The sequence below is a fragment of the Stegostoma tigrinum genome, unplaced genomic scaffold, assembly GCF_030684315.1.
Source record: "Stegostoma tigrinum isolate sSteTig4 unplaced genomic scaffold, sSteTig4.hap1 scaffold_53, whole genome shotgun sequence".
Classification (NCBI taxonomy): domain Eukaryota; kingdom Metazoa; phylum Chordata; class Chondrichthyes; order Orectolobiformes; family Stegostomatidae; genus Stegostoma; species Stegostoma tigrinum.
The window spans coordinates 2,885,112-2,957,200 of record NW_026728461.1 but is presented as its reverse complement, the minus strand read 5'-3'; the positions used below and the strand labels follow the sequence as shown (position 1 = coordinate 2,957,200).

The 72,089-nt window shown below is 44.8% G+C and overlaps 1 protein-coding gene and 1 long non-coding RNA gene across 7 annotated transcripts; one reads left to right on the top strand and one right to left on the bottom strand.

The window, feature by feature from the left end:
- Window positions 1–26,508: 26,508 nt before the first annotated feature.
- Window positions 26,509–33,157, bottom strand: LOC132208746 (uncharacterized). Of its 4 annotated transcripts, XR_009444878.1 has the most exons (5): window positions 33,095–33,157; window positions 32,571–32,959; window positions 32,003–32,144; window positions 27,983–28,093; window positions 26,509–26,873 (listed from the first exon to the last, which is right to left on the bottom strand). It is a non-coding gene; the product is annotated as an uncharacterized LOC132208746 (long non-coding RNA). The 4 variants fall into 4 exon arrangements; XR_009444877.1 differs by having other exon boundaries at window positions 27,983–28,115; window positions 32,571–33,122; XR_009444876.1 differs by having other exon boundaries at window positions 32,571–33,122.
- An 8,066-nt stretch (window positions 33,158–41,223) lies between these two features.
- On the top strand, window positions 41,224–47,418 carry LOC132208760 (uncharacterized). 3 transcript variants are annotated; one of them, XR_009444904.1, is made up of 3 exons: window positions 41,224–41,307; window positions 41,418–41,512; window positions 46,510–47,418. XR_009444904.1 is itself a non-coding variant. In XM_059644134.1 (2 exons), exons 1-2 carry the CDS (start codon window positions 43,598–43,600, stop codon window positions 46,726–46,728), a joined length of 651 nt encoding a protein of 216 aa, XP_059500117.1. In that variant the 5' UTR covers window positions 42,197–43,597; the 3' UTR covers window positions 46,729–47,418. The 3 variants fall into 3 exon arrangements, 1 of the variants encoding a protein (XP_059500117.1); XR_009444903.1 differs by lacking the exon at window positions 41,224–41,307 and having other exon boundaries at window positions 41,315–41,512; XM_059644134.1 differs by lacking the exons at window positions 41,224–41,307; window positions 41,418–41,512 and adding an exon at window positions 42,197–44,029.
- The last annotated feature ends 24,671 nt before the right edge of the window (window positions 47,419–72,089 follow it).

Genomic DNA, 72,089 nt, shown 5'->3' with positions numbered 1-72,089 from the left:
GCTCTGGCCATCACTCAATCGCTCCCTCCCCATCTCTCATTCTGTCCCCATCTATCACTCCCTCACTGCTCCTTGCTCCCTCCCTGTCCCTTGATCCTTCCCTCCCCATCCTTAACAGCCCCTTGCTCACTCGCTTCCTCCAAGTCCCTCACTCCCTTGCTCAATCAGTCCCTCACTCTCTCACCATCCCTTGTTCCCTTGCACCCCATCGCTTGCTCTCCCACTGCCTGTCCTTCAAACTCTCTCTCCCTCACCGTCCCTCGCTCCCTTACTCTGTCCCTGACTCCATCCCTCTCTCTGTCCCTCATTGCCTCTCTCAGTCTCTCGCTCACTCAATCCATCCTATGCTCACACACTCCCTCACTCCCTCCCCGTCCCTCACTCCCTCCCCGTCCCTTCCTGTCGGAACCTCACTCACTCACTCCCTGTCCCTCGCTCCGACCCATTGCTCCCTCCCTTGTTCCCTGTCCCTCGCTCCCTCTCTGTCCCTCGCTCCCTTGCTGTCCCTAACTCCCTCACTCTCTCAACGTCCCTTGCTCCCCTCACAGTCCCTTGCTCCCTCCCTTGCTTGGTCTCTGTCCCGCATTCCCTTCCTCAGTCCCCGTCCCTCACTCCATTGCTCCCTCCCGGTCCTTCACTCCCCGTCCCTCGCTCCCTCCCTCCCATCCCTTGCTCCTTTGCCATCCCTCTTTCACTCACTCTCTCCCTCCCTCCGTATCCCTCCCTCTTCTCCCTGTATCCCTCCCTATCCCTAGCTCTGTCCCTCTCCTTCCCTGTTCCCCTCCCTCTCCCTCTATGTCCCTCACTCCCTCCCCATCCCTTGCTCCCTTCCCTGGCTTCCTCCCTTGTCCCTCGTTCCTGTCCCTCTCTCCCTTGCTCCCAACCCTCGCTATGGCCCTTCCCGCCCTCACTCACTCTCTCGCTCCCTCGACATCCATTGCTCCCTACCTCACTCCTTCCCTGTCCCTTGCTGCCTCCCTCCCCATCCCTTACTCCCTTGCTCCCTCCATCCATGTCCTTGCTCACTCCTCATCCCTCACTCTCTCCCTCTCTGTCCCTCGCTCTCTCACACCATCCATCCCTCACTCGCTCCCTCACTCCCTCCCTTTACCTCACTCCTTCACCGTCCCTCAGTCCCTCCCTCACGCTCTCTCTCTGTCCCTATCTCCCTCCCTTTCTGTCCCTTGCTCTCTCCCTTCCTGTCCGTCCCTCCCTCCCTCCTGCCCCATCCCTCACTCCCTCCTTGCTCCCTCCCTCCCTGTCTCCCTTGCTTTTGCTCCCTCTCTGTCCCTATCTCCCTCCCTCTCTCCATCTCTGTCCCTCGCTCCCTGCCTCCACTTTCCTCATTCCCTTCCTTGCTCCCTCCCCATCCCTCGCTCATTTTCTCCTCTGTCCCTCGCTTCCCATCCCCCACTCCCTGTCTCTCCCTCCCCATTCCTTGATCCCCTGAATCCATCCCTGACTGGCCCACTCCCTGCCCTTGCTCATTCACTCCCTGTCTGTTCCTCCCCATCCCTCGCTCCCTCACTCTGTCCCTCACTCACTCACTCCCTCCCCATCCCTCACTCCGTTGCTGTCCCTCAATCCATCCCCACCAATTGCTCCCACCCTGTAGCTCAGTCCATCCCAATCCCTTGCTCCCTTGCTCACTCCCTCCCCATCCCTTGCACCCCATCCCTCGCACCCCAATCCCTTGCCCCCTTGCTTCACGAAGAAGTAAAAAATAAACTTTTTTTGTAGTAAATGGTTGACATAAGTAAGATGCTGTTCTGTAATTTCGACTTCCTCAGAGCTTATCTGTGACACAGCACATGCTCTCAGCACATGCCTTTCCTTTTAGGAGTAACACTTATGTGACTATCTTAAATTATACAGATGATTTCTGAAGCCGAAGTGCCTGCTGACTGTTCCCTGTTATGGATATAATATAAAATACCTGAGCTACAATAGTAATGTCCTTATTATAGATATATTTCACTCAGCCCTACCCTGTGTGATTTGTCCATGTGTATTTACTCCTGTATGGTATATACTACAGTGTCTCTCTCCATTACACTTATATTCCCCTTTTACACACTGCTGACTCCTTACCCTTCATCACCCTGACTGCATAATGCAGAAGTGGGAATGCTGGCTGATGATTTCATATCCCATTGACTTTATTTTCATTTATCTTCACTGAATTTTCCACTCTAACATCCTGGGGACGAGTGTTGGAGAGAAACAGAACTGGACCTGCCATGTAAATTTTGTTGCTACAAGTGAATCGAAATTTTGTGATTAAATCAAATTTTGACTCCCGGAAGCCTGTGTATCGCCTGCAAGGCACAAGGCAGGAGTATAATGGGATACTGTCCATTTGCTTGGATGGGTTCAGCTCCAACAACACTCAAGAAACTTGACACAGTGCAGGAAAGGCAGCCCCCTTAACTGGCACCGCATTCAGTACTTTCAATATCAACTCCCTTCAACACCGAGGCACAGTGGCAATGGAATGCACCATCTACAAGATGCACTAGAGTAAGTCACGCAGCCCATGGACTGTACCGCCTGAATGGGCAAGAGCAGACAGTGCATTAGAACAACTCCATCTGTAAGTTCCCCTGTAAGGAACATTCCAGCCTGAGTTGGAGCAGTATAAGGGATGATCTCACTGAGTGGTGGAGTCGGCTTGATGGACCAAATGGCCTATTTCTGCCCTCCATCTTCTGCCTTATGATACTTTTTCCAGTTGTTTAGTGCAGTGACCAAACTTGTGTTCAGCCTCTAGATGGTCTCAAAAGAGCCAGTCCTCAAGCCCTCTCTCAAGCACCTGATCTTCCCATCCAACCACCTTCATGGATCTGTGAATGCCCACTCCAAGCTCTGTTCTTTACTTTAATCCACTCAGTGCCCTTACTGTTTTTGAGCACTCCCATAACTTACCCTTCCCAGTTTCATTACCAGCCACTTCCCTGGATTGAATTCCTTATTTTCTTCCTAATTATTTAATGTCCCCGTGCAGCCCACAGCTTGCTTCCTCATGGTTAACCATCTGACCAATTGTTGCATCATCTGCAAATATCGAAATCACAGCCACTACAGCTACACCTAAATCATTGATCTACACCAGAAACAACTGACAGAAGGCATGGATAGTAAGTTCACAAACGACACCAAAATTGGTGGCATAGTAGGCAGGAAAGAATGTTCTCTATTTGTTCATTTCCAGCCCCGTTTCTGGTTCCACCTCCCCTGCTGCGCCACTGTTTTGGTCTGATTCTGGGCCTGGGAACTGGGATTATATGGCCATCTGCAGCAGTGGTCACTTCCTTGTGTGAGGGAACTGGTGAAGTATCCGATGTTAAACTACATTGTTACTGAAATTACATTTCAATAATATCGTCTCAGTTAATGGATTCTGGAGGCATCGAAGTTAAAGATTCGGCTCGCTCTGAGTTCTCACATGTTAGTCCACTGTTCGCCAAGTATTCCCGTTGTATTTATGGAGCTGTTCCTGACACATCCTCAGCCATTGTACTTGTCACACTTTTCCAGAGTGTCTCCCTGTGTGGCCCTGCTTGTACAGTGATGAGTACTCTGAGTGGTGGCCGGAGCAACCTCAGTTCTGATCTGAGCCGTAGCAATGGGTGTTCTTCCCATGTTGCTCCTTGTGAATCATCCTTCGATAAGGAATTAATTGATTCGCATGAAAATATTCTCCCAGTTGATGAACTTATTCCCTCAAACACCCGCTCTCTCCCATGTCTGTGTTTGATGTATCAGAATACAAACCCATCTCTTCCCGCAGATTTTTCTCCCTCCCACAATCACTAACTCTCCTTTACGTCCCTTCTCCCACTTCGCTGAGGCACTGCACAATCTATCACACACTGCCATATTCACACCATTTAGCCTCTGCTCTTGCGGTCATTGCTGCTGGGTGAGCGTGCCCCAGTCTCACCATGTGGACCTTCAAATCAGTCGATCCATTTAGTTGCCGCAGTTGGGAGTAGAATATCTTTTACAGACATGGACCAGTGATTGTTGGGACATCAGGTTCAGGAAAAAGACACAGGATACGTTTGAGCAAAAGAATCTTTATTGGAAAGGAACAGTTTCTGTAGCTGTTTGAATCATTTATTTCATTTGTTCATTCCTTTACAGCGACAGCATTGTGTGCAGTTCTGCAATTCTCCTCTTGGAGAGATGTGCTCCTATAGGGAACGGTGCAAAAGGGGTTAACAAGGATATTGCCCGGGCTGAAGAGTTTCAGTTACGAAGAGAGATTGGACAGACTGGGGTTGTTTTCTTAGAGCAGGGGTGATTGCGAGGGAAGGTGATCGAGATATGCAAACTAATGAGGCATACGAACAGGGGAGACTGAAGGTGCTGTTTCTCTTTGATCGATCACCATGGAGCCGTAGATTTAAGGTAAGAGGCAGGCCGGTTTGAATAGATACTCAGAAAGACTTGTTTCAGCCAGCAGATGCTGAGCCAAGTGATGGTAAATAGGATTGGGATAGTTCAGTGCTTGTTTTGTCCAGTGCAGCCGCAATAGACTGAAGGGCCTTATGCTGTGTGGAAGACAGCAGTAGTGGACTGGTTCGTATCCCTGCGTCTCACGTGGGAGAGCAGCGTTAAACTCCCCACAGGAGACCATCCTCATATTCCAGGGTGGTTCAGCATTGCCTCGTGGTGGCGGGAACACAGTTTCGACTGTAGTTTTGTGAGACTCTCTGTATGGAGTTTGCGCATTCTCCCCAAAGTTGTGCCGTTTCGGTAAATTGTCCTGTCATGGTTCGTCGTAGTAAATGTGGGTTTGTGGGGTTAGGGTGGAGAAGTGGAAAGCTCGAGTGGTGTTAGGTGCAGAAGCAGTGGGCTGAAAGATCTCCATCTGCATTGTAGGGATTCTGTGATCTCTGACTCTGAGTTGTGTCTCTCTTAGGAATTTGAAATTGCCCGCTCCGTTTACAGGTGTGGGTTATTACTATCTGTCCTTCCATTCTCGATGGGACATGTCAGAGGAAGGACGGTGCTGTCTGACTCAGTGCTGGGCAGGACTACATCCGGGGGAGACAGAGTGTCAGTGAAAGTGCCAACACATGCCTTCTGCAAGCTGCGCCTTTTGTCTGCGTTGAAATCAAAATGATTTGATAGATTTGTTCCAGAGTGAAGTGTTTACTGGAAGCAGAAATCCGAGGGAGGCACTGGATAAACCGATCCCGATTTGAGTGCAGTAACAGCAAATACCTTTCCTGCAGCGCTAATGAGATTGTACAGCACAGAGGAGAGTTTTGCTGCACTGCATTTGGGTTCGTGGGTCCCGCGTGCTTTCACTAAACTGGGTTACCGGGAATAAAGATATCAGAAAGGGCACAGATGGTGCTTACTGGGGTTCACGGTTGTAAAGATATCAGATATGACACAGACAGGGTTTACTAGGATCGTACAGTGTCTCAGTGGTTACACTGCTGTTGGATGGGCAGGTTCGGTGTATTGGCCTTGCTAAATTGCTCTGTGCTGTCAGGGATGTGTAGGTTAAACCATAGTTAATGCAGAGATAGGGCGACCGCTAGGTCTGGGTGGGATGTTCTTTCAAGGGTCGGGGCAGACTCGATCGGCACTTTCCACACTCTAGTGATTCTATTATTTGAAAAGGAAGGGCATGATGGAGCTTACTTGGGTGTTAAAACATTCCAGAGAACACCAATGGGGTTTACCGCGACAGGATTTTATTCACGAGGGATGTTAGAAAAGTTGGAAATGCTCACACTAACGAAAGGAATACCTCATGGACATTTTGCAGATGATTTGAGTTGTGGAGAGAGGAAAAAGGGGGAAGTTCCCTCTTTCAAGTGAACCAATAACTGGAAGTCAGACATTCAAAACCATTGACGAAAAATAAAAGATAGGAGCTGAATTCCTGTCACACCGAAAAACCGTTTCCAAAATATTTTGAAAGACTCGTTTGCAGTCGCACAAGGAGTGCATTCTCAGGGAGAGAGAGAGTCTGTGGGTGGTTGAGGGATTAGGGGTAGGGTGCGGTCAGGGAAAACGTTGAGAAACAATCTCTGACTTGAAATGTAACGAAATTTCGTGAACGTGTGCCGCTGTATAAGATTGAGTAAAACAGAAGCTCATGGCTTTGGAAGATCTGGCATAAATTTCCATGTGATCAATTCTGACTGCAACTGACCAAACTTGAGTTAAAATTGTACAGGAAAGATATTCCCGAATGAACAGTTGCTCGGAGATCCATTTCCAGCTTTAATCAAGTGCCTTAAAAATGCAACAGTAATCACTACCAAGATGTAGAATCCATTTAGTACTCAGTAATCTCCACCCAAGAAACACAGGAACAAGGCACATTGGTTTTGCAGTTTAACTCTCTTCTTATCAGCAGCGCTTTCTTTAAGCTGAAATAAATGCGGGACAATGTTAAAAATTAGATAACTCTAAATCATTTTCGACTATTGCAATGAACTGTATGTGTGGGTGCAAAGTATAATGAGCAAAACAGCTTTGCCCTGAATTTAACCACGTTCAGGGCCAGCCATACGAGAAAGGTCGTGGCGCTCAAATGCCATCTTCATTCTTACCTCCATAGATGCTTCTTCGCGAGTTGAATATTTGCAGGGTTTTCCTTGACCACTGGGACAGTTCCCCAGGACCAGACATTTCTCAAACCCAGAAACCAATCTTTATCAAAAGAGGCTATTATGCTGAAAAATGCTCTTTATCCTTGTCCTGCTGGTCCGTGTCACTAAAAGCTGGCCCGGGTGAGGTTGGAGCTCACAGCCTGGGCATTTCACGCGCCTCTGTACCGTCAGAGAAGGACCGCGCGCTCACCGATTGCATCACTGGAGGCACAGAGTAGCTCCGTGCCCTCATTCAGTGTTCCTTCATCACAGTTTACTGTTTGATGAGTATTCCTGTTGAGGGTCTGATGGTGCTCCTTACAAACCCTCTATCACTGTACTTATTTCCTGCTCCCGCTCGTTTCATTGTGTGGCGCTGTGACAGTGTCGTGACCCGTTCTTTGTGGTGTGGCAGCATGAGCTTCGGCTCGAGTCTGAGTCAAACCACTGACTGTTGTCCCCAATATTTCCTCTTAACATATCCTGAAGTGATACTGTAAGGGATCAGTTAATATTGCAATCAGACATGCAGAGACCGTGGTAGGAATTGCCGAGGTTGTGAGATGAAGTCTCATCCACACCATGTTTTGTTGACACAGATTATAAGTGTGAAGCTAGATGAACACAGCAGGCCAAGCAGCATCTCAGGAGCACAAAAGCTGACGTTTCGGGCCTAGACCCTTCATCAGAGAGGGGGATGGGTTGAGGGTTCTGGAATAAATAGGGAGAGAGGGGGAGGCGGACCGAAGCTGGAGAGAAAAGATAGGTGGAGAGGAGAGTACAGGTGGGGTGGTAGTGAGGGGACAGGTCAAGGAGGTGGGATGAGGTTAGTAGGTAGTAAATAGAGGTGTGGCTTGGGGTGGGAGGAAGGGATGGGTGAGAGGAAGAACAGGTTAGGGAGGCAGAGACAGGCTGGGCTGGTTTTGGGATGCAGAGGGTGGAGGGGAAGAGCTGGGCTGGTTGCATGGTGCAGTGGCGGGAGGGGTTGAACTGGGCTGGTTTTGGGATGCGGTGGGGGAAGGGGAGATTTTGAAACTGGTGATGTCCACATTGATACCATTGGGCTGCAGGGTTCCCAAGCGCAATATGAGTTGCTGTTCCTGCAACCTTCGTGTGGCATCATTGTGGCACTGCAGGAGGCCCATGATGGACATGTCATCTAAAGAATGGGAGGGGGAGTTGAAATGGTTCGCGACTGGGAGGTGCAGTTGTTTATTGCGAATCGAGCGGAGGTGTTCTGCAAAGTGGTCCTCAAGCCTCCGCTTGGTTTCCCCAATGTACGGGAAGCCACACCGGGTACAATGGATACAGTATACCACATTGGCAGATGTGCAGGTGAACATCTGCTTAATATGGAAAGTCATCTTGAGGCCTGGGATAGGGGTGAGGGAGGAGGTGTGGGGGCACCTGTAGCATTTCCTGCAGTTGCAGGGGAAGGTGCCGGGTGTGGTGGGGTTGGAGGGCAGTGTGGAGCAAGCAAGGGAGTCACGGAGAGAGTGGTCTCTCCGGAAAGCAGACAAGGGTGGGGATGGAAAAATGTCTTGGGTGGTGGGGTCGGATTGTAGGTGGCAGACGTGTCGGAGGATGATGCGTTGTATCCAGACGTTGGTGGGGTGGTGTGTGAGAACGAGGGGGATCCTCTTGGGGCGGTTGTGGCGGGGGCGGGGTGTGAGGGATGTGTTGTGGGAAATGCGGGAGACGCGGTCAAGGGCGTTCTCGACCACTTTGGGGGGAAAGTTGCGGTCCTTGAAGAACTTGGACATCTGGGATGTGCGGGAGTGGAATGTCTTATCGTGGGAGCAGATGCGGCGGGGGCGGAGGAATTGGGAATAGGGGATGGAATTTTTGCAGGAAGGTGGGTGGGAGGAGGTGTATTCTAGGTAGCTGTGGGAGTCAGTAGGCTTGAAATGGACATCTGTTACTAGCTGGTTGCCTGAGATGGAGACTGAGAGGTCCAGGAAGGTGAGGGATGTGATTGAGATGGCCCAGGTGAACTGAAGGTTGGGGTGGAAGGTGTTGGTGAAGTGGATGAACTGTTCGAGCTCCTCTGGGGAGCAAGAGGCGGCGCCGATACAGTCATCAATGTACCAGATGAAGAGGTGAGGTTTGGGGCCTGTGTAGGTTCGGAAGAGGGACTGTTCCACGTAACCTACAAAGAAGCAGGCATAGCTGGGGCCCATGCGGGTGCCCATGGCCACCCACTTTGTCTGTAGGAAGTGGGAGGAATCGAAAGAGAAGTTGTTGAGGTTGAGGGCGAGTTTGGCTAGGCTGATGAAGGTGTCAGTCGAGGAGGACTGGTTGGGCCTGTGGGGCAGAAGAAGCGGAGGGCCTTGAGGCCATCTGCATGCGGAATACAGGTGTATAGGGACTGGACGGCCATGCTGAAAATGAGGTGTTGGGGGCCAGGGAATTGGAAGTTCTGGAGGAGGTGGAGGGCGTGGGTGGTGTCACAGATGTAGGTAGGGAGTTCCTCGACCAAAGGGGAAAAAATGGAGTCCAGATAGGTGGAGATGAGTTCGGTGGGGCAGGAACACGTTGAGTCAATGGGTCGACCACGGCATACAACGCATCATCCTCCGACACGTCCGCCATCTGCAATCCAACCCCACCACCCAAGACATTTTTCCATCCCCACCCTTGTCTGCATTCTGGAGAGACCACTCTCTCCGTGACTCCCTTGTCCGCTCCACACGCCCCTCCAACCCCACCACACCCGGCACCTTCCGCTGCAACCACAGGAAATGCTACACTTGCCCCCACACCTCCTCCCTCACCCCTATCCCAGGCCCCAAGTTGACTTTCCATATTAAGCAGAGGTTCACCTGCACATCTGCCAATGTGGTATACTGCATCCACTGTACCCGGTGTGGCTTCCTCTACATTGGGGAAACCAAGTGGAGGCTTGGAGACCGCTTTGCAGATCACCTCTGCTCAGTTCGCAACAAACTACTGCACCTCCCAGTCGCAAACCATTTCCACTCCCCCTCCCATTCTTTAGATGACATGTCCATCATCGGCCTCCTGCAGTGCCACAATGATGCCACCCGAAGGTTGCAGGAACAGCAACTCATATTCTGCCTGGGAACCCTGCAGCCTAATGGTTTCAATGTGGACTTCACCAGTTTCAAAATCTCCCCTTCCCCAACTGCATCCCCAAACCAGCCCAGTTCGTCCCCTCCCCCCACTGCACCACACAACCAGCCCAGCTCTTTCCCTCCACCCACTGCATCCCAAAACCAGTTCAGCCTGTCTCTGCCTCCCTAACCTGTTCTTCCTCTCACCCATCCCTTCCTCCCACCCCAAGCCGCACCCCCATCTACCTACTAACCTCATCCCACCTCCATGACTGTCCGTCTTCCCTGGACTGACTTATCCCCTCCCTACCTCCCCACCTATACTCTCTCCACCTATCTTCTTTTCTCTCCATCTTCGGCCCGCCTCCCCCTCTCTCCCTATTTATTCCAGAACCCTCTCCCCATCCCCCTCTCTGATGAAGGGTCTAGGCCCGAAACGTCAGCTTTTGTGCTCCTGAGATGCTGCTTGGCCTGCTGTGTTCATCCAGCCTCACATTTTATTATCTTGGATTCTCCATCACCTGCAGTTCCCATTATCTCCGGGTCAAAGGCCTGTAGATTCATTTTTAGTTTTCATTGCCTTCCAGAGGTGTTTAGAAACCCCTCTCAGGCCACAGTGGTGTCCATCGCTCCCTTCGCACTTTCAATCTTTACTGACTGCGAATGTGACAAACGAGCAGAGCATCTTCCCCCGTCGCCGTCACTCTCAGCGCATACATTCCAAAGAACTCAACGGCACGACGCCTGCGCAGTGCTCGCCTATAATGTTAATCAGGGACCTTTACCAGCGCGGGGACTGCTGGGTAACGGCCGTGACATTGAAAACCCTCAATCAATACAAATTTTACTGTGATGCGGCAGTTGGAGAAGGGTGCAGTACAAAACAACAATACAGCACAGACGCAGGCACTTCAGCCCTCCAAGCTTGCGCTGACAGATTTTGCCCTTCCATATTAAAACTGTCTTCTCTACAAGATCTACATCCCTCTATTCCCTTCCTATTCATAGACAATGTATATATATTTACTTTTTCCATCTTTCAAGTCTGAATCTATAAATAAGACAATTTTGTTAACTTATTTTAAATAAGTCTCGAGCGGTACCCATCTAAAATTAAAATTGTAACTACATGGCAATGGGTAAATGGAAAGGAGGTGATGGGATAGTGCTAATGTGTAAGTGGTCAGTACTCCAGAACCCTCTCTCTGACACTTTCAGGCTGTGACTTACAGATAGTCACTCACCTCCTTTTGGAAGAATTTGTTTTCCCTCAAATCCACTTAAAACCTCCAACTACTTATTTTAAAAGTGTTTCCCCCGCCCCGGTTATTGATTTCTGTACTAGGGGGAGATGATTATCCCTATCTAAGCAATCTATGCCCTCCAGAGCTTTGTTCACTTCAATCAGGTCCCCATCCAGCCTCCTCTTCCACCAGGAAAACAACACAGCCTCTCTACTTTTTCTTCATAACCCCATCACTCCAGCCCAAGCAACATCCTGCTGGATCTCTGCACTTGTGCAGTCACATCATCCTTTGATGTCATTTATGTAAATGATTTGGATGTGAACATAGGAGGCATGGTTATTAAGTTTGTGGATGACACCAAAATTTCTGGTGCAGTGCGCAGTGAGAATGTTATCTCAGAGTACAGCAGGGCCTTTATCAGATTGGCCAACAGGCTGAGGAGTAACAGGTGGAGTTAAGTTTGGATAAATGTGAGGTGTTGCATTTTGGGAAGGCACACCAGGACAGGAGTCATGCACTTAATGGTAAGGTCCTGGAAAACATTGCTGAACAAAGACTTTGGGGTGCAGGTTCAAGAGTTCCTTTAAGGTGGAACCAGAGTTAGATAGGACAGTGAAGGAAGACTTTGGTATTCTTGCATTTGTTGGTCAATGCATTATAGGTGTTGAAGTGTCATATTGTGACTATACAGGATATTGGTTAGGCCAATTTTGGAATGTTGCTGTCAGTAAAGACACTTGAAGTGGTTCAGAAAAGATTTAAAAGGATTTCACTGGAGTTGGAGGGTTTGGGCTACAGGGAGAGGCTGAATAAGCTGGGGCTATTTTCCCTGAAATATTGGAGGCTGAGGGGTGGCCTTGTAAATGTTTATAAAATCGTGAGAGACGTGGCAAAGGTGAGTAGTCAACGTCATTTTCCCAGGCTAGAAGTCCAAAACTGGAGCACATAGCTTTAAGTTGATAGCAGAAAGATGTAAAAGGAACCTAAGGGGCATTTTCTTTTCATGTCGAGGGTGGTACATGTATGGAATGAGCTACCACAGGAAGTGGTAGAGGCTGGTACAATTACAACATTTAAAAGGTATCTAGATGGGTGCGTGAACAGGAAGAGTTTGCAGGGGTATGGGCCAAATGGTATTAAATGGGACCACATTAATTAGGATACCTGGTTAGCTTGGACGCATTGGACCAAAGATTCTGTTTCCATGCTGTACAACTCTGTGGCTCTAAGTTGGAGAGTGGCAGAGTTGCTTCTGAGACTAAGATCCTGAATTTAAAAAGAGGAAGCCGTGAATGGCATGGCACACAAGCTGGCCATAATAAATTGGGGAGCATAACTTAAGGGGATAGAATTGGATAGGCAAGTGAAAACACTTAAAGAAAATATTGGAGAACTGCAACAGTTGTTCATTCCTATCTGGCACAAAAATAAAATGAGAAATGGGGCCTATCCATGACTAGGAGGGAAATTAAGAATAGTGATCTAGAGTCTTAGAAAATAAGAACATGACGTGCTGGTGTTGGGCTAGGGTGGACAAGGTCAGAAATCACACAACACCAGCTTATTAGTCCAACAGGTTTATTTGAAAACACAAGCTTTCGGAGCCTCAGACCTTCTTCATGAACAGATTGCTCTTTCGCCCTTGAGACTGTTCTGCCATTCATGCTGATATTGCTGATCACCAACTCAGTACTTTCTCACTTTCAACACCCTTTGATCCCTTTATCCCTCTGAACAATAATCTAAACCTTCTTCACAACGTTCAATATTTTGCTAAACCACTTTCTTTGGTAGTTGAAGTCCACAGATTTACTCCTCTCTGAATGAAGAAACCCCCTTCCCGGAATCAGTCTGGTATATCTCCATAGCACTGTGACTACAAAGACAGACTATCATTCCTTAGATAAGGAGAACAATACTGAACGGAATACTCCGGGTGCAGTTGCCCTGGTGTCATGCAGTGTTGTTCAGTTCACTGGGTGTATGATATGTCGTGTCCACCCCGGAACTATGACGCTTGGTATGAGTTTCAGCCAATGAGCGAGAGCTACATATATTCTTGCCCGTCATTCACTCCGATTGGTTAGACAATCGCCCGTGTTTTGTTGGCCACTCATATCTGCACCACCCCCGCCCCAACATTCACATTGACGGCAGCTCCAGGCCAATCACACAGGCCCAGTGCGCAGTGCAGGCATTGCAGCAGGCTGCAGGTGGTGCCAAGTTGGAGGAGGGGACTCAATTTGAGAAGCTCTCCAGGCTCAAGCAACAAAATCCCTGTCCTGCTCTCGAGGCAGGAGTTTGTGAGACGGGGTAGGAATGGAAACCGCGGGAGGTGATGGCCTGGGCAGTTTATAATCTCGTAGTGGAGGCCTGGGGCCCCCATGTATCAGGCCAAGGATTACTAACCGCCATCTTGGTTAGGTCGGGGACGGGAATTCTCCCCAGATACTTGGCCGCCATTTTCGGAAAGGGAAGCCGTGTCTCACTTGGGCAGAAATCGATGAGGCTGAAACTAAGAAGGAAATCCTAGAGGTGTATGGGGAGGATTCACCAAACAGCCACTGGAGACTCAAACCCCGAATCAGACTCACTGATTTGATTTTCAGTCAGCCGACTGGAGTTGGGAACTTGATCCAGAGAGAAGAGGACGGAGAAAGGGAGAAAACTGGAAGAGGAGGACAGAGATAGGGGGATAGATCTGGATTTCAGTCGAAAGAGGAAGGAGGGTAGAGCCAGGAGTTTACAGAATTGAGAAATAAGAGAGAAGAATAATGTTCCTTAGGATCTGGACATGTCTGTTCTGAATTTTTTCCTGCAATGACAGTAAATGACTTTTGTAAACTCCTTTTGCAGGATATTAGAAGAGAAGTATTTGCAGATATTAAACACAAATCAAATTTCCTGCTGTGAATGGTTGACTCATGCAATTTATGAGGAGCTGAGTCCCTTCAGCCTCTGAATGTGGAAGGAGAAATGTTTGACCTGTATGTCGGTGATACAGACAATATTCAGCTGACAATATTGCAGTGAGGAGACTGCATAAAAGATTTACCCTGTTACACATCCAATGTGGGAGCATTCCAGCATATTTCTTGTGGAGAGAAATTGAACCAATCAAGAAGGTTGGGAAAACATTTACACCATTCACAGTGGGGAGATACTCTGCTCGAGCAATGTGCTGTCAAGGCTTCAGTTGATCAACCATTCTGAAGTGATACAAAGGTGACAGTACTGTGCAGAAACCATGGAAATGTGAGAACTATAGTAAAAAGATTCAATTACCCATCCCAGCTGGAAATCCATCAATGAATTCACATCAGGAAGAAGCCACTTACCTGTTCTGTGTGTGGGAAGGAATTTAATCAAACAACCAAACTCATGTCACATCAGAGAATTCACACTGGGGAGAGACCGTTCACCTGTTCAGAGCGCGGGAAGAGATTTACAGACATCCTGGCTCATGTGACATCAGTGGATTTGCACCGAGGAGGGGAGAAGCCATTCAATTGTTCGGTGCATGGGAAGAAATTCCCTCATTCATCCAGCCTTCAATCACACCAGCAAATTCATACTGAGCAGAAACTATTTGGCTGCACCTCCTATGGAATGAAGTTCAGACACGCATCTGCCCTCATTGGACACCAGCGAGTTCACGCCAAGGGGGGGGGGGGGAGAAAACCATTCGCCTGCTCTGTATGTGGGAAGGGCTGCAGTCAATCATCCAGTTTGCTGAGACACCAGCGAGTTTATCCCAGAGAAAAGCTGTTCAGCTGCACTTCCTGTGGGAGTAGTTTCAGGTGTTCATCTTCGCTCTGCTCATCAGCAAGTTCACACGAGAGAAGGCCATTCACCTGCTCCATTTGTGGGAAGCGATTCACTCAGTCCTTCAACTAGAGATAAATAAGTGAACCTGAATACGTTTATACTGCAGTAGTTCAAGGAGGAAACTCACCAGCATCTTCTCCAGGGTGACTAATGATGGCCCAGCAAGAGATTTCCGTATTTTAAGAAAGAATTGAATTCTGCTACCAAAATTAAGTCTGACAATATTAGATCTGTTTCAACTGATGTAAACACAACTATAATTGGCTGCAGTTTGGTAATCTGGATATATTGCTGATGGTTTGGACAAGTGTCCCTTTTTAAAAGCACCAACGGTCATTCTGAATTCAAGATTTGTGTTTGGAGAAAGAAGCAGATGCCTTGTGAAAGGGAAAACATAAAAATCAATTTATAGAAAGAAAGCTGACAAAGGAGATGACCAAACAAGTTTTGTTCATCAATGCTTGCAGGGCCAACTGCTCCTTTCACTGCCCTGTATTGTACAGATTAACAGCGTCACATCTGATAGGGCCAGGGTAAAGAATGAAGTGAAACTGGGCTATTGTCATAACCTTAACTTTGTTTCACATTTTCTTCTTCTTTCTCTTGGCCTTGACATTCCCCTCTGAAATGAAGAAGTTTACCTGTATACCTGGTCAGGCAGCAAGCCTGACTCTCAATCCAGACCGAAAACAAAGACAAAAATAAAGCTTGTCTTTAAGCCTCTACCCTACACTGATGACAGTGCACTGGTGCACTCAACTTTCTTCTTTACCACCTTATCCAACTGTGTTCAGGGAGCTATCTGGAATTAGGCCCCAAGATCCCCCTTTATACCAATGATCCTAATGGCCCTGCCATTTACTGTATACTTTCCTCTTGCATTTAGCCTCCCAAACTGCATTACCTCAATTTTCTCTGAATTAAAGTCCGTCTGCCATTTCTCCATCCAACTTTCCGATTGATCTACATCCTGCTGTGTCCTTAGACACCCTAACTCACTATCCTCAGCTGCACCAATTTTCACAGCATTAGCAAACCAACTTAGATTTTCATCCAAATCTTTTATAAAAATAACAAACCTTGTGGAACACCCCTGGTTACAGATCTCCAGTCAAAAAACACCATCGCCACCCACCCTCTGTCCTCTAACCCAATCCAATTTACCAACGCACCATGGATCAATCTCATGTGACTTAATCTACTGGAACCACCTACAATGAGGGAGCTTGTCAAATATTTCCGTAGAGTACATGCAGACAACATCCACTGCGCTGCCTTCAATCAGCTTCGTGACTTCAAAAAAAACAAAAAAAAACACAAGCCAGTTTGTGAGACATGACCTCTTCTGCAGGAAGCCACGTTGCATGTTATCCACATGAACTTTAGCAAGGCCTTTGACAAGGTTCCTCGTGGCAGGCTGATACAGAAGTCGAAGTGACCTTGGTTACACCATGAGTTGGGTACAGAACTGGCTTTGTCATAGAAGATGAAGAGTAGCTATAGATCTGAAACCAGTGCTTTTCTGTAGGAATCAGACCGCTGTCGTTAACATATTTATTATAAAAAATATTTGGAGGAGAACATAGGTGATCAAATTAGTAAATATGTGAATAACAGATCTGTGGAGCTGTGAGTAGTGAGGAGGAATGCTAGACGATACAGCAGGATATAGATTGACTGGAGGCTTGTATGGAAAAATGGCAGGTGGCATTTAATCCAGACAAATGTGAGGTGATACATTTTGGAAGGTCTAATGAAGGAGGGAAGTGCACAGTAAATGGTAGAATTCTGAGAAGCACAATCATAGAGCAGTATCTAGGTCTACAGGTTCACAGTTCCCTGAAAATGACAAGTCTAGTGGAGAAGATGGTCAGGGCAAAGTGTATAAAAACTGGTCATGTTGCAGCTTGCTAGAACTTCAGTGAGGCTACATCTGCAATGTTGTGTACAATTCTGCTCACCAAACCACCACAAGGATGATCAGCTTTGCAAAGGGTACAGAAACAGGTTACCAGGATGTCACCTTGTTTGGAGGATATTAGTTATGAGGAGATGTTGGATAAAATTGGTTTATTTTCTTTTGAACATCAGAGGCTGAGGGGCAACCCGGTAGAAATTTACAAAACTGGGAGAGACATGGATAGTTGGAGTCTAGAGTAGAAATGACAGTTTGTGTAGGGGACATAAGTTTAAAGTAATAGGGAAAAATGTAAAGGAAGTGTGAAAAGTAAGTTTTTACACACAGGACAGTATGTGCCTAGAATGCATTGCCAGAGGAAGTGGGATAAGCAGGTACAATCACAATGCTTAAAAGACATCTTGATGGATTTGTGAATTGGCAGGGAATAGAGAGATACAAACTGTGCAGGGGAAAGAAAGAGATTTCATGATTAGAAAATCATGCGTTAATGGAGGCTTGTGGGCTAAAGGGACTATTCCTGTTCTGTAGTGTTATTTGAGACCTCAGTTTTTCAAATACAGACTGGAATATTGGTAGAGTAAGAGGCAGCAAGGGTAAGTTTTCCTGGATTGTATGCACGATAAATTTCCGAAAACAGTGCATTCAGTTCAAAAAGAAAGAGCGCTCGTTTGGTCCTACTTCTTGGGAATGATGGGAGCCAAGTAGATCAAGTGTCAGTGTCAGACCATTCAGGAGACCATGATCACGTGTAGGAAGGTACAGAATAATGTCAGATAATAACCAGCATTAATTCAGAATGAGAAAACTCAATTGATGGAAAGTTGTCTTCAAGGGCAAGGTCAAAGCTGGACAGCAATGACTGGAGTGACAGGTTGATGGGACAAAGTATAAATAATAATAAGGGCTACTTTCAAAGAGAAGCTGGCTCAAGTACACTCAAAAAGGAAAGGAAGGGCAAACATTCAGGGCTGCTTGTATGACAATTAGAATTTAAGATAAGATTTAAAAAAAACACTTATGATAGGTGTCAAGGAGAAAAGTCCAAATTGACAGTCACAAGGAATACAGAAGGTCCAGAAGTTGGGGCAAGCAGATGAAAAAGCACACAAGGAAGGGAGACAGTTAGGAGAAAAGGTTGGCAGCCAGTTGAGAGGGGCTGGTAACACACTGGCTATAACAATGTAGGAGAGAAACATGCAGATTCTGGGCTCAGACACAGGGCAAAATTTAGGAGCCCCTTGGCCTTATCGGAAGCAGCAGAGGCAGTGGATCGATTGCCACCATGAGTGAGACAATGAAGCTCTTTGAGCTCCTCAGTTGTTGTTGTAGGTGAGGATGGAGGATACATGGGGGAGGGGGAAGAAATGTTCAATGAGAACAAACTTGTATTAGAGATATCATTAAAAAATAAACATACTGCAGGTCACACAGAAAGCTGATTTGGCTCTTATGCTAAATATAAAGACTGAGAACTGGAGTTATAAACCAGTGGAAACAGATTCCATTGAAATGGTTCAGTACTGACTGTGATTGAAAGCAAAATCCAAACATCCAATAGCTACCTACAAACTCACTTCTGTGTCAGCAAATGAGATAAATGAGTGAATCCCTTCCCACCCTCAGAGCAGACGAATGGCCTCTCTCCAGCGTGAACTCGCTGGCGTATATTGAGGCTAGTTGATCACCTGAACATATGTCTGCAAAAAACACACAAATAGTCCCTCAGCAGTGTGAACATATTGATGATTCATCAGTTGCCCAGAACATTTAAAGCACTTCCCACAGTTTGGACATTTAAAAGGTCTCTCGTCAGTGTGAGCAGCTTGTATGCCAGGACTGTGGTTCACCAAGTGAATCCCTCCCCACAATCAAGGCTTGCATTGTGCCAGTCCTGGTAATTAACTAAAACCGTGTCCACACACACAATACGTGTATGCTTTCTCCTTACATGTTCAAAATCTGATAATGTTCTGTTTACAATAAACTGAGGTGTCCATAAGACCCTGGGATTATGCCTGGTGTCAGTTTCCCTTTGAGTACACTGTGAAATCAATTTAAAACAGAACAATGCAATGAAGAGAGAGTCCACACAAACACCAGGCTGCCTATGCAATCAGCTCGTAATGAATCTGGTAGTTTGATTAGATTAGACTCCCTACAGTGTGGAAACAGGCCCTTTGGCCCAACAAGTCCACACTGCCCCTTGAAGCATCGGACCCAGACCCATCCCCCTATCACCCACACACCCCTGAACACTCCGGGCAAATTAGCATGGCTAATCCACCAATCCACCTAGCCTGCACATCTTTGGACTGTGGGAGGAAACCGGAACACCTGGAGTAAACCCACACAGCCATGGGGAGAATGTGCAAACTCCGCTCAGACAGTTGCCCGAAGCTGGAATCGAACCCGGGTCCCTGGCACTGTGAGGCTGCAGTGCTAACTACTGAGCCACCGTGCCACCCCGTAGGATTAATGACACACTATTTAAAAAAAAGTGACCACAAAAGCCAGTGATTCACTAATGTCGATCAGGGAACAGAAGCTGCCACCTGGTCTGGACTTATACAAGACTCTGGCGTCTTTGTGAGTGGACAGACAAAGAATGTTGAGAAAGAGGTGAAATACAGGTATTGACTAAATCCACATCTCAATCAGGACTTTGACATCATGTCACAAGCCCTTAATCTTCACTGTTGTGAATGTCCAGTGTGGAAGATCTATGGAACACCATCACGGTGAGGACCCCCTCCAAGTCACACATCATCCTGACTTGTTTGAATCCAGTGCAGGATGAACAGCAATTTCCTCCAATTAAACACTGAGACAGCTTCTACACTGACTGCAACCTTCTGTCTAGTAACTGTGTGAAGCTGAACCAGACTGTTCACAGCTCTGATGAAATACTTCACACTAAGATGAGCTTTCTCCTGCATCATCACCAAACTAACTGTTTCTATCTCAGTAACATCACCTGACTCCATCCACATCTCAGCTCATCTGCTGCTGAAACCCTATCCATTCTTTGTTACTTCTAGATTTAACTACTCTAACACAGACTGGTCCCCCACATTCAACCTTCCTGTAATGTTGGAGTGATTCAAATCTCTGCTGTCTCATTTCTAGTGTTATTGGCCCAAAGTGCATCACAGGTGCTAAAAAGATACATCAACAGATCTGTTAAAAGACTATCCAATTTAGCATCGTGATAGTACCATACAGCATGATAAGTTTTTCTCAAAGTGAGAATGGGACCTACTTTCCACAGGACTGTACAGTAGTTACTCTCACCGAATGCTGTTCTGGATAAATACTGAGGATGAGCTAACATAGGTTTTCCCCTCCCTCTCTCGCACTGTTCTTCCTCATCCCTGTTGTACCATTTTGTTTCTATGTCTCCTGTACACTCAAACATGTCTGTGTAGCTCCTTGAAAAGATAACTTTAATAAAACTTCAAGTATATTCTTTTTTGCTTCATGCAGCAAGTCATATGTGTATTGTCTCCTCTTTTCTTGCACTCGCAAAATCCTGCTGAGAAGAAAATGCCAGTTGCTGAAGGAACATTCGCAACAGTGGGATTCAAACCCACATCAATGAAAAGACTGGAGTCTTAATTCAGCACCTTAGACTGTTCAGCCACAGTAACTGACAAGTCGTGGTCATCCTTATTGTCTTCAATGATGATGTCGCTGCACCAAATTTTAGTCATGGAGCAGGAGAGGCCTCGAGACTGCATTACCATTTCTTAAATCTCTAACAACCTCAACCTCAACACCATTTTTGCCTCAAATCCCTGCAGAGTCTCCAATTTCTCTCAGGTTACCTCTCAAGCTTTCCTCTTCTCAAGAAAAGAACTTCTTGCTGTTTAACAGAAAGTGTGAAAGAAACATAGGAGGTCTGGCAATGAGACAAGTGAAATCATGTTAGTTTCAAGATATTTGCACTATTTCTTTCTCTCCGCAGGAATGGCTTCACTAACATCCTACATAATTGTTAAAAATTGTAACAACTATGTAGCAATTAAAGCTAAAATTCGATCTTCTCTCTTAATCATTTGCAGCACCTGCAGAGGACTTTAGACCCATTTCTGTCCTTTTCCATACCCATCCTGAATCGAAAAGAGCGAAAATAACAGACCTGCTGAATTTATCCAGCACATTTTCTGGACATTTTGGGTTTCTAAATTAATTCCCTCAATGTGTCAAATGTCTTAAATGCTTGCTCACAAGGTCTTGGTATCTGCTATTTAAATAGTGCACTGTGAACACTTCAATCATCCATTTTATATGAAACAAGCACACAGTAACTGAACCGTCTTCACGCAAAAATACAAAAATGTATTTCCTTTCTCATCTTTTAAGCCCGTTTGGTTTTTTGTACCATTTAATATGAAGTCTTACAACTGCACCAGAAACCTCTGGCTAAAAAGATTCTGAAAATGTAGTCCGTAACATGAGAATTGGCAAAAGTTGTTGACACACAGAAGAAAGAAAATGTTGTGTGAGATTCAGCAAATAAAGGAACATTTCTTAGACTGTAGCTGAAAAAAATTGGTTTATTGAAACAGACTTTTTCACCATTCGACCGAGTGACTGGAGTTATACAGGGCACTTAAAGATGAGGGCAACAACATCACGAAATTAATTTTGAATGTTAAATCCTGGAGCAAGTACTGAAAATGGATTGCAATGTGAATGAGAAGAATACATTGGAACCTTGGGATTTTCTAAAGCAGTTACCTTTTACTTCCTTGGACTGCAGCGGCGTCAGTGAAAAACCCATTTGTCACCTTATAAAGCAGGATTTGAACATTGACTGTGGAAGGCCAAGTTAACTCAGTTGTTGGAACATACGCTGTTTAAGTGCAGAGTTGTGAGTATGAGCCCAACACTGGGCACCACCTGTTTATTTAGTATTTTCCCTTTGCAAATTCCCTTCCTCCAGCTATTCTTGATGACCCTTACATCCCATGAATCAGCTTAGCGAATCTCTTTTGCACCGCATTCAACGCCAGCATATCCTTTCTTAAATACGAGTAGCTAAACCAATATGGCTTCACCAACATCCAATACAGTTGTTACAAGATGTCCTGATCCTCAAAACACTAACACCTCGCAGTTAAGGCCAAAATTCCATTTACTTTCTTCATAACTTCAGCATCAGTTTAGGACTTTAGACCCATCCTTGCCCTTTTCCATACAAATCCTGAATCGAATAGTTATAATAACTGCCTGCAAAATGCTATCCCACTGAAACTTCAACCACTTGCTCAACTTTGTAACCGAAAGTCAAGTCCAGGACCTTCCCCTTCCTTGTTGGGACTTCTACTTAGTGGCTGAAAAAATGCTCTCCTGGATGTATTTTAAAAATTCTGATAAATCCTTCACATTATGACAACTCCATTAATGTTGAGGAAGTTGAAAGTCTCTGCTACCATAATCCTGCTACTTCTACACTTTCTCAAAATCTGTCTCCTTATTTATTTAAAGGGGTTTTCAAAAATGTCACCTGTCCTTATTGCTGTATAGATTCCCGAAGCAAAATAACAATATTTCCTCCTCCTTTACCACCTTGCATGAAGGCCCTGTATCCTGGAATACTGAGCTGCTAACCATGTCCAAGTGACAGCAATGGCTTTATGACCCCACTAATTTGTATCCTCAAATCATCTGCCTTATTCATCTGACTCCAAACATTAAATACCATTCACCCGTGGCAAACTCGCTTATATCTTAATTGCCCAATGACAATGCCTTCCAGACTCTCTTGTTTCTTCTCTTTTTGGCCATTATTATTTTTGAACATTCTCTGGATTTCAGCCCACGGCTAAACTTTTTACATGACCCCCAACAGTACTGGAAACCCATCCCCAGCTCCCACAAGGATGCAGTTCCCATTCCACTTTAGGTGTAACCGCTGTGTGTAATTCTACTCTTCCTGCTGAAGGACGGATGTTGTAAAACTTCAAAAGGTTCAGAAAAGAATTGTAATGGTTATTATTGTAATAGTGTACCACTAGTACACTAAGTTTCAAGCATTTTGGGATGACTCGGTTCCCAGTTGCTCATATGAAATGTACTGACTGTCATTGAGTGAAAAATAAAAACCACAGGTTCCTCGCACTTGTTGGAGGTGAGGATAGAGGAGATAGGCTCTCCATCTCCCCTTTCAAAATAAATTAGTCTGCTTTTGAGATAAAGATCCAATGCACAGTAGTTTTAATAAAATTTATATCATTTTTTCTCCCAACAAGGTAACCAGACATGTGGTGTTTTCAAACATCATGAGAAACAAGCCCAGATAACATGACTTGGATACAGATAATACGAGCAACAAAAATTCCTACAGATTCTTGGGAACTCATTGGTGTTTAACCACAGTGGCTCAGCGGTTAGCACTGCTGCCTCACAGTGCCAGGGACCTGGATTTGATTCCACCCTTGGGCAACCGAGTGTGTGGTTGTTGGCATATTCTCCCTGTGGCTGCGTGGGTTTCCTCTAGGTGCTCTGGTTTCCTCCCACATGCTGGTTAGTGGATTCGCCAAGCTAAATTGCCCAGAGTGTTCAGTGATGCGTATATTAGGTGGGCTACGGGGAGATGTGTCTGGGTGGGATGCTCTGAGGTTTTGTGTGGAATTCTTGGGCCGAAGGGCCTGTTTCCATACTGTAGGAATACTCCGAATTCTATGAAAACCCGTCCTAATGAACTAGGGAATCCCTTTTCACACACTGCGGGTGGATTGTCTTTACCCAGTGTGAATGTGTTGATCTACAGCAATAAAACGTGATCATTTTCAAAACCTACTCTACAGTTACGTATTTGTTATTGAGATTAATGCGAAAGGACTAATAAATTAAACGCCATTTATTTCAATGCCAGAGGTCTAACAGCTAAGGCAGAGGAACTCAGGGCAAGATTGGAAACATGAAACTGGGTTATCATTGCAATTACAGAGGCAAGGCTCAGAGGTGGACAGGGCTGCCAGCTTAATGTTCTAAGATATAGTTCCTGTAGAAAGGATAGAAAGTCGAAGGGGGAGGGGGAAGCAAAGCAAGAGAGGAGGGAAAAGTGGCATTTTTGAGCAAGGATAACATTACGGCGTTACTTAGGCAGGATATATCTGAGAATACATCCAGGGAAGTTATTTGGGTGGAACTGAGAAATAAGAAAGGGATGATCACCTTATTGGGATTATACTATAGCCACCCCCATTAGTCAGCAGGAATCTGACAAATAATTTTGAAAGAAGTTATCTGGAAGAATAACAGGGTGGTGATGGAAGGGATTTTAACTTTCCAAACAGACTGGGAATTCCATGGTCTAAAAGGCTTGGATGGAGCGGAGTTTGCTGAGAGTGTAGAGGAAAATGTTCTGATTCAGTATGTGATGTACCGACTACAGAAGGTGCAAAACTTGACCTGCTGTTGGTAAATAAAGCAGGACAGGTGACTAGGGTATCAGCAGGGGAGGACTTTGGGGCCAGTGACCATAATTCTATTAGTTTTAAAATAGTGATGGAAAAGAGTAGACCGGATCTGAAAGTTAAAGCTCTATATTGGAGGAAGGCCAATTTTAATGGTATTACACAAGAGCTTTCAAAAGTTGATTGGGGCAGATGTTCGCAGGTAAAACAGAAAGTTAGAAAGTGGGAAGCCTTCAAAACAAAAAGAGATAACGAGAGTTCAGGGACAGTATACTCCTGTTCGGGTGAAGGACAATGCTGGTAGGTATAGGGAATTCTGGATGACTAGAGAAATCAAGGTTTTGGTCAAGAAAAACGAGGAAGGACATGTCAGGTATAGACAGCAGAGATCGAGTGAATGCTTACAAGAGTATAATGACAATAGTATACTTAAGAGGGAAATTAGTAGGGCAAAAAGGGAACATGAGGTAACTTAGGCAAATAGTATTAAGGAAAATCCAGTGGGATTCTACAAATAGATTAAGAACAAAAAGGATAACGATGGAGAGATAGGGCCCCTTAAAAAGCAGCAATGCCTCCTATGTGTGGAATTGCAAGAAATGGGGAATATAATAAAACAAGTATTATGCATCAGTATTTACTACAGAAAAGGATATGGAAGATATAGACTGTGGGGAAATAAATAGCAACATCTTGAAAATTATCCATATTACAGAGGTAGTGATGCTTAAAACGTATAAAAGTGGATAAATTCCTGGGACCTGATCAGGTGTATCCGAGAACTCGGAGGGAAGCTAGGCAAGTGATTGCTGGGCCCCTTGCTGAGATATTTGTATCATCGATAGTCACAGGTGAGGGACCAGAAGTTGGCTAATGTGGTGCCACTATTTAAGAAAGGTGGTAAGGAAAAGCCAGGGAACTATAGGCCAGTGAGCCTGATATTAGTGGTGGGAAAGTCGTTCTAGGAATCCTGAGGGATAGTACTTGAAATATTTGGAAAGGGAAGGACTGATTAGGGATAATCAACATGGCTGTGTGTGTGGGAAATCATGTCTCACTGACTTGATTTTTTTTGATGCAGGAACAAAGAGGATTGAGTAGCGCAAAGAGGTGGATGTGTTCTATATGGATGTCACTAAGGCGTTTGACAAGGTTCCTCATAGTAGACTGATTAGCAAGGTCAGATCAGATGGAATACAGAGAGAACCAGTCATTTGGAAACAGATCTGACTTGAAGGTAGAAGACGGAGTGCTGGTGGAGGGTTGCTTTGTCGACTGGAGGCCTGTGACCAGTGGTGTGTCATTTATAAAGATGATTTGGATGTGAATGTAGGAGTTATAGTTACTAAGTACCAATCCTTGCAGCATACTGCAGGTCAAAGGCCTTTCCAAATGGCCAGCTCTCCCTGGATTCCATGTGATCTAACCTTGTTAATCAGTCGACCATGAGGAATATCGAAAACATCCACCGCTCTGCCATCAATCTTGTTTCTAACTTCTTCAAAAAAACTCAATCAAGTTAGTAAGGCATAATTTCCTATGGACAAAGCCATGTCAACTATTCCCCATTCAGTCCACGCTTTCCAAATATATGTAAATCCTATCCCTCAGAATTCCCTCCAACAACTTACCCACAACTGACGTCAGGCTCACTAAAAGTTTATTGTTCCCTGGTTTTATGTGACCACCTTTCTTAAACAATGGCACCAGATTAGCCAACCTCCAGTGTAACAGCTCACCTATGACTGTCAATGGTGCAAATATCTGAGCAAGGGGCCCAATCGCAAGCTTAGCTTCCCGCAAAGTTCGAGAATACACCTGAAGAGGTCCTGGGGATTTATCCACCTTTATGCTCTGTATGGCATCCAGCACCACCTCCTCTACAACATGGAGCTTTTCAAGATACACATTCATTTCTCTAAGTTCTTTAGCTTTTGTATCCTTTATCACAGTAAATACTGATGTAAAATACTTTTTTGTATCTCACCCATCTCGTGCATTCCCACACATAGGCGGTCTTACTGTGCTTTTAAGAAGCATAGTAGTGTCAAAATTGGCCTCATTTAAAACTTTGACTCTTCGACCAAAGTCTATCCTTTTCCATAATTATTTTAAAACTAATAGAGATATAATCATAGGCCCCAAAATATTGTCCCCCCTGCTGACCCCTCAGTCACCTGCCCTACCTTATTTCCCAAGAGAAGATCAAGTTTTGAGCAGGGACTAATGACACCAGTACAAACAGCCCAAAGATCAAAGTTCATTCCTTGATTTAAGGGCAAAATCCTTCAAATGTGGTTGTGGTGAACTTGCTGGTGTGTTCACAGTTGGGATGATTGAGTGAATCCCTTTCCACACATAGAACAAGTGAATGGTCTGTCCCCAGAGTGAACTCGTTGGTGTTTCAGCAGGTTGCTTGACTGAGTGAATCCCAGCCCACAATCAGAGCAAATGAACAGTTTCTCCCCAGTGTGACTGCGTTGGTGCATTTCCAGCTGGGATGGGTAAATAAATCCCTTCCCACAATCCCCACATTTCCACAGTCTCTCCCCAGTGTGACCGTGCTGGTGTTTGGGCATTTCAGATGAATCTTCACAGAATCTTCGACACACAGACAATACGCATTTCTCCCTGGTGTGAACAGTGCTTCTTCCTTTAATGTTCAAAATCCTGAGATAATTAGGTTACGACAAACAGATTGAGTGTCAGATCTGGATGTGGTTTTGTTTGATTTCTCTGAATGCAATCACAATTTCAAACTGAAGAAAAAAAAAGTAGAGAGAGAGAGAGAAACCAGAAGAACACACACAAAGATTGTCAAACTCAGAAATTAATCTGATCAATTGTGGATGCAACACTGAGGGGCACTGCTGGATTATCAGTAAAACTGAACTGGTTCATTAAATGTCCTTCAGGGAAGGGAAACAGTCAGCGTTTGCCCAAAACTACAAAAAGAGATAGAGTTTGGACAGACATGAAGGGCAGGCATTTTATTCATCTGAAAATGAATCCAATTCCTGTTTTCTCTCCATACCCTCTGATCCTTCTGAAGGACTAAGATGCAGAAAAATACCTGAAATCTGAAATAAAAACAGAAAATGATAGAGATACTCAGCAGATCTGGCAGCATCTGAAATGGTGATAGATGCAGGAACCATTGCAATCTTGAAGAAGTGTTGAGATGATCATCCACTGCACCAAAATACAGGTTACACACCGAGTGCCAGAAAACGGGCCTAGCTTCAATAGGTGCTTGGTGGCCAGCACCGATACAATGGGGACATTGTTGAACACAATGTTACCCGAGTGTCTGACCCCATTTAGTTCCGTGTTTCTCTCCTATTCTCTTTTCGGAAACAGGCAGCAGCAAGTAGTGAAGAATGCAAATGATATTTCGGCCTTCATTGTGAGAGGATTCGAGTACAGGAAGAGGGATATCTTTCTATAAGGCCTTGGTGAGACCACACCTGGAGTCGTTTGCACCTTTGTTCTCCTTTCCAGAGGAAGGATGGCCTGGCTACTGAATGATCGGAAAGAAGGTTCACCAGACCAATTCCTGGGATCACAGGACTGATGTATGAAAAGAGATTTGATCTTGATTAATCCTTCTTTCTTTTAATCTTTCAGCCACCGACAACATCATGAACTAATTTCAAATCCCATTTGCTGATTTGAGTCTTTTACTGCTAAAGCTATACTTGGGTTCCCATTCCCCTGTCATACGAGTTTAAATCCTCACCAGTGGAACTAGCAAAAGCATCAACAAGAATATCTGTCCCAGCTCTGCCCAGGACAATTGTTCAAGCTTGTGCATGTCCCACCTTCCCCAGAAACAAACAAACAGTCTCAATGCCTCAGGAATCCAAACCTTTTAAGTTATAGCTCCAGCCATGCACTCATCTCATCTGTCCTCTTATGCTTTTACTAGCACGTGCATTGTAGCAGCTCACACTGTTACGGGATTAGATCACAAAAGGTCCTGTGGGGGGTATAAAAGAGTCCTGTTGAGAAGGAACATTAGGGAATTTACTTGGGTTTCTGTAAACAGACAGTTCAAAACACATAAGCATTTTAACAAGAGGCAGTTTTTAAAGGCCTGGTTCAGCCACAATCACAAGTTTGTTACTTAATAAAAAGTAGAAGCAAAAGTCTGATCCTACAGCATTCTGAACTGTTTAGGTAATTGTAACCAGAAATGCAAACAACCAATTAACGTGAAAGGGTTAGCTGAATTCCTTGAGCAAATGTTTGTCAGCAATAAAAGCAGCTCACTGTATCATTATGGAAGGAAAAGCAATAAATGGTGTAAACACAACCTCGAAAAGACCAACAACATAGGAAGGGGCAAAGGAAGATTATAAAGAGAGAAGTCAGGGCTGCAGAGAGATAAAACAATTGAAATGTAGATACGGATAATTTGAATAAATTCTTACATCCAAAGATCAAGGGAAGAGTGACAAAGATAGATTACAAAGTCCGAAATGAAGATATGGTTCGTGCCTTAGTTATTTGTGAAATCTGAACAAATTTTGTTTCATGGCTTGGTAAAGCTCTAAAGTGACTGAATTTCACACTCAGTGGAACTGGAATAGATGCTTTTTATTAAAACAAGAAAGTAATAATGGAAAGCGCTTAGAGTAGAAAATGAAACTTCAGTTTAAAAATCATTTACAGAATGCAAATCGTTGGGATTGTAAACTGCAGCAGCAAGTCAGAAACACTGTTTGATCTTTTAAGCTGAAGTAAGAGAGGGATTTTTCCACAATTTGTCAACTGTATTACAAAATTGTAGTCACTTTATATCAGAGTTGAGTTTAAAAGACTTAATCACAATTCCTAACAATCCACACTACAGTTAGTAGAGAATTTGGAAAAGTTCTTAGTGATAAGATACCATTTTGGTTTTTGGCAAAAAAATGTGGTGCAGCTGGCAAATGTCTGAGGAGGAATATAACTGTCAAAAGCATTGTAAGGTCCCAAAGACAGACGAAGTAGTTTTCGAGCTAACCTCAGGAGATTATAGAAGGGTTTAGGACTGAACATAGTGTTGTCCACGATTGTTTGAACATAGGACATAGAACATTACAGCACAGTACAGGCCCTTCGGCCCTTGATGTTGTGCCGACCTGTCATACCGATCTCAAGCCCGTCTAACCTACACTATTCCATGTACGTCCATATGCTTGTCCAATGACACCCTAAATGTACCTAAAGTTGGCAAATCTACTACCGTTGCAGGCAAAGCGTTCCATTCCCTTACTACTCTCTGAGTAAAGAAACTACCTCTGGCATCTGTCCTATATCTTTCACCCCTCAATTTAAAGCTATGCCCCCTCGTACTCGCCGTCACCATCCTAGGAAAATGGTTTGCTTCCTGGATTGGGTATATTGATTTGGGGTGTGTGGCTAACAATGACAACAATATTGCATGTAAATAACACCTAGCGAATGGAATAAAAATATCACAATCAGCCCGGGAAAGTTTGAGTGTCACTGTCCGCTCTTCCAATCTGAGCTGTATTTAAGAGGGGAATTAGGCCTCATGTGAAAGCCAGGTTTGGAGTGGACTCTGGCCTCTCCCACACATGCGGTAACAGAGCTCTGAATAAAGGTCACTTGTACAACTGAACACAACACAAACTTCTCCCGACAACAATGTGGCACTGGGTGTAAGCTTGACAATACTACATTTGAGATCTCGTATTTTAGTGTATCTCTTAACTTCCTATCTTCAGCTTTCAGGTCCTCCTCCCTTGGTTTTCCTATGTCACTGGTACAATCGGATGTTCACCCTCCCACTCCAGAATGTCCTGAAGCTGCTCCGTGTCATCGCTAATCCTGGCACCAGGGAGGCAACATACCATCCTGGATTCATGTCTCTCTCTATCCCTTACTATTGAATCCCCTGTCTCTACAGTCATATTTATCGTTTCCCTCCCCTTCTATGCAGCGGAGTTACTCCGAGTGCCATGAACCCGACTGATGCTGCTTCCCGAGTGGCCACCCCAACATCCCCCACCTCTCTCCCCCACCCCCGACCCCCCAACTGAACAGTACCCAAAACAGTATATCTATTTGAGGGAGATGACTCCAGCACTTCCTTTCTGAGCCTTTTACTTGTCTGATAGTCACCCATTCCCTTGCTGTCTGTGTAATCTTCACCTGCTGCGTGACCAGTCTGTTGAGAATGCGACCACAACCTTCTCAGTTACCATGGATGCTCCATACTGACTGCACCCACAGCTCAAGCTCTGAAAAGCAGTTAACCAGTAGCTGCAGATGGACACACTTCCTGCACAAATAGCCAATAGGGACACTGGTAATGTCCCAGAGTTTAATGCGGAAAACTGTGAGGTGATTCACATTGGAAGGAGTAACAGGAATACAGAGTACTGGGCTAATGGTAAGATTCTTGATAGTGTGGATGAGCAAAGAGATCTCAGTGTCCATGTACATAGATCCCTGAAAGTTTCCACAAGTTGATAGGGTTGTTAAGAAGGTGTACAATGTGTTCGTTTTTACTGATAGAGGGATTGCGTTTCAGAACCATGAGGTCATATTGCAGCGGTACGAAACTCTGGTGCGGCCGCACTCGGAGTTCTGGTCACCGCATTGCACGAAGGATGTGCAAGCATTGGAAAGGGTGCACAGGAGATTTACCAGAATGTTGCCTGGTATCGAGGGAAGGTCTTATGAGGAAAGGTTGAGGGACTTTAGGCTGTTTTCGTCAGAGAGAAGAAGGTTCAGAGGTGACCTAATAGAGACATACAAGATGATATGAGGATTAGATAGGGTGGACACTGAGGTCCTTTTTCCTCAGATGGAGCTGGCTAGCACGAGGGGATATAGCTTTAGATTGACGGGTCATAGATATCGGACAGATGTCAGAGGTAGGTTCTTTACTCAGGGTAATAAGGGCGTGCAATGCCCTGCCTGCAACAGTAGTAGACTCGCCAAGTTTAAGGGCATTTAAGTGGTCTTTGGATAAACATATGGATGATAATGGAATAGTGTGGGTTAAATGGGCTTCAGTGTGGTTTCACAGGTCGACACAACATCAAGAGCCTATGTTCTATTGTGCAAGAGGAGCACATCACAGGTGTGATGTCTTCTGTTTTGACTTCTCTCCAGATTAAGCCAGTTTCTGCCTTAAAAAGAATTTAATTAAGCTAGGTCCTCCCCCTTCATTTCAAACATTACTATTATAAACCTAAAGCCCCTAACTTTATTTAAGCTAATATATACTTTAAAAACCGTAAGAAAATTCTTTACAGTATCAAATATCAATTGGCTGTTTCCATTAGGACTGAGAGACTTTCTGAACTGCCCAAACTGAGACTGAGCATCACACTCAATCTTTCAGTTTCACTTTCTGTTTCACCCAACTCCAAAGCACTCTCACTTAGCCAAGCAGTACTCACAGCGCAGCCTTTTCATTTTCATTGTCTGCTCACACCCACTCTGATCTCAGCCTCCCATACTGTTTCAATGCAGCTCAATGGAAGCTCAGGGAACAGCATCTTCACGTTAAATGCAGTAATTTATAAACCTCAGGAATCAACACAGACTTCAGCAGTTTCAGGATCAATGGAGTTGTCAGGAAATGGAAGATTCCACCTGGAGGGGTGCTGGAATTTGTGCCCATCAGGAATTTTAAAAGGAAGTTTGCAGGTATTCAAGAATGAAAAATGTATAGACTAAAATCATGAAGTGGGCGATTGGGACTAAATATGACAGTTCTTTCAAAGAGACGAGGTGTTGTTTGGACAAATCTACCCCTCTCAGGCCAATATCTCCTTTCTCAGCTGCAGGGTATAGAACTGAACACTTATCCCAGAGGTGATCAAACCAAAAATTTGAATATCCTGCTTTCAAGTTACAAACTTACCAGGAGTATTCTCCCATGCATAGAATGGTTAAACCTCTTTCCTTTCACTGTTAAGTGTCAATGATACTCAGATCCTGATCACTCCGCTTAATGGAGAACTTGCATCGGGATCCTGGTTTGCAAATTATTCTCAATAAATATCCTGTAAAGCAAATCCACAAGAGACAAATAACGGTCAGGCCTGGACAGAAATCCAGAAAACACAAGATTGTCTGGGAAAGGCAAACATTTCTCTTGGTTTCTGTTAGTTATGTATAAATCCTCCTCTTAAAAGCACCCTGCTCCCCCACACAGAAAGATGCAGAGGTAAAATACACCCATTATTAGAGACTGAGGAAGTCAGACATTAATAAATTTGACCAGGGAGCACAAGGGGACTCAGAGCACTTTCAGTGATTTGATCCCAATCATATGAATACTGGGCAAACGGATATGCTTTAATAGATCATAATATTTAAAGCAGGACTTCCTACAGTGAGAGTGCAACAGGTAACATGAAGTTCTAAGCAAGGATTAGCGGATCCGAAACGTTATTTTTTTTTCCTTTCACAGATGCTACCAAACCTACTGAGCTTTTCCAGCAACTTTGTTTTTGAACATGCAGTTCTGAACACGTTTTCGGCATTTCTCCTCCATTAAATATCTAACGGATAACTTGCAGCAATTTATACTGCCTGAAGCCAGTACTCCGCCAGCGTCAAAGGTCCTTCCCAGGAAATACACGCCGTGTCTCACAGTCTGGGAAAGAAGTCCAGAAAAACAAAAACAAAAACAAACATTTCTCTTGTCTTAATCTCCCCTCCCAAGCAAGAAAGGCTGCGCTTGCGTTCCACTGCAGGTTGCCACCTATAAATATGGCGATCCGGCATGAGTCCCGAAGATCACTGCCCCTAATAAAGATGGTGGCAATTACCTCTGCCTATCGCAGCCTCAGGTCCGTAGCAGTTTTTCCGTTTGCTGCAAAACACGGGACCGGCATGTTAAAATTTGTTTTCTGACATGCATCAACGGCTAATAAAGCCTCTCAGTCAATACCGAAAGTATTTCCCTCCCGTTTTTTTGCAGCTTTCCTTTTTATCCCGTGTACTGTACCTTCGGCAAGCAGCTAACCCTCATTCGCAGAGATGTTGCGCCCGCGGACAGAGGCGATCACATGATTTTCACACAGACAAACATCTCACTCGCTCTGATTGGCTGGAGGGTAGGCCGCTTCCATTGGCCCCGCCCCGTGCTCCGATTGAACCAAAGCTGACATCGCTCACAGGGAGATAGCAATAGCTGCAGGTGTTGGAGTCACAGATGACACAGTGTGGAGCTGGAGGAACACAGCGAGCCAGGCACCATCAGAGGAGCAGGAAAGTTGATGGTTCAGGACCCTTCTTCAGAAATGGGGGAGGGGACGGGAACTGAAACATAAACATAAACAGAGTGGGGGCTGGGGAAGGTAGGTGGGAAGGTGATAGGTGAGTGCAGGTAGTCAGTGGTGAAGATTTTTCCTGCTGTTCATTACCTCTGTGAGTGATGGTGAGGGTTCATCCCGAGATGGGGAAAAAAAGGGCCATTCCTGATTCTCCTAATGTACGGCAAAACAGCTTGTATTTTATGGAAACTTTTACTCTGTCATTTTCCTCGATGTTTTGGCTGTTTCAGAGACTTGGATAGAGCAGGGTCAGGAATGGATGTTGCAAGTTCCAGGGTTTAGATCTTTCATTAAGGTCAGGGAAGATGGTAAAAGAGGGTGAGGTGTGGCTTTGTTAGCCAAGGACAGTACAACGGTGGCTGAAAGAACTTTTGATGAGGTGGTATGGGCTGAGAGCAGAAACAGGAGAGGAGAGGTCGCACTGCTGGGAGTTTTTTATAGGCCCCTGCAAAGTTCCAGGGATGTGGAAGAGTGGATTGGCAAAATGATTCTGGGCAGGAGTGAAAAGAACAGGGTGGTCATTATGGCAGCTATTAACTTCCCTAACATTGAATGGAAATGCTATAACTCTAGTATGTCGGATGCATCAGTTTTTGTCCAATGTGTGCAGGAGGGTTTCCTGACTCGGTATGTCGAAGGGCCGACGAGAGGGGAGGCCACACTGGATCTGGTACTTGGTAATGAACCAGGCCAGGTGTTTGATTTAGTGGTAGGTGAGCACTTTGGACAGAGTGACCATAATTTGGTTATGTTTACTGTAGCAATGGAAAGGGTTAGGAATATGCCACAGGGCAAGAGTTATAGATGGGGGAAGGGCAATTATAATGTGATTAGGCAAGACTTAGGAGGCATAGAATGGGTTAGCAAAATGCAAGGGATGGGGACAATCGAAATGTGGAGCTGGTTTATGGAACAGATATTGCTGTCCTTAATAAGTATGTCCCTGTCAGGCAGGGAGGGAGCGATAAGGTAAGGGAACTGTGGTTTACAAAAGAAATTGTATCTCTTGTTAAGCAGAAGAGGGAGGCATATGTGACGATGAGACAAGATGATTCAGATGAGGCGATGGAGAGTTACAGATGAGCTAGTAAGGATTTAAAGAGAGAGTTAAGAAGAGCAAGGAAGGGACATGAGCAGACATTGGCAGGTAGAATAAAGGAGAACCCTAAAGCGTTCTATAGGTATGTGAAGAATAAGACGATGTCTCGGGTAGGAATAGGGCCAGTCAAAGACAGAAGTGGGAAGTTGTGTGTGGACCCTGTGGAGATTGGAGAGGTGCTAAATGCTTATTTCTCATCTGTTTTCACTGAGGAACAGGAGAATATTGTAGAGGAGGTGACTGAGTTACGGGCTACTAGAATTGAAAGGATTAAGGTTAGTAAGGAGGAGGTGTGATCAATTCTAGAAGGTGTGAAGTTCGTAAATCCCCTGGGCCAGATGGGATTTTTCCAAGGATTGTCTGGGAAGCCAGATAGGAGGTGGCAGAGTCTTTGGCCTTGATCTTTGAGTCCTCATTATCTACAGGTTCAGTACCAGAGGTCTGGAGGATTGCAAATGTTGTGCCCTTGTTCAAGAAGGGCAGTGGGGCTGACCCAGGTAATTATAGACGTGTGAGCCTTACATCTGTTGTAGGAAACATTTTGGGAAGGATTATAAGAGATAGGATTTATTATCATCTAGCAAGCAACAATTTGATTGGAGATAGTCAGCATGGATTCGTCAAGGGCAGGTTGTGACTCCCAAAACTCATTGAGTTTTTTGAGAAGGTGACCAAGCATGTGGCTGAGGGAAGGGCAGTTGACGTGGTGTACATGGACTTCAGTAAAGCCTTTGATAAGGTTCCACATGGTAGGCTATTGAAGAGAATACAGAGACACGGGATTGAGGGAGATTAAGCAGTTTGGATTGGAAACTGGCGTTCCGTAAGAAGGCAACGAGTGGTGGTTGATGGAAAATATTCAGCCTGGAGTCCAGTTACTAGTGGTGTGCCTCAAGGATTTGTTTTGGGACCACTGCTGTTTGTCATTTTTATAGATGACTTGGACGCAGGCATAGGTGGATGGGTTAGTAAATTTGCAGATGACACTAAAGTCAGTGGAGTGGTGGACAGTGTGGAAGAATGTTGCAGGTTGCAGGGAGACTTGGATAAACTGCAGAATTGGGCTGGAAGGTGGCAAATGGAGTTTAATATGGATTAAATGTGAGGTGATTCACTTTGGCAAGAATAATAGGAAGGCAGAATACCGGGTCAATGGAAAGATTCTTGGTAGTGTGGCTGTGCAGAAGGATCTTGGTGCCCATGTACTAAGATCCCTGAAAGTTGCCACCCAGGTTGATAGTGCTGTTAAGAAGGCTTACGGTGTGTTAGGTTTTATTGGTAGAGGGACTGAGTTCCGGAGCCATGATGTCATGCTGCAACTGTAGAAAATGCTAGTGTGGCCTCGTTTTGAATATTGCGTGCAATTCTGGTCGCCCCATTACAGGAAGAATGTGGAAGCATTGGAAAAGGTGCAGAGGAGATTTACCAGGATGTTGCCTGGTCTGGAGCGTAGGCCCTATGAAGAAAGGCTGAGGGACTTGGGTCTGTTCTCTCATTGGAGAGAAGGAGGCTAAGAGGGGATTTAATAGAGACATACAAGATGTTCAGAGGATTAAATAGGGTGGACAGTGAGAGCCTTTTTCCAAGGATGATGACTTCAGCTTGTACAAGGGGACATAGCTACAAATTGAGGGGTGTTAGATTTAAGACAGATGTCAGAGGCAGGTTCTTTACTCAGAGAGTGGTAAGGGCATGGAACACCCTGCCTGCCAGTGTAGTTAACTCAGCCACATTAGGGACATTCAAACAGTCCTTGGATAAGCATATGGATAATGATGGGGTAGTATAGGGCAAGGGGCTTAGATTAGTTCACAAGTCGGCGCAACATCGAGGGCCGAAAGGTCTGTTCTGTGCTGCATTGTTCTACGTTCTATGTTCGAGGTGCTTCACAGATGAGCAAAACATCGATTAAAGATATCAATTTTACGATGTATCATAAAGAATAAGAGAGAGGTTCAGGGAGGAAATTCCATAGTTTGGGTTGTCAGCAGCTCTAACCCTGGAGTGTTGTAAGTGGGGTGGGTCAGAAAAATATCTGGAAAGGGGAATTGCAGGAGTGCAAAAAACACATATGGCCTTCATGACGGCAAAGGTTTCAGAGACTGTCATTAGAGAGTACGGATGTCGCATGGAGCTTAAGGCATTACTCTGCACTCAATCCATTACAAGTCATGACCACAAAGGTACAGAAGATTTCTGATGCCTTAATCAGGCTGATCAATATTTGTATCGATGGGCTTGCAAAATGTCAGTAATCGCCTCTACCTCAGAGTCATGGTATTGTTGGGATGCTGCTACAGAAGAGGAGACAGGGAGCAAGGAATGTCACATAAAACGCTCTCCTCTTCTCACTATTTTCACTGCAAAACCAAGGGAGCACCTAACATACCACCTCTATCTCCCATCACAACACTTTGCCCCACAATAACTCTGTCTGCCCCTGCACAAGGAGAAGTGGGATTCTTTTCCAGGACCATGTGGTGCCCTGAAACTCTGAGTGAAGACCAAAAGCATCTGAGCGATGAGAGCAAAGATTTGAGAAGACTGTCTGCACCTTTGCTGAAACTTACAGGAGCACCAGGTCAAAGCAATAGGCAGCATGTGGAGTACAAACTGGAATTGAGTAAGTGTGCGTCTGTACAAATTTGGACAGGCCGGGGGTTTGGGACACTTGACAAAATTTTCAGTTTCCTTTTTGAATAGTCACCTGAAATGCCTTTTTAGAACCACTTCTAACCCTTATCCATGCTCAGATCTGGAGGGCCAGGTCACTCTTGCACTGGTTTCATCCTGCAATTTTATGAAGTCAGCAACAAGATGAGTTTCAACATTGACTTTGAAGATTATTGAAAGCTATCATCGATTGCCATTAGAATGTTTTGATTTTGATTTATGTTGTCTTGTGTACTGAAGTACAGTGAAGTGTTTTTGAGAGTGGTGCAGGCAGATCATAGCAAACAATGATTTACAGATCAAAGTGTGCTGAGACAGAGCAAGGCATGCAAGGTTATGCCTGCATAGGAGGTGTGCAAAGCAAGATCAACACTATTTGGAGTTACAGAGTCCATTCATCAGTCGAATAATGGCAGAGAAGAAGCTGTTCTTGAACCCCTTGATGGGTGTGTTCAATCTTCTGCCCAATGGAAGAAGTTGGATGAGAGCATTACCGAGATGGGACGGGTCATTGATGACGTTGGCAGCCTTTCTGCGGCAAAGAGAAGTGTAAATGAAGTCCATGGATAGGAGGCTGTTGCCGTTGTGGCCTCCTCTACATTGGGGAAACCAAGCGGAGGCTTAGGGACTGTTTTGCAGAACACCTACGCTTGGTTCACACTAAACAACTGCACCTTCCAGTTGCAAACCATTTTAACTCCCCCTCCCATTCCTCAGACGACATGTCCATCCTGGGCCTCCCGCAGTGCCACAACGATGCCACCCGAAGGTTGCAGGAACAGCAACTCATATTCCGCTTGGGAACCCTGCAGCCCAAAACGTATCAATGTGGACTTCACCAGCTTCAAAATCTCCCCACCCTCCACTGCATCCCAAAACCAGCCCAGCTCGTCCCTGCCTCCCTAACCTGTCCTTCCTCCCACCTATCCCCTCCTCCCACCTCAAGCCCCACCCCCATCTCCTCCATACTAACCTCATCCTGCCCCCTTGCCCTGTCCATCCTCCCTGGACTGACTTATCTCCTCCCTATCTCCCCACCTATACTCACCTTTACAGGCTCCATCCCCACCTCTTTGACCTGTCTCCTCTCCACCTATCATCTCCTCTATCCATCTTCAATCCGCCTCCCCCTCTCTCCCTATTTATTTCAGAACGCCCTTTCCCTCCCCCATTTCTGAAGAAGGGTCTAGACCCGAAATGTCAGCTTTCCTGCTCGTATGATGCTGCTTGGCCTGCTGTGTTCATCCAGCTCTACACCTTGTATTCTCTGGATAAGAGTTTGGCTTCTGTGATGATTCGTGCTGTGCACACAACTTTCTGCAGTTTCTTATGGCCTTGGGCTGAGCAGTCGTTGCACCAGGCCATTATGCACCCAGATAGGATGCTTTCTATGGTGCATCTGTAAAGGTTGGTGAGGTCTTCATGGACATGCAGTACAGTAGATAAACAAAACATAAAAAGTAAAAGTTCAAAAAGATGCCAAGTTAGACATGCTGAGACTTTGTCAGATTTGAAACTGTTTTGTGTAGGTAACAGTTAAAGAAAGCTCTTGCAGTTCTTTTGTCAGTGAGTACAGAAGTGCTGGTGAAATAAAGGATTATAGATGTAGCAGCCCTGAGTTAAGAGGAAAACAGCACAGGCATAAATATGCAGAAGATCACGAGGTTGACTAAGGTCAGTGTTGCTTATATGAACTGTGACTGGGCACAGTGGGGAGTTAATCAGATAAGAACAAGGATAAAATAGATCTGTGTCTGTGCAGTGGAGACCAACCAGAGTCAGAAAATGAAGGCCCAAGACAGACACTTTGAAGATCAAGGCTGCAAAAACTATCAGAAGTCCTTTTAACACTGTTGTTTAGCCACTGACAGGAACAGTACAACTGTTTGAGTGTAAGTTGTTGTCTGCATTTATCACTGCAGTTTGCCTGACAGCAGATCACCTTCTACTGACTCTGTCTCAATAAAGTTGATTGTTGCTTCACAGCCCAGCTCTGCTGCCAAGTCTGCTCCTGCCTGAAAAGTGTAATCACAAAAGAAGATAATGCTTATTGCCAGTCCAGGCAGGCTGTGATTGTGGATGAGTGGGGAGGATGTTCGACAGAATGGGAAATGTTCATTCTGAAGAGATTGACCTGAAACAGTGACCATTAGTCTACTACTTTGCTGCTATGCCTTTCCCCATGTTTGATATGTCAGTTCAAACTGTGGTGGTTTTGCTGAGTGTTCAGATCACAAGACCATAATGCATCCGAACAGAATTGTGCCATTCCGTCATGACTGAATGGTGTGCAGTTCTGGTCTCACTGCTATAGGAAGGATGTTGTGAAAGGGATGAGGATTGACAAGGATGTTGCCAGAGTTGGAGGGTTAGCGACTCGCTTGTCAAATTGACTTTATTTCTGTGTATTACAATTGTTGTTCTGCTCCAGTTCATATTTTAATCAGATGTCGATAATAATGCCCAGACATACAAGGCAGAAAACGATCTATCTCCATCAGCAGGGTATCAACCCCCTAAAATTTTGAATAAGTTTTTTTTTAATCTCATCTGCTGTCTGGTTGCATATCTCTTTCTGTTTTCTTTTTGTTTTCTTTTACGCCACTTCGTCACTTTACAGCCTGGAGGAACATTGAAATCTATAACTGAACTGACCACATGATATCTGTTCTCCTTCTGTCTTCCACCTTCCACGCACCTTCCTTCCATTGATAATAAAATGTGAGGCTGGATGAACACAGCAGGCCAAGCAGCATATCAGGAGCACAAAAGCTGATGTTTCGCGCCTAGACCCTTCATCAGAGAGGGGGATGGGGTGAGGGTTCTGGAATAAATAGGGAGAGAGGGGGAGGCGGACCAAAGATGGAAAGAAAAGAAGATAGGTGGAGAGGAGAGTATAGGTGGGGAGGTGGGGAGGGGATAGGTCAGTCCAGGGAAGACGGACAGGTCAAGGAGGTGGGATGAGGTAAGTAGGTAGAAAGGGGTGCGGCTTGGGGTGGGAGGAAGGGATGGGTGAGAGGAAGAACAGGTTAGGGAGGCAGAGACAGGTTGGACTGGTTTTGGGATGCAGTGGGTGGAGGGGAAGAGCTGGGCTGGTTGTGTGGTGCAGTGGGGGGAGGGGATGAACTGGGCTGGTTTAGGGATGCGGTGGGGGAAGGGGAAATTTTGAAACTGGTGAAGTCCACATTGATACCATTAGGCTGCAGGGTTCCCAGGCGGAATATGAGTTGCTGTTCCTGCAATCTTCGGGTGGCATCATTGTGGCACTGCAGGAGGCCCATGATGGACATGTCATCTAAAGAATGGGAGGGGGAGTGGAAATGGTTTGCGACTGGGAGGTGCAGTTGTTTGTTGCGAACTGAGCGGAGCTATTCTGCAAAGCGGTCCCCAAGCCTCCGCTTGGTTTCCCCAATGTAGAGGTAGCCACACCGGGTACAGTGGATGCAGTATACCACATTGGCAGATGTACAGTGGATGCAGTCCTTCCATTGATGTTTTGTGAGGATTTCATCAGTGCCAGCAGCCGTGATCGAATCGGAGGAACAGGTTACATTGCAATTACATTTAAATCCTCCCCCAACTGAAAAATCCCTCGAAAATTGAACACAATTTCAAGGAAGTTATAAAACACATATGGAGCAATGAATTGAATTGTTAATAATGTTTAATCGGTGTGATAGGATTATAGAACGAAAAAACACTGCTGATGGTTCGAAGCTGAAAGACTAACAGTGAAATGCAAGAGACACTTAGCAAGGCGGGACACAGTCTGACACACACACACTACAAGATAACCAGGGGAATGGGGAGGGAATTTGTTGGTTATACCGGGATACAGGGTCAACAGCGAAAAGTGGGAGTCACTGGATTGGGAATCGCGGGATAAGGACACGTAACTGGGTCAGAGAATGGGGACAGCACAGCGAGGCTCCCTGTGGTACTCGCCTTGGACCGCCCCGCTTTTGGGCAGGTCTGAGTTCAGTTTCCGGAAACTGCAAGTTCTGTGAAGTGGGCGGGACTAAATTTGTGATTGACAGGTAGGGGGTGTTTTTCAGTCCAGAAACAGCCTCTGCTCCGCCTTTTCTTGGTGAATGTTTCCCTGCAGTCGAGTTGGTGAGTGTTTAGAACTCTGTCGGTTTCCCGGTAATGTAGGTGAACTGTAGGTCACTGTGTGTTAGATCATATCGCCAACCCTCTCTCATCCCCTTTCTCCCAATCCCCAGTTACACGCTGCTGACTCAGGGAGCTCTGGCGGATGCGGGGCTGTGGTCAATCTCGGCGCTGGTTTCGGTTCACAGAAGACGGTTTAGTTTTTGAGGTAATGACAGATCATTCTGCCCAGCAGGACAGATTCTAATGTTGTCAGCAGGGACCATACAGCCCTCACAGACTGGGGTTAGTTTCTTTCCAGCAGAACAGACCGAGGAAGGGTCATCGGACCCGAAACGCTATATCTTCTTCCCAGATGCTGCCAGACCTGCTGAACTTTTCCAGCAACTTCCGTTTTGTTGTAGACTAAGGGGGGGACATGACTGACATGTATAAATTTATGAGGGAAATAGAGAAAACAAGAACAAATCTTTCTGCTTAGTGGTGGAATCAGTATCGGGCGACATGGATTGATGGTAAGCGGCGGGAAGTTTTGATGAGTTGAGCGGATTTTTTTCACTCAGATAATGGGGGGAAACTGAAACTCACTGCCTGGCAGCCTGGTCGAGCTAGAAATGGTCATAACATTTCCGGAACTATTGAGATGTATAAAATAAACACGGAAAGAACTGGGATGCTGTAAATCAGAAACAAAAAAGAAATTGTTGACAACATTCTGCAGATCTGGCAGCATCTTGGAGAGAAATCAGAGCTCAAGTTTCGGATCGAGTTTTTGAAGCCAGGATGTAGAAACCCCAATGAGGAAAGAGGGGACCTAACTTCAGACAACCAACGCGGACAAGTGCTTGAAGTATCAGCGGGGAGAATTTTACAGGCAGTTATCAGAACTCTTTTGAAAAGATTTGGGATTGTTATGGAAAAGGACAAGGATGGACCTGTAATCAAAGTTCTAACTTGGTTGATTTTAATAAGATATGATTTGGCCATAGTGCACAGGAAGTAGATACTTTCAGGTACATGTGCAAGAGGGAACATAAATGGAGAGATAAGGAGAGCTCTAAGGGAAATATGAATTGATACTGCCAAGTGAAATGAAGCAAAATGCTCTGTTGTTTTACAGGTAGACATATGGTTAAAGGATAAGGGGGAATGTGTAAGGTCCATTAAGGACCACAGAGGTATCTGTGCGTAGAACTAGAGAGTGTTGGCCTGGGTCGAAATGAATACTTTGTGTCAGTGCTCACTAGTGAAATAGATGAATCAGGGAGAAGGTCTGTGATAGAATGTGAAGAAACTATCACAGAGAGAGAGAGGAAGTACTGAGTAGTCTGGAAGGTTTAAATGCAGGTCAGTATCCAAGGTCAAGTGAAATGTCTCCTGTGATGTTAGGATGAAATAGCAGGGTGCTTGCAAGGTTCTTAATTCCCCACTAACCACAAAGGGACCCTTCTGAAGGGCCACCGGACCCAAAACGTTAACTCTGTTTTCTCCTTCGCAGTTGCTGCAAGAAGTGCTGAGCTTTTCCAGCAACTTTGTTTTTGTTCCCAATACTTTTATTTAATCTCTTTGGACATCAGCAAGGCTTTTGGGAGACTGAAAGCAAAGCTAAGTGCGCATAGAATCCATTGAAATTTAGCAAATTGGATCCACAATTGGCTGAGGTTCAGGAAGCAGAGAGGTGGGTTTTTTCTTGTTTCTAACCGCAAATCTGTGCACATTGGTGTGGCAGAGTGGCCAATGTTGGGCCCTTATTTTTGTTTTAGGTAAATGCCTTAGATTTGAATGTATGAAGGTTGATCAGTTAGTTCAGATGATGCAAAAGTAATAGATGGTAAATAATGAGATGGATAGCCTTAGTTTACAGACAGGCTGATCAGTGGTAAATGGAATTTGATCTAGATTCGTGAATAGCAATACATGGACAAGTTATCCTGTCCTTGAATTCATTTGTTAATCAAACAGTTTGTGATTAGTTGACTAGCCAGGGGAGGAAGGCTATTTCCTTTTCCCATCAACATACACCATGACACAGTCCTGGATTGTAAATGGGGATTTTGGCTGTAAGACAATTTTGCTACATGTTGCTCACTCCACAGTTAGACCTCAAATGAGAGGCTCTAATGTATGGTGCTGCAAATTATGAGGAACGAAAATCACATTTTGGCTTTTATTGCTCATCAATTTGCTGTCCCCTAAATCTTGATCATCTCTAATAGAAATCATGCAAACATGAACATGAGGAAAGAGGCCACCATTTTAGCAGGAAAACAAATGTGTAAAGCTAAGAGAGCAAATGATGACAGTAAATTTAAGAGACGTACCAGAACCAACATTTGCAGTGTCGGCACCCTCCCTGGATTCACTCCCTGTCCCTTCCTTTGCTGCAAGTGAACAGTTTCCCCACCCTACCACTCAGGAAGACGAAAGAAATGGAAAGGAAGGAGACATTGCTTTGCTCCCAGATGTTGCACAGAGGAGGAGGTTTCACTGGAAAGACAACATCTGCATTGTGAGCCCAGGACTGAAGCAGCCAATAGGAATTGCTGTGCTCCGTGGTGATGTCTCAGGTTTCAGGCACGTGGACACGGGAGCCCCGCCCCCACCTATTGTTCCCCTCCTGCTGCCAAGGTTTCCGGGGCAACCAGCGGGCGGCTCGAATCAGAGCGAGAAGCTGCTCGGGATCTGCCCCTCCCCCTCCCTCCGGCGGCAATTGCTGAATCAGAAGGTGACCATGATCAGCCTCTGACTGTTCTGTCTGTTTATGGTTTGCCTGTTCTGTCTGTGGGGAAAGGTATGGACCATGTGGAGGCAAAGAAGGAAGACCATGGAGGAATTTGAAAATAAGGATGGGGCTGAACAGCGGGCCTTAGATTGTTTGTTATGAAATGTTTGTTGGTGAGATGTGGCCAGTGCTGCCTGGATCAGCATTTATTGCCCATCTCGGGTGCTGTGGAGAAAGAGCTGCCATGGACCATGTCTATAATCTTTGACTGCCTATTATGCTGGGGACCAGGCAAGTCAGCGTTTCTACTGGACCTGAAGCCTGTCAATTTCGGATGGGTAAATCATGTTAGACAAATCTGCAAAAGTGTTTTTTGAAAATGTAACTGATAGAACCCGGTGGATGGGGTCATTTGGATTTTCTCAAAGCTGGTGATAAAGTCCCACTTAAGAAGTTAGTGTGCAAAATCAAAGTTCATAAGATTGTTGGGAATTTACTGGTGTCGATTGTGAATTGGTTAGCAGACAGGAAACAGTAGAAATAAATGATCTTTTTTCAGTGTCTAAGGCTTTGACAATTGGGACACCACAAAGATCAGTGCCCTTGGACCTCATGTGTTCAAAGTGTACATCAATGATTTGTATGTGCGAATCCAATGTACTATTTCTAGGTTTGTTGACACAAAAGAAGGGGGATTGTGAGTGAGCAGGACATAAAGAGACTTCAGAGTAATTTAGATGATTTGAGTGAGTAGCAAATGCATAGCAGATGCAGTATCAATGTGAAGTTATCCACTTTGGTACCAAATTCAGAATGGCAGAGTATAATTCGAGTGGTGGTCAATTTGGAAATGTTCATGTACAAAGGGACCTGGGTGTGCTTGTACACCAGTCATTCAATACAAGCTTGTAGGTGCAGCAAGCAGTTAGGAAGGCAAATGGAACTTTCTCCTTCATTTCAAAAGGGTTTGAGTATGGCAGCAAGGTGGTCTTACAGCAGCTGTGTTGGGTTTTGTGAGGCCACAATGAAATCTATGAGCAAGTTTGGTCTCCAAAACAAAGAAACATTATTCTTGCTGCAGGCAAACAGCAATTTCTTGTGTTGCTGAGTGAGGGACAAAAGTTATCACTGACCATGAATCAAGAAGAAGCTCCAGTTGCTGTCTTGGTTTCAAGTCAGATTTGGAGATGATGTCACTTGTTGACAACACTTTAAAGCATTTCCCAAAGCGGGAAGTGGGTGATGTTCCCTCACTTTTGCTTCATTTCCCTCTGGCAAAACAAGACAGAGTCTGAGGCACTGTTTGGTTTAGGCATACCCACTGCAGGGCTCTGCTCCCCACCCCACCACCTCCCCCTGCTACACACACTAAGAAAGGAATGATGTGGATAAAGTAATCCAAAAGGTGTAGTGTGAAATACAAGACAAAATAGAGAGAGGTAGTGTTAGAGGAGCTGGAATCATTGAAAGTGGATGAGTCACCAGGCCCAGATAGATAGTTCCCTGGCGTGTTGAAGGAAATAGCAGATGTTGTGAGGATTAATTTTCAATCTTCACTTGACTCAGGTGAGGTGCCAAGGGGCTGGAGGAATGCAAATGTGGTGTTGTTGTTTAAAACAAGTACAAAGGAAATGCCATACAACTATAGGCCAGTCACTCTTACTTTGGTGGTGGGCAAACTGTAAGAATCAATCCTGAGAGATCAGAGAAACTGTCAGTTAGAAATGCATGAACTTGTCCGGGATAGTCAGCATTGCTTTGATGAGGGAAGGTCATACTTGAGCAATTTGACTGAATTCTTTGAGAAATTGGTAAGGAGTCTCAGTGTGGGTAGTGAAGTGGATATTGTTTTCATAGATTTTGTTAGGATATTTGACAAGATCCCACACAGCAAACTGGTCAAAAGTAAAAACGCATGGATAACAGGGTAATGTGTTGAATTGGATCCTCTGTTTACAGTGCTCTGACATATTTCCAGTTGCAAGTTCCAGCAGGAGACTGTAATATAGGAAGCAGTGAAATTGTTTCAGAGCTGAGCATAATGGACTATTCAGCAAATTTTGAGTTGGTACTGCTGTGTTCTGTTATCTGTGAGAGTTTGCATGGTCCAGGGCTGATGTGACTCCTTTAATCTGGCTCTGAATTCATGTTCACCATTGCTGTATTTCATCTCTACTGTCCTAGATCTTCTGTCTGCAATTGTCTAACTTCTGTCCCTGCATTTTAGCTCTGTTTTGTGTTTTACTGTTACATCTGCTAATTGTGCCTTAATTAGACTTTCACCACTGCCTATCCCCTGACCGTGTGCTTTTGACTGACCAACTTGATTTTCTCACAGAATTGTTAATAGTCAGAAATTGTTTTTAGTGTTCTGCTATCAACTTCTACTCTGCAAATTACAAGATTCATCCAGTTCACATTTTATAACCTACCATTTTGATTTTATGGTTTCTGTCTCACTCTCCTTGTTTCATCCAAATCAGCTGAACATGGTTTTCAGAAGAGGAGATTTTGCAGTTTACAAACTGAAACCAAACGTCACTCAGGATCTGAGAGAGTTACCAAACGTATCACAACCTGAATACAACAGAATATTGGACATGGAAGGAGAAAGCACTGTTCCCAGTGGGGAGAAACTGGTTCTGTTTTTGGGTAAGGCTTCAATCAATCATCTGGCTTATCAGAATGTAACACACTCATAATGATTAGAAGCCATGGAGATGAGGGGATTGTGGTAAAGACTTCTTTCATCCATCAGTACTGAAAAATCATCAGCGTAGTTACACCAGGAAGAAGCCATTCACCTGTTCTGAGTGTGGAGAGAGACTCACTCAAATCATCCACCCTGCTGACACACCAGAGTGTGGCAAGAGGCTGTTCACCCCCACAGAGTGTGGAAAGAGATTTATCAATTCTTCAAACCTGGTGACACACCGGCAAGTTCACACTGATGAGTGACCTTTTAAATGCCCAGTCTGCAGGAAGTGCTATGAAAGGTCTGGGGAACTAATGCTCCATCAATGTGCTCACACTGAAAGAGACTGTTTGGGTGTCCTGACTGTGGGACAACATTTCAGTGATCATCTCGGCTCACTGTATACCATTACGTTCACATTAGGGAGAAGCCCTTTACCTGCTCTGACCGTGGGAGGGAAGTCAGTCAGTCACCCCATCTGCTGAGGCACCAGCACATTCACACTGTGCAGTGACCATTCACCTGCCCCAGCTGTGGGAAGGGAATCACACAGGTGTCATATCTGCTGAGTGACCAGAGAGTTCACAAGAAACTGCAGTGATTGGGCTTTACTATTAACCACGTTCAGGAATTAACCAGGTTCATTGTGATCTGTTTCTGCTGATATTAATAACCACCTGTTCAGGTATATGTTAATGTAGATACGTATCGAATAAACCAGTTTTGTGTAAAATACAATGTTTCATCTTCTTATTGTCTCTAACACAGGGGATTCCCTTTCAATTGCTGTCCCACTCCCCTCCACCCTCACCTTTAACAAGAAGTATGAAAGCTCCATTGTCACTGAGATGAAGACCATCTGATCAGTTGCCTCTGCCCAGACTGGGAAAATTGCTCTGGAAAATGGGTCTGATTTTCCGCCAATGTATTTACTCACAGAGGAAAGACCATTCAGGTGCTCTTGTTGCAGGGCTGGCCTCAGGCAATCGTCTGTCTCACTGCGCATCAGTGTGTTCACACAATAGGGAAGCTGTTCACTTGGTCTGAGCATGAGAAGATTCACTCAGACCTTTCACCTTCTGAGACGCCAGTGAGTTCATTAGTGACTACAGGAGTTGGATTTCCTGTTAATCAGATGCGAGACACATTCATTTTCTCATTTTGTCTTTTTTCTACTGGTGTTAATAAATTCCAGAAGTTTTAAATGCAAATATTCAGAATAAAAACTCACATGAATTAGCTTAGTGTTAAACCCAGTGTGTTGAGTCTTTTTCATAGCTCGAACACAAGTGAGTCCCTTTTGAAGGCTCTCCCTCTTTCTTCTCATGACACGGGTGAGACGTTCAAGGAGCTGAGACCCCAGTACAATTGAGACAATCTGATTGGCTGCCTCTGCTGCTCCCCTCCCTTCCTCGAACTCATTGGGTCAAACTGCTTGTCAAGTGCTTCTAGCCTGACCCCGGATCCCCAGCTTTCTCCAGTTTCTCTCCTGTCAGAGCTTGTCTTGCCCATGAGGCCCATGTTCGTTCCACTGACCTATTCTCACGAAACATATTTGCTAATAATGTTAAAGTTCACTGTCCCTTAAAATTTCATCTTCCCAATTTTTTTTGAAAAGCCTAGATTTCATGGTATTTGCAAAGACTTGAACTTGGTGTTCACCAAAGAGCTGTTCTCGGTCCCTCCTATTTCTCGCCTACACGCTGCCACTTTTAAACATCATCCAGAAGCATTTTGTTAGTTTTCACATGGTCACTGACAACTACCCGTTCTAACTCATCACCAGCCCTGTCTATTCCTCTATTGTTATTCAATGATCCCACACCTAATACTGGAAAAGCTGAAATGTCCTCCAGGGAAACGTTTGAAAGAACAATCCATTTTCTTCAGTTACTGCTACACATTCCATTCTCAAAATCTGAACCTGTAACTCTTTCCTGAGAGTAAGGCTGAACTACACTGCTCATAGTCTCAGTCACAGATTTGACATGAAGATGAATTTTCAATCACAAAACCATCCTTTCACTCACACCAGATATTCTAATTTCCATAAAGCCAGCCATCTCCACCTCAGCCCAGCTCATCTGATCCTGAAATCCTTGTCTGTGCCCATGTTAAACTTGATAATTGCAATGCATTCCTGATCACCTTCTCACGTTCACCCCAGACCCGTGTGGAAATGTGAGGTCTCCCAAAATCTGTGTTCTGCAATTCCTGTTGACATTCCCGCTAAACTGTGTGAGTGCAGTCACTCCAAGCTTAAGTGGTCTGACTGAGGCATTGACTTCCAGTTTTGGAAGTCATGAGCGTGCACCATCCCTGGAGGCCTGCACAACCGGAATGAAAATGAGAGGGAATTCTGGTCCTGTTCACCCAACGCCCTCTTTGTTCCCTGAGAGCGTTGCTGCTCATTTCCCTTGCTGTGTTGAACTCTCAGGTCTGCATGCAGCAGCAGCAGTGTTTGCTCGTGGGACCTTGGTGCTCTGCTGGATCTTTTTTAAACCTGTTCTTGTAGTGAATCTGTTAATCTTGGCCCTCGTCGGCTGAAATCTAAATATTCGAGCATTTATACAATTTCATTTTTCCACTCCAGTCTCTTCCTTCCCTCTCCCTTGTCTGCTTTGAATTCACCACACATTGTGTGCAGGAACAGACTGAAATCAATGAGATAATGTTTTTAGTGGGGTCATGAGAACTATGAAGAATGCAGAAGAATTAACTGAATTACTGTTAATTTTCAACCTATTTAAAATAACCTTTCTTCAGTTTAAATGTGTTGAATATGGAAGGAACGCTTTAAAGTTTCAAAATTTGTACATGTGAAGGAAGAAAAATTGAACAAGTCCTTTTGCACTCTTGAAATGTCAGAACTGTCTGTCTCCTTGTTTGTTTGTGGTGCTGTGTGACCAAGTTAATCCCATTCTATAATTATTTGGTGGATTTCCTCCCCTGGTTTAATTACACCCATAATAAATAAGAAGAACATAAGTAGATGCAGTAAATTTTACTTATTTTAAATAAAATAATTAGTTTTTAAAGCCCAATCAGGTAGTAGGGAAGGTGATGTGTTGTGACTTCAGGATGTGGGAACTCCTGGAGACTGGTGTGATCCCAGACTGATATATCTTCAATAAGCATCTGCGGCTAGAGGAACCTCAGCCCATAATCATTGAATTAGATGTTATATTACAAATGCTGCAAAATATCAGGGAGAAAGTTACCTGGACAGTTTGTTCCAGGTGATAGTCACAGCTCATAGGTATTCTCATCTTATTTGGTCCATGGTTAGGGGCATGAAAATACATAAGGCAGGTTTGGGGATTTTCTTACATTTCTAAGAACAGCATTTGAAATCTAAATACAGGAAAGTGTGACAGTATGGAGAAACTGGGTTTGACTGTAGCGGTATACTGGCAGACCTTCAAGAAGACATTTACCAAATCTTAGCAACAATGTATCCCAGTCAGAAAGTGACTAAATAATGAAGTTAAGAATACTTCCAAATTTAAAGAAACACTGCACCCATTTACAAAGGTCAGTGGTAGGTCAGAAGATTGTACAAATTTGAGTGAACAAAGAATGATACTAAAGAACAGGAAGAAAGAGTGTTATTAAACTAGGGAGGGTTCAGAAGAGATTTACCAGGATGTTGCTAGCATGGAATGTCAGTTACAGAGGAAGACTGGATACGCTGGGACTGCTTTCTCTGGCGCATTGGATGTTGAGGGGTGACCTTATTGGGTTTATAAAATCAGGATTAATGGTAGGTGCCATTTTCCAAGGATGGGGGTTTCAAGACAAGCGGGCATATTTTTAAGGTGAGAGGAGAAAATTTTTAAAAAATACGTTTTCTAACATGGAATGAACTTTCTGAGGAAGTAGTGGATGTCAGCACAGTTACACTGTTTGAAAGACACTTAGAAATGTATTTCCACAGGATGAGGGTGTCGCTGACTCGGCAGCATTTATTGTCCATTCCTAAACAGTTTAGAGTCAACCACATTGCTGTGGGTTTGGAGTCATATGTAGGCCAGACCAGGAAGGATGGCAGTTTCCTTCCTAAAAGGACAGTAGTCAACCAGATGGGTTTTCCTGACAATTGGCTATGGATTCACTGTCATCATTCGCTTCTTAATTTCAGATATTTATTGAATTCAAATTCCACCATGGGCCACGGTGGGAATCAAACCCAGGCCCCAGAACATTCTCAGGGTCACTGGGTTAACAGTCCAGCGATAATACCACTAGGCCATCACCTTCCCATTGGGTGGGGGTGGGGGGGGGGGGTTGTGCACTGATTCTCAATCCCCAGGACTCCCTGGGTCACCACAGTCTAATCAGAGCACACAATATGCCTGATAGCAAAGTGTGGAGCTGGATGAACACAGCAGGCAAGCAGCATCTCAGGAGCACAAAAGCTGACATTTTGGGCCGAGACCCTTCATCAGACAATATGCCTGACTTTGCTGTCTGTTGAATCAAATTAACAGAAAATACAACCAAGTTCCGTCCTTAACAAGCTCTCCTGTATATTACAAATACGAGAACAGAGTTAGTTCTCATATCAGTTTTCTCACTATGCTCAAGCGAAGGTGAGATTTGAATTCCTGATATGCAGAAACAAGAATCCTTTCAATGTCTCAGATAAGTAAATATCATCAAGAATGCCAGAGTCAACGTCCCAGCAGTCTCACAGAAAGGGAAGTTGACATCACCCCACAAGCTGCTCATGTGCAACTTGCAATTCCCAACACCCATCTTTTGGACTCTGATGTTCTCAGTGGCATTTCCTGATGGGAAACCTGCAAACTGCACACAAGTCAGGTAGGTGTTGAACCTACAAACCTAAGATCTGCAGTCAGATGTGTTACTCATTACACCATTGACCTGCTAGTGTTCACATGCTGCAGAGTTGTGGTGTTAACAGGAACATCACCATCACTGCTGCACTTCAGTGGCCCCCACTTTGAGATTAGGTGAATTTCACTGGCAAAAAAGAAACACATTTGTTCTCAGGTAGTTGCTTCAGTATGCCCTTCTATCTGTGCTGGAACTTTCTGTTATTTTACCCACCGTCAGCCACTCCAGTGAAATGTATTTTCAGGCTTTGAGTCATGGTTTGTTCAATTAGATTACGGGTGATCTGGTAATTCTCAACACCGTTGTCCTGACCTTCCCCACTAGAGTCCCTTACTGATTAGAAATCTGACTTAATGTGCCAGTCTCGACAGCTCTCTGCAGTCAAGAATGCCACAAATTCATAACTCTCAGAGAGAAGAAATTCCTCCTCAGCTCTGTCTGAAATGTGTGAACCTCGTTCTGAGATTCTATTTTCTGTTCTAAGATTGTCCCAGAAGGGGAAACAACTTTGACAAGAAGCTGTCAAGCTCCTAAGAGAAGCTTTCTAGTTATTAGTCTATTAGTCTTGTTTCAATATGAGCAGGGCTTATGTAGTCCTGTGGCCAGTATTTAGGAGCAGCTAAATACTCAGGAGTGGACAAATATGTGATTTGTTCCCGGTGTAGCGTGTTGATTTCATCTCTGAAGTAAAACCCACAGTGATTCAGATGGAGTTACACTGTTTATGCTGTTGTCACTGTGAAGAATTCCTGGGATTTATCAGTTTGTACAAGAACAACAAATCCCTGAATGAGGACTGAACCTGGGAAAGGGCTGTGAGAGCACCAAATCCTAACCACTAGACGAGCAGGGAACACAACATTAATTCGCCTCTCAAGGCCATGGGGAATGGAATTGGGGCTGTGAAGGAAACAGAAACAAAAGATGTGGCTGGGACAGGTATGCAGCTGACAAAGAAACAAGTTGAAACAAACAAAGAGAACAGAATAGGGGGCAGCATTCACACACTAATTGTTAGTCTCGATGGTGAATCCAGAAAACTGTAAAGTGCTGAATTGAAAGGTGTGCTGCTTTCTTGGAGCTGACATTTAGCATCATTGGAAGAGTGCATTGAGCCGATGACAGAAATATCAGTGTGACAGCAATATGGAGCATTAAAATGTAGAACTTTCTCCAACAGGTTATGGATACTAAGGACCAACTATACATTTTAAAACTGCAGTGTTAGATTTTTGTTAAAGTCTTCGAGCAATTTGGAATAAGCATCAGTCCTCTTTGCATTGAATGGTGGAGGAGTCGAAAGGGATTAAGTTCACTCTTTTTGCTGATGGAGATTCAGTGAAAAGAAAGTTTAGGTAAGATTAATAATTAGAAAGCTTCTCTTGGAGATTTTTGTATCTTTTTCTATGAATATTTCAATAAAACTGCGTTTGATAGCCTGGCCACTGCTTGAGGTATTGGGGCTAATATGGGAAAGAAGCAAATGTCTTCAGATACCAGGAAAATGGCTTGGGTAATGAATTTCAATCGAACTTGATCAAGAGCAGGGATGTGTTGTCACAGTTATACAGGCATTGGTGAGGCTACAGCTAGAATGTTCAGTGCAGTTTTGGTCTCCTTTTCTGAGGACGGGTGCTCTTGCTCTCACGGGAGTGAAATGAAGGTTTACCAGGCCAATTCAAGTGATGGCAGGACTGACATATGAGGAGATATTGACTGGGTTAGGATTGTTTTCGCTGAAGCTCAGTTTCTTTGAGGGGCGATTTCATGGAGACTTATAAAATTCGAACAGGACGAGACAGGATAATTGCAGGGAGGGTGTTCCTGATGGTAGATGTGTTCAATCAGGGGTCACAGTCTGAGGATTCGGGGGAGACGATTTAGGATGGAGATGAGGAGACATTTCTGCACCCAAAGAGTGGTGAGCCTGCGGAATTCATTGCCACGGGAAGTAATTGATGCTAAAACAATGAATGTATTCAAGAGGCAGCTAGATATAGCGCTTGGGGGAAATGAGATCAAAGGTTATGGGGAGAAAGCAAGATTAGGCTATTGATTTGAATGATCAGCCATGCTTGTGATGAATGGTGGACCAAGCTCAAAGGGCCAAATGCCCTCCTGATCCTTCTATCTTCTCTGCTTCTATCTTCTGAACAGTTAAACTTATTTTGACTGAAGTAAGGTAATAAAATTAATTATGCGCCTAACATTTAATTGAAGAGGACATCCTGCAATTAATCAAATATGCTAGTTACTCTCCAGTTAGAAACCGATGATTGAACAATGAGGCTTACAAATTTGACCTACAACAGTCAAAGAACATGATGCATTTCCAAGTCAGGACAGTGTGTGGCTTGGAGGGGAAGTTGTAGACACCATTATTTCCCAAGTATCTGGTGCCCTTGATTTTCTGGGTGATCAAGTTATGGTTTTGGAATGTGCTGTCTCAGGAGCCCTGGTCAGTTGCTTAAGCTGGTGGTGTTTGTACTGCTGCTTCTGGGTACCAGGTGACAAAGTCATTCCTGCCAACCTCAAATATACATACTGGGAAAAGTAGGCCATTCAGCCCCTTGAGCCTGCTTTGCCATTCACTCAGATCATGTCTGCTCCTGTATCCTCCAAATAACCTTTGATTCCATTCACAAAAATCTCTGATCCCTGCAGTTGACAATTCTAAGGTGACCTCAGATTACTTCTGCTTCACAGCGATGACTGTGATCAACATGGGATGATCAATGACATGGCTAAGATTGTTTGTGGCCAGGAATTGAATCACACACTGTTGATCGCTGCATGGGTTTCACATACAGGACACATGATTACAGATTTCTTTAACCCAGTCTCTGAGTGTCTGATTAGTGTAGTTTGACCCCAGAAGGCTCTCACATTACTCACTGAGCCTGTGTCCTCAGACACGAACAGCCACTTACTCTGCCCACTCCAAGTTTGGTAGAAACTGTTTCCTCAATTGCAGTTTGAGTCATATCTCAGCCCTTTAATCAAGGTGATTGCCCAAACCTTCATTCCTTTTTGTTCCTTGTGATACTGTCGACCGTATCAGTTCTGAGCTTCCACACATTCCCACCCAGTTCTTTCTGTATGCTCCATATTGAAGTGGTGAACTGTTCTCTAAGTGAACCAGGGATGTGCCAGGAGATGATGGGAGGCTCGTGCATTTCCAATGTCAACCTCAGAAGAAGGAAGATGCAGGAAATCACTGCTCATGGAGCATGAATCCTGAAATGTTGGGGAACGCAGCCGAGATGGAGGATGCAGAAGCAGGCGAGGATGATTAATTACCTGGTCAGACTTTCATGCTGGAAATCATCAGCACCATGTTTCTCACTGTCACACGGGAGAATATCAAATTGCAAATAAATCAGGTGGGAATAGATAATAATGAGGTGTAAGTGCATGCAAACAGGAGTCTCACTACTTACCACCAAGCTCTTTGTCTCTGTTAAAATCTTGGGTGGAAAATTTGACTTTTCAGTCTTTGACATTGAGAATTTCATTATTGAAGTCGCACCATATTTTCCCAACAGCTTTACATAATGTTTGCTGTGGGACACATATTAGGTCTTGACGCTGAAAGTGACGGAAAGATTGGGTTTTGTTTTTAAGTGATCACAGGACCTTTGCTGGATACCAAGAGGAAGAGAGACACTCTCTTGTCCACAGGAGTAACCGAAGTTTGGGAACAGAAAGAATCCCGAGTTAGAAAAGAGAAGAGCCCTCAACATGCAGCAGTCATCAACAGGACATCACTTGTTCTCAACGTATCTTCCAGAAATTGAGGATACACTGTTTCAAATTACATTCATACATTTTGATTCAATAGAGTACTTAAGTTCCAGTCCAGATTTGGGATTAACAACATCAACAGAAATAAAACACAACTTTCAGCATGAACTCTGTTGTAATTAACAGCAGCAACAGCACAATCCATCCCCTGCAGTTGCTTGTGAACTCACTGACATGTCTGTAAGTGACATGACTGAGTAAGTTGCTTCCTACTCATGAAGCAAATGAACACCCTCTTCCCCGATGTGACTTTGCTGGTGTCTCAGCAGTGTCCTCTGCTTTTACATTCAGAGTATATTCAGAACATTCAAAATGGCTGTTATCTGTGTGAACAGGCTGATAGGAATTTAGGTCAGATTGGCGAGTGAATGCTTTTGTACACAGAGAGCAAGGAAGCGGCCTCTCCCCAGTGTGAATCTAATGATATTTAATGAGGATCCATGAGTGTCTAAATGACCTCCAGCAGTGAGAGCACAAAGCTGTTTCTCGGTGTGAACAAGCTGGTGTTTGACCCAGTTTGTCCTTTAAAGCTGTTCTCACAATCAGAGCAGTTAAACAGCCTCTCATCAATGTGAGACCTAAACCCCATCTCTTCTTCCGCAACATTGATGACTGTATCAGCACTGCCTTGTGCTCCCACGAGGAGCTCAAACAGTTCATCCACTTCACTAACACCTTACACCCCAAACTTAAGCTCATCTGGACCATCTCTGACACCTCTCTCTCCTTCCTGGGCCTCTCTGTTTTCATCTCTGGCAACCACCTGGAAACCGATTTCCATTTCAAGCCCACTGACTCCCACAGCTACCTAGAATATACCTCCTCCCACCCACCTTCCTACAAAAGCGCCATCCCTAATTCCCAATTCTTTCGGCTCCGACGCTTCTGCTCCCAGGATGAGGCAATCCACTCTCGTACATCTCAGATGTCCTTGTTTTTCAAGGACCTCAACTCCCCCCCTTCAGTGGTGGAGAATGCCCTCGACCATGTCTCCCTAATTTCCCGCAACTCATCCCACACATCCCCTCCCGGCAATAACAATCAAAACAGAATCTCTCTCGTCCTCACGTACCTCTCCACCAACCTCCAATCCAACGCATTATCCTCCGACACTTCCGCCATCTGCAATCTGACCCCACCACCGAAGACATATTTCCCTCCTCAACCTTATCTGCTTTCCGGAGGGACCACTCACTCCAGGACCCCCCTGTCCACTCCACACTCCCCCAGCCCCGCCACACCCAGAACTTTTCATTGCAACAGCAGGAAGTGCTACCCCTGTCCTTACACTTCCCCCATCACCTCCATCCCAGGCCCAAAGAAGACTTTCCACCTCAATCAGATGTTCACCTGCACATCTGCTAATGTGGTAGACTGTATCCGCTGTACCCGTTGTGGCTTCCTCTACATTGGGGAAATCAAGATGGAGGCTTGGGGACTGCTTTGCAGAACACCTCCGCTCGGTTCACACTAAACAACTGCACCACCCAGTCGCAAACCATTTCCACTCCCCCTCCCATTCCTCAGATGACGTGTCGATCCTGGGCCTCCTGCAGTGCCAGAACGATGCCACCCAAAGGTTGCAGGGGCAGCACTTCATACTCTGCTTGGGAACCCTGCAACCCAACGGTGTTAATGTGGATTTCACAAGCTTCAAAACCTCCTTCCCCCTACCGCATCCCAAAACCAGCCCAGCTCTCTGACCTGTCCTTCCTCCCACCTATCACCTCCTCCCACCTCAAGCTGCACCTCCATTTCCTACCTACTAACCTCATCCTGCCCCCTTGACCTGTCCGTCCACCCTGGACTGACCTATCTCCTCCCTACCTCCTCACCTACATTCACCTCTCCTGGCTCCATCCCAGCCCCTTTAATCCCCCTTCCCCTCCCCCATTTCTGAAGAAGGGTCTAGGCCCAAAACAGTTGTCTTCCTGCTCCTCTGATGCTGCTTGGCCTGCAGTGTTCATCCATCTCGACACCTTGTTATCTCTCATCAATGTGAACCAGCTCGTGCCCCAGCAGCTGGGACAGAAAATTAATCCCTTTCCCACTCACAGAGCAGGTTCTCCCCAGTGTGAGGCCTTTGATGGGAATGTAACATTGACTGTAATGTAAATCCCTTCCCAAACATGTGGCAGCGGAACAGCTTCTCCCCAGTGTGACTGAATTAGTGAATCTCCAATTGAGATGGGTAATTGAATCTCTTCCCACATTTCCCACAATTCCACTGTTTCTCCAAGGTGACCATGTCCTTGTCTTTCTCCAGGTTGAGCAATCAATTCAAAACTTGTCTACACACAGAACACATCTGAGTTCATCGACTGCAGCACTGTCATTCAGGCACTGTGACTGCATAAAGCTCTTTTCATCATCAGTTTACTGTCACCCACTCATGTTGCATCTGTCTCAGTGCTTTCCCAGTCATTTCTCTTTCCTCATTCAAAGGCAGATGATACACAGGTCCTGATAAATTGAGAAATCCTGTCAGATTTTGAAGTGATGATTGGCTTGATTTGCCATTTCGAAATTTTCCCCGACAAGTCTCCTTCAGAAAGAAAAGCCTTCCCGCAGCCAGCACCAACACCTGCTGCACACCTTCCTGACCAATAAATGTTACACATGGTTAGTGATAATGAAAATTAACATTTTTGAACCATTCCTGTATATTCACTGTAGGTGAAGTATAATTTCTAACGCAGACCCTTCTCTCACGTCACCCTGGTGCATACTGTGTGGTTACAACAGAGGCAGAGACAGGCTGCTCATACCCCTGCTCCCACTGCTCATGTGCTTTTGATCTCCATGTTGTACGTTTGCCAAATACTGTTTTATCTTTACCAATGTTGAAGAAACCTAAACCTGCAGATTCACTTCCAGTCAGGAACGGATCATTGATTTACGCTAATCTCTGATTTGAAGCACATTTCCAGCATTCACCGTTGTACTTCCCCTGACTCTAAACCCAGTTGGAAACGAGATTCTGTTCCGTGTCAAGGAGCTGTGAGCCATGGAAGACAGTAGCTGGGACACATTTCTTACACACAGCAGGATTAATCCACACCGTGGCTTGGTTGTCAGTGAAGAGAGACGCGAAAGATTAAAGTGCCATCTGACCCCCTCAGTGTGACCCTGAAGGATTTGCCCCGACTGAAGCTCTGTTGCTGCCATTCGATTGCCCCCCTCGCCCTCCCTCCCCCACCCTGAGATTGTCCTTTCTGAACTCCAGGTGCTGTTCAACCCTGAGGACAAATACAACAATCTACAGTGATGTGTTTGAAGCAAAGCTGATTTATTTTAAACTTTAGCCCAATTTGAGAGATTATAAACATCATCAGAAACAAACTCCAAATTTCAGAACAAAACTATCAGAAAATTACAGCACAGACTAAGACTATCTTTAAAAATGTATTTGTGAGATGTGGGTGTCGCTGGCTGGCCAGTATTATTTGGCCCATCATGTTTGTGTTCGTTGAGATTGAAACACACATGTTTACAGCTTTCTGGATTCACCATTGAGAAAAGCAATTTCAGGCTGTGAACTCTGCCCCTATTTGTTTGCATTTCTTGTTTCAATTTGTTTCCGTGTTTTCTACACACCAGGTTCCAGGCACATCATTTTTAAAACAAAAACAGTGAAATTGTTTCAACATTGAGCATTTTGTAACCCTCATTCACAAATTTGCGTCATTATAGCTAAGCTGTGATCCTTTCAGAGTCCAAAAATGTGCAGGTTAGGTGGACTAGCCACGCTAGATTGTCCCCTAGTGTGCAGGTTAGGTGGATGGGTTAACCCTGGTAAATGCTGAGTTATGGGAGTAGAGAGTCAGTGCAGTGATGGGCCGAATGACCTTCTTCTGCACTATAGGGATGAGATTCTAACCAGTTGTGATCATGGTCACATTTTCCTCATGACAGCCCACACATCACCAGGTTCATTCAGCTCAGGCTGTCATGCTGCCTTTGTGTTTTTGTGGATTGGTACTCAGACATTTTATGGTTTACACAGTCTATTTGAAGGTAAGAGTGAATTTGTAACTAAAGATCACTTGCAGATTAGGAAATATTTCTGCTGCTGGCATCACTCACAAGGATCGGGAAAATAAAGGGTCATTCACAAATCTTACAGAACGCAGGTTGTAATTACCAGGCCAGACTGAATAGCATAAAACTCTTTTCTAAAGAAAAGAGGAGGCCAAGAGTTAACCTGATACAAATTGGAAGCTTTGTCCCTGTGAAATGAAGTCATTGGATCTGAAACAAAAAATGGGAATCAGTTCTGAGGAAGAGCAATGCGACCTGAAACATTAAACATTAATTAATGTGCTGAAACATCCTTTTACCCAAATTCATCACTCAGTCAAATTCACTCATTTATCAATCCAACCAGGATTTTCCCATTTCAGCAAATTACAGAAATGTGAATCTTAGGTCAGTAGTTGGGAAATTATTGGAGAAGATTCTTTGGGATAGAATTTACCAATTTTTGGAAAACATGTTCCCTTATTGTTGGACTAAAAAAGAACAAAATGTGAACAGTTTTTGATGCCACTTATGAATGACTTAACATTCATTTTACACATGTATAGCGCTAAAAAGTGTAATGTAATTATTTCAGTGAAATTAATGTGATCATACAGTGAAAAAAATCATTAAAAACTAACTACAATGAATGAGCTGAATAATATGTGATTATTGTACCAGTTTTTGCATTGATAATTCAATCTTATTTGATGCCTGTAATATTTTATGCTATTAAGTGTAACTCCACAAGGATGTCAGAAAAAGAGCTTTACTTGCAGCTTCATGGACCTAAGGAATACTTGTACACAGAGTTGGATGATTGCACTGGAAACTGTTAAATACACAATGTCAGTGCGGACATGAAAAATAATTTCCTTTGCAAGGTGTTCCTCACTCAGAATAATTAGAAATTTATTGTGATTATGAAACTACCATTTAAAAGATAGTTACTGTGATTGACTGAAAAAAGTTATATTTTACTTAGAAAATTAGACTAAGCAATGTACAGGTTGTAAATGTGTTTATTCAACAGAATATCTAGATTGTTCCAGGAGCTAATTATACATACACAACTCATAATAGCTTGAAAAATACATAGAAACAGTGATTATGAATTGAGAAAGACATGATAGTTGTATCGGGCAGTTCAAATGTCTCACTATATTGGCAACATGTTTATGTTGTTCAAACAGGCAGCATGTTTGTCAAAGCAGCAGATTTTCATTTTGGGATGTGTGTCTGTTTAACTAGAATCCGTTCTGTTCTCATTGTAAGAAGCTCTTGTTGTTGTGTGCGATGGACTGTCACTAACAGTGTAATTTGCTCGATCAGCTTTCCTTTGTCTGCAAATCAGGCGGCCAGTAAACTATACACCTGCTTTTCACAGTCGAAGCACAGAATCATTTCTGAGCGAATAAGCGGCAGATCACAAAGTTACTTCACGGAGAAAAATTTCTAGCACACATCATCATCAGCATTTTCTGGTAAGATTTGCTGTACAATTCTGATCTCTACCTGTAAAACTGATGATACCTGTGTTGCTTGTCATAACCTGTGTTATGAGCTGTTTTTATACAAGTGGTTGTTTCATTATGAATCTGCCAAGTTCACATTCTCCTTTGATTGTAATTCTGTGAGATTACTGATTCACAGAATATTTTAATCTGCAGAAAGTAATGTTCAGCCACGTGCCACTCCATAATCCCAAAATGCAATTGTGAATCTTTCTCGATCTCACTTGAAATGTGTGATGATCTCTCGCTATTCTTGTCTATCTGTGACTCCGTCTCTGTCACTGTGTCTATCTGTCTCTCTTTGTCTGTCCCTGTGACTATCTGCATCTCTCTCTTTCTCTGTCACAGATAGACAAGGACAGAGAGAGAGATCATCACACATATAAAGTGAGATCGAGAAAGATTCACAAGTGCATTTAGGGATTATGGACACGCATACACAGGAACACACAGGGACAGAGAGCACAGGCGGGTGCACAGAGAATACATGAGGACAGAGCGAGAACGAGAGATAGAGACAGTGTCACAAATGTAGGATGAAGATAATGACAGCCTTAGGCAGGGAGAAATGGAGAATAAGACTAACACTGTGTGTAACACCTTTATAACTCCACCCCTCCACCATTTGTTCAGAAGGACAGAGCTGTGCATTATTTCCAATATTCCCATCAGAGATCACTTAGCACTGTTTCCATAGAATTCAGAGTATGCCTACAGTATGGAAACAGGCCCTTCGGCCCAAGAACTCCACTCCGACCCTCAGAGCATCTCACCCAGACACATCTCTCTGCAACCCACCTAATCTCCACATCCCTGAACACTGTGGGCAACTTAGCTTGGCCAATCCGCCCAGCCAGCACATGGGAGGAACCAGAGCACCCGGAGGAAACCCACGCAGCCACAGGGAGAACATGCCAACTCCACACAGACAGTGTCTGTCTCTTTCTCTCTCTGTCCCTATGTGTATCTGTCTCTATCTTGATTGTTATGTCCATCTGAGACTCTATCTCTCTCTGTTTCTGTACCTGTGTTTATCTGTCACTCTTTGCCTGTCTCCATGTGACGATATCTCCCCCCACACCCCTGGCCCTGTGTCTGTGTTGGTCCTGATGTTAATCTGTGACTGTCTGTCTCTGTCTCTGTGCCTATCTGTGTCTCTGTTTTTCTTTGTCTACTTGTGATTCTGCATGTGTCTGTCTGTCTGTCTATCTGTCTGTCTCTCTCCCTCTCTCTGTGTTTCTCCCATTTGCTATGTGTGTATCTCTCTATCTCTATCCCTGGGTCTGAGTCTTCATGGCACCCTGTGACTATCTGTGTGTGTCTCTCCCTCCGTCACGACATAAACTGTCTCATTGATGTAATGTTTACAAGTGTAATCGTCCTCTGTCTCTCTCTCTCTCTCTCTCCTCCTTCAGAGCAGTGGGTCAGACATGTGTCCCACAGCAAAAACAATGGAAGCCACTCTACAAAACTCATTCCCAGCAACTATGTGACCCTGCCCTGCCCGCCCTACACACCCCGAGAATGACCAGGGCAACAGAAGGGCAGAGGAAGGACCCACCTCACAACTAATTGTGCCCCTGCAAGAGGCACAGCATGCTGCCTGTGAACAAGGTGAATTGTTCCTTTCCTGGCACTGTGCCCCATCCAGGAACTACCTCCTAACTCACACTGTGGCATTCCCTCAAAAAGATGGACGGCACTGGCTCAGCAAAGCAGTGCCATCACCTTCTCGAGGGCAGGTGGGAAAGGGAAATGACAGCTGGCTCATCGAGTGTCTCTTAGATCCCATGGAGCAACTTCAGACCCATTCTGTGATTCGCTCCCTCGCTCGCGCTCTCCGTCTCTGTGTGTATCTTTGAACCTTCCTTTGACTTTGTGTGTTTGTCTCTCCCTCTCTCTGTCTCTCTCCCCCTCTTCCAGTGTCCAATATTCTTCCAGTTCCTTCATGGGATGTGAGTGGCCATTAGCCAGTGATTGAACCCTTTGCAGCCCGTGCGGTGTAGCTCACCCACAGCATTGAGGGTGGCACTTCCTGGTCTCAGACCAAGTGACAGTGTCAGAATGGGAATATTATTCGGGCCAGTGTGCACTGTGTCTGGGAGCAGAGATTGGAGATGGTCATGTTCCAGGCATGGACTGCGCTTGTCCACTCAGGAGTAGTGGGTGCTGCTTTGGAAGATCATTTCTGGAAGGACATGCTGAATAATCCAAAGTGATCTCTGGAGGTCCTTGGAAATGAAGCACAACTCTGTCCCTCTGAATCGATGGTGAAGGGTGTTGCTCTCATTCTTCATTTGTCCCTGCGTAAATCTGTCATTATCTTCATCTTACATTTGTGACTCTTGCTCTCTATATTGTGCTTGCTCTCTCTCTGTCCCTCTGTGAATCTTTTTGGTCTCTCTCTGTCCCTGTGTGTTCCTGTACATTTCTGTCCATATCCCTGAATGCAGCTGTGAAACTGTGTCTGTCTCAGTTCATGTGTGATGATCTCTCTCTGTCACTGTGTCTATCAATTTCCCTCTGTCTCTGTATCTCCCTCTGTCTCTCACTCAGTCGTTTTGTGTGTGTGATGTGTGTGTGTGTGTGTGTGTGTGTGTGTGTGTGTGTGTGTGTGTGTGTGTGTGTTTCTCCCTTTCTGTCCCTATTTCTCTCTCTCCCTTACCACACCCTGCCCCCCCAAATATCTACAAATATCTCTTCCTCCCTCACTACATAAACTCTCTAACTGATGTGACATTTACAAGTATATTCATCCTCTCTCTCTCTCTCTTTCAATGCAGAGGGTCAGGATTGTGTCCCACAGCAATAACAATGGAAGCAACATTCCAACACTCGTTCCCAGCAACTATATGACCCCTCACCACTGAAAATGACCAGGTGACAGAAGCATTTGGAATTCATCTGCCAGCCACCTGCATGTGTCCCTGCAAGAGGCACGATATCCTGACTGTGATCAAGATGGTTGCTCCTTCCCTGGCACTGTGTCTCATCCAGGAACTCCCTCCTAACTCACGCTCTGGCCTTCCCTAATCTAGTTGGACTGCTTTGTGTCAGTGAAACCAACCACCATCACCTTTCTGAGGGCAGGTACTGAAGGGAAATGACTGCTGGCCCATCGAGTGTCCCTCAGACCCCACAGAGCAACTTCAGACCAAATCTGTGCTAATTTCGCTGCTCTGTCTCTGGGTGTATCTTTGAGCCTCCCTTTGTTCCTGCATGCTTCTATTTCTCTTCTTCTTCCAGTTTCTTCATGGGATATGAGTGTCTATCGGTCGGTGAGTGAACCCTCTGCAAACCATGTGGTGTAGCTCACCCACAGTGTTGTGAAGATGGGATTCGAGCCCAGTGACAGGGTCAGAATGGGGATATCATTTGAAGTCATTGCGCTCTGAGTCTGGAAGCAGAGATTGGACATGGGGATGTTCCAGGCATGGACTGCTGTTGTCCATTTGGAAATAGTGGTTGCTGTTTTGGGAAATCATTTTTGGAAGGAGGTGCTGAATAACCCTGAATGATACTTGCAGAGATGTTGCAAATGATGCTTAGGTCTGTCCTTCTGAACTGATGGTAAAGGGCTAGAGTAATTAAGGTTTTATACACTGTCTCTCTTATTCTCCATCTTTCCCTGTGTAGAGCTGTCATTGTCTTCATCTTATGTTTGTTTCTTGTGCTCTCTCTCGCTCTCTGTCACTCCGTGTTCTTTGTGAATCTCTCCATAACTCTCTGTCCCTGTGTATTCCTGTAAATCCCTCTCTGTGGCCCAGAATGTAGCTGTGTCTCATTTCATATCTGTCATAATTTCTCTGCCCTTGTGTCTATCTGTGACACTCCGTCTCCCCGGTGTCTACCTCTCTCACTGTGCACGTGTCTATCTGCTTCTTTCTGTGTCTTGGTGTCTATCTATGACTCTCTCTGTCATCCCTGTGTTGATCTATTTGTGTCTCTTTCTCTGTGCCTGTGTCTACCTCTAGGTCTCTCTCATCCCTGTGTTGATCTGTGTGTGTCTTTCCATGTGTGTATGTCTATCTCTAGCTCTCTCTCTCTCTCTCTCTCTCCCTCTTCCTGAGTAGACTTGTGTCTCTCTCTGTCCTTGTGTGCATTTGTGATCCTCAGTTTCTGACATGACCTGTACTGTGTTTCTCTCTTTCTATCCCCATGTATATATTTCTCTTGTCTCTCTCACTACCGTGTCTCTGATTCTCTCTGCCCCAATGTTTATTTATTTTAATCACATCTGGGATGGAAACATTTCTGGCCAGGCCTGCATTTCTTGCCCATCGCTGACTGTGCAGAGAGCTGTGGGCCTGGACTCCATGATAGGCCAAACCAGACAACGAGCATTACTGAATCAAGTGTTTTCTTTTTCGCAAACAGTGACAATGGGTTCAACATCATTGTTGCATTCTCAGCTCTGAATTCTTTATTGAACTTAAATTCCACCCTCAGTCGTGGCTGGATTTGAACCTGGGTGCCCTGGACTTCAGCTGAGTTTTTGTGTTAGTGGCATTGATAATACGATGAGGCCTATTTCTCTGTCCTTTCGGATTTCATGGTTTGCCTCTTATGTAGCTGTGTGTTTCTGTGACTGTCTCTGTCCCTGTGATTATCATGTTGTGATTGTGTTGAAGGATCTGCTGGAGACTGTGTGCTGAGAGTTCCCCTACGATTATCCAGGATTGCAGTCAATGAGCTCTTTCACTGGAATGAGGCTGCAGTTGTTATTCTGACTATTCCCCAGCATTCCTGAAAAGTGGGAACTGGGCACAATGAGACTGTGGGGGAGATGCACTCAGACAGCGTAGCAGTGAGTCATTGGTAAGGTTTCGGCATCTGTGTCTCCTTGTCTTTGTGCCTAAATAAGGGGTAGGCCATTTTGAACAGAGTTGAGGAAAAACTTCTTCACCCAGAGAGTGGTGGATATATGGAATGGTCTGCCCCAGAAGGCAGTGGAGGCCAACTCTCTGGATACTTTCAAGAAAGAGATGCACAGAGCTCTGAAAGACAGTGGAATCAAAGGTTATGGGGATAAGGCAGGAACAGGATACTGATTGTGGATGCTCAGCCATGATCATAATGAATGGTGGTGCTGGCTTGAAGGGCCGAATGGCCTACTCCAGCACCTGTTGTCAATTGTCTATTGTCTATTGTCCTTCTCCACCATCCAATATTCTTCTACTTCCTTCATGGGATATGAGTGACAATCAGTCAGGGTGTGAATGCTTCACAGTCCATGAGATGTAGCTCACCCACAGTGTTGTGAGGGTGGCACTTCATGGATTCAGACCCAGTGACAGCATTGCAATGGGAATATCGTTCGGAGTCAGTGTGCTCTGTGTCTGGGAGCAGAGAATGGGGATGGGGATGTTCCCAAAAAGATGAAAGCAGTCAATCCTGGAATAGTGGGTGCTGTTGTGGAAGATCATTTTTGGAAGGAGGTGCTGAATAATCCTGAGTGATCCCCCAGGGACCTTTGGATGATGTACAACTCTGTGCCACTGTACTCATAGTAAAGGGGAGAGAGTGTCTGTCTCATTCTCCATTTCTCCTTGTGATAACAGTGTCATCGTTTTCATCTTAGCTTTGTCACTTTCTCTATCTGTCTCATGCCATTTCTTTGTGAATCTGTTTGTCTGTCTCTGTTTCTGTGAATCTCACTCCATGTTGCTGAATGTAGCTGCGATGTCTCTGTGATCAGTTCATAAGTGTGATAATCTCTCTCTGCTCCATGTGTCTATCTGTGGTTCTGTTTGTGTCCCTATATATATCAGTAATCTCTCTATGTCCCTGTGAATATCTGTTTCTTTCATTCATGGATTCCCTACAGTGTGGAAACAGGCCATTCGGCCCAATAAGGCTATACTATCCTTCAGAGCCTCCCACCACAACCCCATAACCCACTTGTTATACACATTGCTGAACAAGTTAGCATGGTCAATCCACTTAGCCTGTACACCTTTGGACCGTGGAAGGAAAACTGAGCACCCGGAGGAAAGTCACACAGACTTGGAGACCATGTGCAAACTTCACACAGTCACTCAAGGATGGGAGACAACTTGGGTCCCTGGTGCTGTGAGGCAGCAGTCCTAGCCACTGAGCCATGGTGCCTATCTATCTATCTCTCTGACCCTGTCTCTATCTGTTTCTCTCGCTCTTTCTGAGTCTGTGTCTATCGATGGTTCTCCCCCCTCTCTCTCTTTCTCTCTCTGTCTTTCTTTCTCTCTCTCTCTCCCTCTCTCCATGCGTCTATCAGTGATTCTCTCTGCCCTGTCACTGTGTCTATTTGTGATTCTCTCTGTCATTGCACCTATCTGTGTCATCCTCTCTCCCTGTCTCCCTCAAAACCTGTGAAAATCTGTGTCTCTCCCACCCTCACTGCATAAATTGTCGAATTGCTGATACACTTACAAGTGTAATCATTCTCTCTCTCTCCATCTCTGTGTCTTTCTGTGTGTCTCTCTCTCTTTCTTTTTGTCCCTGTGAATAAATGTGAGTGTGTGTATGTGTGTATGTACAAGACTGTATGTGATAGCGTCTGCACACACGAGAGAGTGTGTGATTGAGAGTAAGGGACTGAGTATGTTTGAGACCCTTTACTGGGGCAGGGGAAGAAACACATGATTTATAGACAGCCACATAATGAAATTACAGGATGGACTCATTGACACAAACTTTGCAGTCCAATGGACACACTCACATGCATGGTCTTTCTTTCTGATGCACGCACACACGCAGAGCCTCTCTTTGGGTCTCTCTCTCTCTCTCACATGCGCAAACACACGGAGACACGTGCGTGCAGACACACAGATGCACAGAGACACACACGCACGCAGACACACAGAGACACACACGCGCAGACACACGCGTGCGCATACACACGGAGACACACATGCACATGCACATGCTCTTTACCTGGATGTTGCTGATTATGGTCGAATTGAGATACAAAGAAAGGCCGGATATATTGGAATATTTTTCACTGAAGCGTAAGAGCTTTAAAGGTGACCTGATAAGGAGTTTATAAAATAATGAGGGGTATAGATAGAGGTAATGGTAGCTGTCATTTCCCTAGGATGGGACATTTCAAGACTAGGGTACACAATTTTAAAGGTGAAAGGAGAAAGATTCAGAGAAGGCATGAGGGGCAAAGTATTTACACAGAGGGTGGTACGTGTGTGGAATAAATATCCTGAGTAAGAGGTGTGTGTGAGTACAATTACATCACTTAAAATACATTTGGGCCAGGAGCAGGCAGGTCAGACTAGTTTAGTTTGGGATTATGTTCGGCATGCACTAGTTGGACCGAAGAATCTGTTGTTGTGCTGTCGGACTGTATGACATGCAGATACGCACATGCACATGCACACACACACACACACACACACACACACACACACACACACACACACACGCTCACACACACACACACACACACACACACACTCACACATACACACGCTGACACAAACGCACATGCTCACACATGCAAACACTCACACACATGCACATGCACATACTCACATACACACACACACATACATGCACTCACACACACACACATGCACGCGCACTCACACACATATGTGTGCTCACACACACACAAATGTGCATGCTCACACACACACTTACACACACACACACATGTGCTCATACACAAATGCGTGCGTTCTCAACCACATGCACACACACACACGCACCCACATGCGTGCTCACACATGCACACAAACACACACATGCACATGCACACAGGTACATGCACATACGTGCACACTCAAACACACAATCACACGTACATGCACATACTTGCACACACACACACACACACACACACACACACACACACACACACACACACACACACACACACACACACACACACACACACACTGACCCCTTGAGCTCAGAGCCTCACTGACTACAGCCCCTGATAAAACCTGTATAAAGTGCTCCCATGTTCTCCACAGTCCTGTGCTGGGGGCAAAGTGGGAGCGGAGATGGGGAAATGTGGGTGTTTGAGGGGCAGAGATATGATCAATGCTTTAAATTCTCAAACTCTACTGACATTTTCAGGAGGAGGAGAAGAAACAAGGTTTTGAATGTCAAGTTTGAAATGGCTGTATGTTGTGCAGACCAGGGAGAGACAGGGGCAGAAGAGAGAAAGAGAGAGTGAGAAAGAGATAACAAAGTGGGAAGCTGGATGAGCACAGCAGGCCAAGCAGCATCTCAGGAGTTTGATTCTGGGAGCCACACTGACAGCAGGAAAATCCCGACAGATCCTCAGCAAATATCCCCATTATCTTTCTATTCCTGTCTCTTGGGGCATCTGCAGTCCGGCTCTTAGGTGCTATTATGAGACCAATGTTAAATATTTTCAAGCTGCACTGACAGAGATAACATGGCTTTAAAAAGGTTTCAAAGAACAAGGAATGGTAAATCTTTGCTGCTAGAGAATTAACATCTCAATGGCCAGGAAAATCCAACAAAAGACTCCAATCCTGGGAATTACCATCTCTATCACACAGAGGCCTCCTTAATGAGCAGACTGAGGGACATTGCAATGAGTCAGAGGTGGAGTCTGCAAACCACTCACTGAGAAATGTGTCAGATTTATCCTGACACAATGCGTAGTGAGCAGCTCTCACTGTTTGATTGAGATGGTGTGTGTGTATGTGTGTTTATTATTATTTTAAACCTCTGTTATATTACCAGCTTATGATTTATTTGGTAGTTTGATGTTGCTATGATGTTTTGTAATGCTGTGGAGGTGGTGTAGTGCAGATAAGACTGGCCTCTTGTTGTGTAATTTTGCTGCAAAATGCTGTAGCTCCCCCTTTCAAGTAATCTTTTCTGTTTTATCCCCTGGAATTTCTGGTTTGGAAAGTGACAATGTGAAGATCCAAAATGTCTGGGGCCAGGAAAGCTTTGAAAAAAAACAACTTCCAGAGGGGGACAATATTGTCCTGATGCCTGTTCCCACTGCATCCCATGAGGGGCCCATATGAGTCCTCTCTCTTTCTGACCCTGAAGTTTATATGGGTTATGGAGGAGGGCAGTGTGATTAGATGTGACAGTGAGAGAAAGATTTGAAGAATTGAGAGAGCAGGACAAACAGGAGAGCCAGGGAGAGTATTTGAGATTGTGAATTAACTGTAATGTCAGATTCTGGGGTCACAGGAAATAATTAAACTGAGCCAGCATCACAGATGGGGAAAAAAATCAGATTATCTGGCTGCTGGGACACTGCTGCATGTGGGATCTTGCTGTGTATTAATTGTCCCAGTGCCATTGTTACAGGCTGTGACTGTTTTAATTAGCTCACCCATCATTTCAAAGCTTTACGAAGGGACTGGCATGGAAACTCAACGCACCACCCTATATGTTTGTGTTCAGATGTTGCCAAGAGATTGTCCATGTGACAGAGATGAAATCCCATGATCTTGATGCACTGTCTCTGCTTTGCCTTTCAACTAATGCTGTCTCTTTTTTTTCTCCAAAAGGATCAGTTATTTTTTGAAGAACCAAAGGGGAGGTTTTTGGGGCCCACAACACATAGAACAACGGCTTTCTCCGAAGGGGGATATCATCCTGAGGCTTATTGGACAGGCTGTGCCCCAGGGTTTGAAGCTTGGGGTTAAAGTAATCGGGGCCATGGGATTTGGCACAAACATGTGTCAGGACTCCCCAAGGAGGAAATCAAAATTGTAAATGTGAAATCTCACAAAAGACATGTTCTGATGTCAGAGTAATAATGTGAGAATGTGAAGTCGACATTGGGATTGAGAGACAGACTTGCAACATGGAGAGGGGCAGAAGAAAATGGAGAGGGACGGAGTGAGAGGCATTTGAGATTCTTAAGTATCTGTCACGGTGGTGCCTGGGGAATGCAGAAAATATTTACCATTTAACCAACATTGGGTTTATCTTGTTCCTGACACATTGCTGGCAGTGGGATATTGCTGTGCCTCATTGTCCTGCAGCAATGCGACTGTCTCGATAATCTCCTCCTTTTAACCTTGCCTGATGGGTCTGGGATTGAAATTTCCCAAAGTTTTCCCCAATTCAATCAGAGCCTGGCATTGATGAGGGATGGCTTGTGTGAAGGGGAGACATCAAACCCTAGCCTCTTGCTGGGCGATTTCTTTAACAATGTCCTTCCTTTCCAATTCCAATAACTTTCCTCCCTTTCTCTGTCTATTTATTTTGAAACTACAAGGGGACAAGAAATCCTTCCCTTGGACACAAGTTTCCTTCAGAGCGAGGAGGGGTGGGGTTCAGGCATTGGCCTGAGGCCTGTTCAAAAGGCTGCAGACCGCGGGGCCCATTTGAGTTGTATTTGATTATTACCTCAAGATTTGAATTCCTCTGGTGTACCCTGGTTTTCTTTTAGGAGCCTCCAGGTAACTTTTAAGAACAGGTTTGAAGCCTGGGGTTAAAGTAACCAGGGCTTTGGGATTTGACACAAACATGTTAATTCTCCTCCCAGTGAGTGTCTGACAGACAGGACTCCCCACGGAGGAAATTAAAACATAAATGTGAAACTCTCTTCAAAGACTCATTCTCACTTCAGAGTAATGTGTGACATGTGCAGGCCAGGATGAAAAAAAATTGATAATCACATAAATAAAATATTTTTTGGCCATTTTACTTCAATCCCCTGAGTAACTGCGAGGGCATCTCTGTCTTTCTCACACTGTCTCCTCTCCTGAACCCTCTCCAGCTTCCTTTCACTTTTTTTTCAAACAGAAACAGTGGGGGAGTTAGAAATAGTTTGCAATACAAAGTTTTTTTCCCAGAAAAAATACAGATGCAGACAAAAAGTGTGAGTGGGAGGGTGCGAGGGATAAAGGGACAAGATATGTCTTTGTATCTGTGCTGGGAAAGGGAGACAGGATCTGGGGGAGGGGGCATGTTGTTGGTGAGAGAACTGGGGTCTCCAATATCTCTTCACTGCCCAACTCCAATCACTTTGTTCTAGAAAGTGCCACCCACCAACTCAAATCCTGGGATGGAGGGGGTGTTTTTTGTCCCAAAGAAACTGATAGCCTCTTCCCTGAATGGAAATTGTGATTTCAACACATTTTGGAGCAGGAAGGGGCGACCTGTAGGATCACACTGTGTATCAATGACCTGCAGCATTACTGGCACAGAATGCTGGGAAACAGTGCCCCGG

Coding starts and splice junctions, on each gene's coding strand:
- LOC132208760 (XM_059644134.1), top strand. CDS start 43,598: ATGATGACAGTAAATTTAAGAGACGTACCAGAACCAACATTTGCAGTG. Junction 44,030..46,509: donor GGCAATTGCTGAATCAGAAG/GTGACCATGATC, acceptor CATCCAAATCAG/CTGAACATGGTTTTCAGAAG.